This window comes from Brassica napus, chromosome A8, assembly GCF_020379485.1.
Source record: "Brassica napus cultivar Da-Ae chromosome A8, Da-Ae, whole genome shotgun sequence".
Classification (NCBI taxonomy): domain Eukaryota; kingdom Viridiplantae; phylum Streptophyta; class Magnoliopsida; order Brassicales; family Brassicaceae; genus Brassica; species Brassica napus.
Genome location: NC_063441.1, coordinates 5,777,431 through 5,842,838, shown reverse-complemented (window position 1 = coordinate 5,842,838; position 65,408 = coordinate 5,777,431). Strand labels below are relative to the sequence as shown.

Here is a 65,408-nt window from a genome sequence, read left to right as displayed (position 1 = left end):
TACTTGTACATCTTTCAAATTTAGCGTTTCTACTTTCCAACTTCCTATTTAAATTTTGTCTACACATTTGTTCATAGTGACTAGTTTCCAACTTTCTATTTGTTTATTGTTGACCAACTATGTAATCCTGCGAAGAGTAGGTTTTTTTTTTTGGGTGAAATTTTAAATTTATTGAAAAAAGTAGGTTTAAGCATTAGGGTTTTGGTATTTTTTTTTTAATCATCTTCCCGGATTCTTTTTTTTTGTTCACTTAATAACTTAAGAAAAAATTGGACTCAATAAAAAAATAGTATAATTCACTATTTAACTAAAATTTTGCTTTCTCTCTTCTTTTTTCTTCTTATGTCTCTCTTCTCTCTTTTTAAAAATCTAATTACCCTTTTTTGTTATTCTATAAACTAGAGTCTTTCTCCACGCTACGCGTGGATAAGTGTATAGATAGTTTAAAACACGATCATAAGTTTCAATGTTTTTGCTTGGATTGGGAGCATTGTATTTTTTCAAAATTATGGGAAAGTTGGTGATAAATAAGTTTATGCAATTGTTAAAAAAAAGAAAAAAAAAAAGAGTAGCTTAAATTATCATAAATAATGTAAGAAAGAAATGAAGTCTTTTGAAGAAGAGAAGCTTTGATGTGGACCATATGAAAGAAATAGCCTGAAATTGGTTGATTAAGTTAGTTAACTTAAATTTTAGTAGATACCAAGCCATGGTAACTATATAATAAAGATACATACTTGTCATAGCTGCATAAGAACTCTGTATAAGTCCTTCTTTAAGTGAATATACCATCCTTTGGTTGATATGTTGGGCATTATAAATCTGTTGAATATAATTATTTACTAGAAGACCTTTCAAAAATGGTGGGAGTGAAACATTCTAATTTAATTAAAAATACTTTTGTGTGGAGGAAGGCTTTTGAAGTTCTCTTTGTAGACTATGTTCTTCACTTTCAGCCGGTGCAAATCTTCGCCTTTAATGATTGTTAATCCTGATTTGGTTGTGACCCGTGAGTGGGCCACATAAAGTTGACGATGGGCGAAGACGGGTTTAGGTAGATATAAGATGACCTCTTTTAAATTTGGCTTTGGCTTTTGTTGATTATCATTGCATAACACAATCTGATAGGAAATTATCATCGACGTAAGATGAACGGTAGCTTTGTTTCATCATGCAAAAGAACAATCCTTGGGATCAAGATTTCTTTTCCAATGTGCGAGCCAGTGATAATTTCTGCCTTCAACATGCGGTCGCCTATGTGGGTTAGGATCATACGGGTACCATTGCATAATCCTTTTTTTTGATTTATGTTTCGCAAAAGCATAATTGAGGCACCAACCTTCAGAGTGAGATTGTGTGAAGGCAACCCTGGAAATTCCAAGGAATTGAGATACTCAACTGCGTATAAAGTATCATTTTGATCTGATCGATTTTTCGATATCTCAAAGCTATCAGAGCTGAAGTATTTTCTTGACACCCCGTCAGTCTGTGAGATGGTATAAGCATTGATTTCATCGACGGTTTCATTACGGGGTGTGAGTATAGCTCTATCAGTGTAGAAGCTTTGGGAGGTCGTCATTTTGTTGACTTCTTCGTATGCAGCATTGACAACTTCTTTTAATGGGTCAACATAATTCTGTCGAATCAATGACCTATCGACAGTTATCATTTGTTCATGGTAGTTGTGGGAACCGAAATTCGCACTGTCGATTTCCGTTTAAATAAGGAAACTAAGAAAACCCTAGTTTCCCAGAGGACCCGGATATCTGTTAATTACCACACGTCAAGCAATCAGAACATGAGAATAACAACGATAAAAATAAGAAATCGAAAAGAGAGCAAAGTAGATCTTATTCCGAATCTGCGTATGAACGTTACAACAAGGTATAAGCCTGGGCTCGAGAGCTGTCGGCGAGATTCCTAGTTCTAGCAACCCTAAGACGGCTAAACCTAATTGAGTCGCAGCTCGAAATAACAAAAACGGAAAGTTGCCTAAATCGCTCTAAGTGCTAAGTTTGCTCTGAAAAAAGTTCTCCTTCGTGCTCCTCGCCTAGGACTCCTTATATACTAGCTCCAAGGTCGGTTTACGCTTTTACTCTTCTGCCCTTAAGCCGTCATAGCATAAAAATGGAGATATTCCATTTTTCCCGATCTTCACAATTATCTTCAAAACTTCCGTATTTATCCGCGGAAACTTGACATTTATCCTTCCTCGCGGGCCAAGCGCGAACCATGCTGTGGTTCACGGGCTTTTGGTTAGGAAAAATCGTAGGATGGGCCTCGAGTCGTGTTTTAGGTCCCTTTGGGCCGTCTTCCGACTCGACACGTTTACTACGAGTTTTCCGCGGTTTCTAATCCGCGAAGTTTGATCGATGAATTAGAATAGCGGGAAACATAGACTGAGCTTGCTACGGTCTTCGGGAGATAGCATTCGAAGGTTTGACGAGAATGCAAGGACTGGTGTCGTATCGATGTTCGGAAAGGTTCAATCGCTACACAGCGACCGAACTTTGGCTCGAGCCCGGTCGCTATGTAGCGACCGAGCGAAACGAGTGCTCGGTCGCTACGTAGCGACCGAGCTTCGGCTTGAGCTCGGTCGCTACGTAGCGACCGAGCGGGACGATCGCTCGGTCGCTACGTAGCGACCGAGCTTTGGCCCGAGCTCGGTCGCTACGTAGCGACTGAGCGGGACGATCGCTCGGTCGCTACGTAGCGACCGAGCTTGGCTGAGCTCGGTCGCTACGTAGCGACCGAGCGGGACGATCGCTCGGTCGCTACGTAGCGACCGAGCTTTGGCTCGAGCTCGGTCGCTACGTAGCGACCGAGCGGGACGATCGCTCGGTCGCTACGTAGCGACCGAGCTTTGGCTCGAGCTCGGTCGCTACGTAGCGACCGAGCGGGACGATCGCTCGGTCGCTACGTAGCGACCGAGCTTGGCTGAGCTCGGTCGCTATGTAGCGACCGAGCGGGACGATCGCTCGGTCGCTACGTAGCGACCGAGCTTTGGCTCGAGCTCGGTCGCTACGTAGCGACCGAGCGGGACGATCGCTCAGTCGCTACGTAGCGACCGAGCTTTGGTTCGAGCTCGGTCGCTACGTAGCGACCGAGCGGAACGATCGCTCGGTCGCTACATAGCGACCGAGCTTGGCCGAGCTCGGTCGCTACGTAGCGACCGAGCGGGACGATCGTTCGGTTGCTACGTAGCGACCGAGCGGGACGGACGTTCAGTCGCTGCGTAACGACCTGTTTCGAGCTTTCGTCGGACGTCTCGATTCTTTCTTCCGCCAAGCTTTTTCGTAAGGAAGAATCTATTTCGAAAAGTACTCTTCGGAGAAACTCTTATTTTCTTCTTCGAACGTTTTGAATGTTTAAATTTGTCGTAACCGTTTTTGACCCCAACAGTTAGCCCCCCAGCCCGTTAGAGTTGTGACTCTAGCGGGCGGATAGATGACTTTGACAAGGTTAAGTGTATTGAACGAAATTTACAGTTAAAACTCCGCGGAAAAAAGTTGTCGAGGCGACATTCCGAACCCATACTTCTATAAGTAGTGAGCTCTTGTCATTCATTTTCTTCACACCTTTCCTCCTTCATTTTCTTCAAAACCTCTCTAGTTTCATAACTTTCCTTTCAACATGTCTTCCTCCCAAGGTGATAAGAAGGATTCCGACGTCGAGATGGGTGAGGCCACCTCTCTGGCTCCGGTTCCAACTTCTCCGGCGGAAGTGCCGGCTTGTGTTGCCGGTCATCTTTCTTTCCGAGAGAAACTAGTTCGTCGCCAAGCCGAGAAAGAATTGGCTCAGACTGGCTCCGAGTTTCCGTCTTCCTCCGCGCAGGTCGTTGCCCCGTGTCACGGGACCGGCGTCGCGGCTCTTCCTCCGCAAGTCCTACCTGCGGGATCTTCCACGACTCCGATCCTCGTCGAGGACAAAGAGAAGTGATAGAACCCAGGACCTGGACCAGGACGTGGAGCAGACTCAGCATGGTGACCAGGACGATCAGATCAGTCCAACTGAGGTTCAGCCATTTAGCCGTTCCAGATCAACGGACAGAGCCGTGTACCGGATCGACCCGCGTGCACCCGGACGTGACCTAAGGATGGATCCACGACCTGATGACCAAATCAGCCAAACCACAGGCGTTCTTCCCCGACCCATTCGCCATTCTAGAGCCAACAGTCAAGCCAGAACCCATGATCATCGAGAAGAATCAGATTCCGGACTTAGCCTGTCTTTCCTGGCCCGTTTGGGACGTACCGCACGTCCGGATCAGGCTGATCACGACCTTTCCAACCACTTTGATGATTTCATGATGATCGATGCTTCCAACTACTCCAAAGGAAGGATACTTAAGCTTTCTGAAGATTTGGGTCGAGCTATCTCTTCATCCGTTCATGGATCATCGACGATCAATCATGCGGGCAGCCTTACGTCCGTCCTGCTCCTTACCGCGAACGACCTGATCACCAAAGGATGAACCTGGACGACTTTGTGAATCTGGACCAGTCAACACAAGAATCCGCACCTTGACCAGTCTTCAGTCAAAGTCTTCATTTCTAGTTTCTATGTCTTGTTTTCATTCATTTCTATTTTCTATGTTGTCTTTTCCCACAAATGTCTTTATGTTTCTTTGACTCACAAACCTTATAAGTATGTGATGATCCCCCTTAATAAAACACATCGATTTTCCTTTGCTTATTTTGAGTCTTCTCTCATTGTTCTTTGCTTAGAACATTCATACTTCTCTTGGTGAGGTCATCTCCAAGCGAACCACTTCGTTGTGTTGGACCGGTGCGTCACATCCGGCAACCTTCGAATCTCTGGTAGTATCTTTGGGCTATTCCGCAACCCTTAGTGTCACCGTTCATACCATGAGTTCTCAATCCTCTCGGATCTGAGTTCATATCAACCTTACCGAAAGAGTGATCCTTATTTTGGTTCTATCAAGTGGTATCAGAGCCACTCTCTCGGTAACTCTTTTTCAATCCATTTCATCTCATCTTCCATATTCTTCATCTAGATTTCTTATCTATCTATCTTGAACCCGGGCCCCTCATTACCCCCATATAAAAAAAAAAAAAGGAAAAGTATAAAAAAAAAAAAAAAGATATTCCAAAGTTTGATTTGTTTGTGGTGTGGTGGTGGAAGAGAAAGCCTGCTGGCCGAAGAGAAATCCGGTCTTTGAGGAGGTTAAGGCGGGTTCCCCTCTAAATCTCTTATCTTTCTCTCTTGATCTTTGTGGTTCACTTGGCTTTGCTCATTGGGTGATCTAGTTTGCTCTCTTAGAACTTTGGGAGGAACTCTCTTGTGTGATTACCAACAAAAATTGAGTGAAACACGTGTGTGGGTGAGGATAAACACCTGAGTGTGTGAGTTTTTTTTTTTAATCTAACTTTACCTTGTTTAAGTTTTCAGGAAACCATGGATAGTGAAGAAGAAAGAAACCGACCCGGAAATTCATATGCCGGATTATCTAACTTGCAAATGCGTGCTCTCAATGATTCTATGTCTAACTTGTTGAATACAGGTTTGGAGGCGATCCATCAGAGGCTTGATGAACTTCAGGGCCGACCAACTCAGTCACGAACCAGAACCAGACGTGACCATCCAAGGAGGAACAGCCGGTCCGACCTAGAAATCCGAGAAGAGTCTTATGATGATGATCGATCCATCAACCGTCCAAGGAGAGTTCCTAGGCATCAAAACCGAGGTGATGTCAATCCTTTTGGTAGAAATGAAAGAACCAATGATGGCTTGAGTGGTTTGAAATTGAAAATTCCAAGTTTTGATGGCAAAAATGATCCGGATGCTTTTCTTGAATGGGAAAGAAAAATTGAACTTGTGTTTGATTGTCAAAATTTTTCTGATATTAAAAAGGTTAGACTTGCTGCTGCTGAGTTTACTGGCTATGCTATTAACTGGTATGATCGAGTTGTGACTAGCAGGAGGAGAGCAGGTGAGGCGCCAGTTGATACATGGGATGAGCTTTCCATGCTGATGCGGAGACGCTTTGTTCCCGACCATTACCACCGAGATCTACACCATAAACTCAGGCGTTTGCTTCAAGGTTCTAAGTCAGTTGAGGACTATCACCAGGAGATGGAGACCTTGATGATCAAAGCTGATGTAGAAGAGCCCTTAGACGCCACCATGGCCAGATTTCTTACCGGGCTCAATCGGGACATACAAGACCGCATGGAGCTGGAGGACTATGACAGCATGGAGCAGATGCTACACAAGGCCGTGCTGATCGAGCAACAAGTCAAGAGAAAGGGTCTCACTAAACCGACCTTTGCCTCTAAACCGACCTTTGCTTCCAAGCCAAACTATCAAGACAAGGGTAAGTCTTCTTCCACAACAAATACAGCTTTTAAGACTAATGTCCCTGCTCGTGTTGATAGAGAAAAGAAAGAAGAGGCTACCAAACGAACCAGAGACATCCAATGCTTTAGGTGTCATGGCCTTGGCCACTATGCCAACCGATGTCCAAACCAAAAGGTGATGGTGCTCTTGGAGAATGGAGAAGTCGAATCTGAAGAAGACAAGGAGGATCTCGGACCAGTGTATGATGATGATAATGAGGAAGAAGCACTTGACTTCCCGGTTCATGGTCCCCTTCTTGTTACTAGGAAAGTCTTGGACGACACCACTGATCCCATCTTTGATGAGGAGGTCGATGGAGTGATCAATGAGTTTTGCTCGACCTTTGTGGAGAGTTCTGATCCGATCTATGATGAGGATGTTCTTGAAGAACCGAGCCATGGTTCACTACTGGTTACTAGGCGTGCCTTGAGTGTCCAACCAAAATCCAATGACAAAGAACAAAGGGAGAATCTCTTTCACTCTAGATGTCTCATTTCTGATAAAGTTTGTTCTTTAATCATTGATGGAGGTAGTTGCACTAATGTGGCTAGTGACACCCTTGTAAAGAAACTTGGGCTTGTTACTCGGCCTCTTTCTCGTCCTTTCAGGTTGGAGTGGCTCAATGAGGCTGGAGAACAGTATGTGAAGGAGCAAGTCACGGTTCCACTTTCCATTGGCCGATATGAGGACGAGGTTGTGTGCAATGTGCTTCCCATGGATGCTTGCCATGTTCTCTTGGGCCGGCCTTGGCAATTTGACAAGAAGGCAGTGCATGATGGTTTCACAAACCGGCATTCATTTGATCATAAGGGAAAGAAGATCACCTTGGTGCCTTTGTCGCCTTCGGAAGTCCATCAAGACCAAGTCCAACTTAAGAAGAACCGAGACCAAGACTCTAAAGCTGATAAACCTGAGACCAGTACCAGGAACTCCAATTTCTTTGTCAAAGAAAGTCAGGTAAGAAAGTCTCTTTGCTCTCAAAAGCCATTTCTCTTACTGATTTATAAAGAGTCTCTCTTGGCCTCATCTTCTTCTGACCTTGCACCGGAGATTCCGAGTGAGTTTTTAGGTATCTTGCAGGATTATTCTGATGTGTTTCCAGAAGAAAATCCCAAAGGATTGCCACCGGTGAGAGGCATTGAGCATCAGATCGATCTCGTTCCGGGCGCCTCTCTACCGAACCGACCAGCGTACCGCACCAATCCGGTCGAGACCAAGGAGCTGGAGAAACAGATCAACGACTTGCTTGAGAAGGGATACATCAGAGAGAGTCTCAGTCCCTGTGCCGTGCCTGTTCTACTTGTACCAAAGAAGGATGGCTCCTGGAGGATGTGTGTGGACTGCCGGGCCATAAACAACATCACGGTAAAGTATCGACATCCTATCCCTCGTCTTGATGATATGCTTGATGAACTCCATGGTTCTAAGTACTTTTCTAAGATAGATTTGAGAAGTGGCTATCATCAGATTAGGATGAAAGAAGGTGATGAATGGAAAACGGCCTTTAAAACAAAACTAGGTTTGTATGAGTGGCTTGTCATGCCCTTTGGTCTCACTAATGCACCTAGTACTTTCATGCGCCTAATGAATCATGTCTTGAGGTCTTTTATTGGTCATTTTGTTGTGGTTTACTTTGATGACATTCTTATTTACAGCAAAAGCCTTGATGAGCACAAACAGCATTTGAAATCCGTTCTTGAAGTCCTTAGAAAGGAACGTTTGTTTGCTAACCTTGGAAAGTGTTCTTTTGGCACAGATCATGTGGTCTTTCTAGGTTTTGTTGTAGGTACAGATGGCTTAAGAGTAGACGAGCAGAAGGTCCAAGCAATCCGGGACTGGCCGATTCCGACCACCATTGGTGAAGTAAGAAGCTTCCATGGTCTTGCCGGCTTCTATAGGCGATTTGTTCAAAACTTCAGTACCTTGGCCGCTCCTCTTACTGAAGTAATCAAGAAGAACGTGGGGTTCAAATGGGGACCAGCTCAGGAAGAAGCATTCGAAATCCTTAAAGGGAAGTTGACTCACGCCCCTTTACTTGTACTTCCAGATTTTTCTAAAGCTTTTGAAATCGAATGTGACGCTTCTGGTGTTGGTATTGGTGCTGTGTTGATGCAGGATGGAAAACCAGTGGCTTATTTCAGTGAGAAGCTTGGAGGAGCCATGCTCAACTACCCCACATACGACCAAGAACTCTATGCCTTGGTGAGGGCCCTTCAAACGTGGCAGCACTATCTTTGGCCTAAGGAGTTCATCATCCACACTGATCATCAGTCTCTAAGACACCTTAAGGGTCAGCAGAAGCTCAACAAGAGGCATGCTCGTTGGATGGAGTTCATTGAGACATTCCCTTATGTGATCAAGTACAAACAAGGTAAGGAGAATGTTGTGGCCGATGCATTGTCTCGAAGGTACACTCTTCTCTCAGCCCTTGAAACTAAATTGCTTGGCTTTGAATTTATCAAGGATCTTTATGCTTCTGATCAGGATTTTAAAGAGATTTTTCGAAAATGCTCAAAGGTTGCTTATGGCAAATACTTTCAAAATTCTGGTTTCTTGTTCTTTGATAACCGTTTGTGTGTGCCCCAATGTTCTTTGAGGGAGTTGTTTCTCAGGGAAGCTCATGGAGGTGGGCTTATGGGACACTTTGGAGTCAAGAAAACCTACAAGGCGGTTCATGACCATTTCTACTGGCCGAGTCTGATGAAAGATGTTGTGAGGATCTGTAGCCGATGTGTGGTGTGCAAGAAGTCTAAGCCTAAAGCATCACACCACGGTTTGTACTCAGCTCTACCCATTCCCTCTCATCCTTGGGTAGACATTTCTATGGATTTTGTGCTTGGATTGCCTAGGTCTAAAGCTGGACGAGATTCTATCTTTGTGGTTGTTGATAGGTTCTCGAAAATGGCTCATTTCATTCCTTGTCACAAAACTGATGATGCTGTGCAAGTTGCAGATTTATTCTTTAAGGAAGTTGTTAGATTGCATGGAATGCCTAAGACCATTGTCTCTGATCGTGATGCTAAGTTCCTTAGCTATTTTTGGAAGACCTTGTGGTCTAAGCTAGGTACTAGATTGATGTTCTCTACAACTTGTCATCCGCAAACTGATGGGCAAACTGAAGTAGTTAACCGAACCTTGTCTGCTTTGCTTAGATCTTTGGTTAAAAAGAATCTTAGGACTTGGGAAGAATGTTTGCCTCATGTTGAATTTGCTTATAACCATGCCTTGCATTCAGCTACTAAGTTTTCTCCTTTTGAGGTTGTTTATGGATTTAATCCCTTGTCTCCACTTGATCTTTTACCTTTGCCTTTGAGTGAACGAGTTAGTACAGATGGCAAGAGGAAGGTGGACACGATCAAGAAGCTGCATGAACAGGTTCGTGCCAACATTGAAGCCAAGACCGAGGGCTACAAACGACTTGCAAACAAGAAAAGGAAAGAAGTGATCTTCCAGGAAGGTGATCTTGTTTGGGTCCACATGAGGAAGGAACGATTCCCGGAACAAAGGAAGTCCAAACTCATGCCCCGGGTCGATGGTCCATTCCAGATTCTCAGGAAACTCCATGACAATGCTTACCAGCTTGATCTTCAGGGTAAGTATGATATCTCTTCAAGTTTTAATGTTTCTGATTTATCTCCTTTTTGCGCAGATGATCCGGATTTGTGGTCAAATCCTTTTGAAGAGGGAGGGAATGATAGAACCCAGGACCTGGACCAGGACGTGGAGCAGACTCAGCATGGTGACCAGGACGATCAGATCAGTCCAACTGAGGTTCAGCCATTTAGCCGTTCCAGATCAACGGACAGAGCCGTGTACCGGATCGACCCGCGTGCACCCGGACGTGACCTAAGGATGGATCCACGACCTGATGACCAAATCAGCCAAACCACAGGCGTTCTTCCCCGACCCATTCGCCATTCTAGAGCCAACAGTCAAGCCAGAACCCATGATCATCGAGAAGAATCAGATTCCGGACTTAGCCTGTCTTTCCTGGCCCGTTTGGGACGTACCGCACGTCCGGATCAGGCTGATCACGACCTTTCCAACCACTTTGATGATTTCATGATGATCGATGCTTCCAACTACTCCAAAGGAAGGATACTTAAGCTTTCTGAAGATTTGGGTCGAGCTATCTCTTCATCCGTTCATGGATCATCGACGATCAATCATGCGGGCAGCCTTACGTCCGTCCTGCTCCTTACCGCGAACGACCTGATCACCAAAGGATGAACCTGGACGACTTTGTGAATCTGGACCAGTCAACACAAGAATCCGCACCTTGACCAGTCTTCAGTCAAAGTCTTCATTTCTAGTTTCTATGTCTTATTTTCATTCATTTCTATTTTCTATGTTGTCTTTTCCCACAAATGTCTTTATGTTTCTTTGACTCACAAACCTTATAAGTATGTGATGATCCCCCTTAATAAAACACATCGATTTTCCTTTGCTTATTTTGAGTCTTCTCTCATTGTTCTTTGCTTAGAACATTCATACTTCTCTTGGTGAGGTCATCTCCAAGCGAACCACTTCGTTGTGTTGGACCGGTGCGTCACATCCGGCAACCTTCGAATCTCTGGTAGTATCTTTGGGCTATTCCGCAACCCTTAGTGTCACCGTTCATACCATCAGTTCTCAATCCTCTCGGATCTGAGTTCATATCAACCTTACCGAAAGAGTGATCCTTATTTTGGTTCTATCAAGAAGGCCGCTGACTCTATGCCTCCGCCTCCAGCCAGAAAAGAAATCGTTCTGGCATTGCGTGCTCCTAGCGCTGTCCAGGCTACTCAGCCTAAGAGTCGGAAGAGGAAACTGGCCAAGAGCGGTGACGGGGAGACTTCGCAGCGAGGTGGGTCGAGCCTAGCATCGGGACTTCGCGGAAAGGTTTGTTTCTTGTTTGAATTCTCGATCGTCTGTCGTGCATTCTTTTCATGGACTTAGTCTTAAGAATTTTTTTTTTGTTCGCAGTTCATATCGTTGATCGATGGGATGATCAGCGAATGTGGTTCTGAGACCAGTCGTCTTTCCGGGGAGTTGGTGGAGCTTCAGGGCAGATGGTCCGAAACCGAGGCTATGTTGACGGCTGTCGAGGACTCTCACTCTGCGAAAGTGTCGAAGCTCGAGGTTGTGATAGGAGAGCTTGAGAGGGACCTCGGGAAGACGGCGAGTTCCTTGCTTAAGGAAAAGAAAACCAGGAAGGCCAAATCCTCGGAGGTGCGTCGACTCCAGCGTCAGATCGAGAGTGACGCTGGACTAGCGCGCCGCGGGATCCAAGAGGCTACGGATGCCCTTCGTGCGGAGTTTCAGGCTCGCTTGGCGAAGATTTCTGCTTCCCTGGGTTCCCTCGAGCGTATCCGGAGCAGGGATTTCGCTTTGGCGACGATTGAGGGCGGGATGGCCGTGGTTCAGTCGTTCCAAAGTGAGACTCCCCCGACCTTGGAGGCCGAAGAGGCCCGACTGTCCGGCTGCAAGGGAGATATGGCGGCCGAGGATGGCGATTTCGATCTCATCCTGGCCGACCTAAAATCCGCTTGCTTCCTTCCGACGTGTCCAGAAGACCCAGAGGGGAAAGATCCGATGGTCGGAGAGAACGGAAGCGACGCGGCTCCAGGCTCGGACGAGGCGGCGGGTGAAGAGGGAGCGTAAGTTCTGAGGGTGACTTGGGTTAGATCTCTTGCGAGAGATTTGTTTTTTTTTTATGTCTTTATGCTTCGGCCTTGAACGGCCTTGTTTGTATTTCGGGACTGGCCGTGTGTGGCTTTGAATCCCTGCCGCTCCGCGGCTTTATGGTATGATAATCGGATAACGTTTTTTATGAATTTGTGAATAGTGGGGAGGAAGGTGATGAGTTGTCGTCTCATATCCTTCTTCGATTGTGAAATGTTTTATTCGAGACCTGTTTCGAGAGTTCTTCCGCGAGATGTGAACTCTGCGGGGGCGCTGAAGGTATCGAACGTAAACATAGAGGCGTGGTTTAAGAATCTCTTATCTTTTGATATCATGCCTTTGAGATGTTAGAGACCAGTGCGCTGGGTTTAGGGCAAGACCTAGGTTTACTTTCGGTTTAAGGATTGTGCGGTGACTAACCGGCTATCGTTTTTCCTGTCGCGATTTCTTCCTGATTCGTATCGATGTAAAGTCCGCGAAAAGTTCTCGGCTTATACGACTTGTTTGATACGAATCGAGCATCTCTCCGGAGACCGGAAGTGCTAGACCAAAATTTCGGATTTCTTTTATAGCGCTATTATCCTTGTGTCGGATGTAAGAGAGTCATCTCCATGAGATGGCTATGTCTGTTTAGGACGTTTGTGAGTTCGATGTGATCAGCATCGGACTTGGTGGCGTGTGCCGTTGTTTTGATTAATTTGCGCAAAATAAATGTTAATGTGTGCATATATGTGTCTTTTGGCGGAGATTTCGTTTGCTCGGAAGAAACCAATTTTGAGGCATCTTTTGCGACGTCTCGCGATGCTAAAGGTTCGATTCTCCCAAGCGGCCGACCAATTTCCGAAGACCTCGTTGCGATTTCGCGGGTGAGGATGTTTTGATAAGTCGAAAACACCAAAAGTGCAGTAAGAAGTTTTTCGATTTTTTTGGGAGTATACGAGTATACGTACCCACTCCCCCCCTTTTTAATAAGGGAGGACAGCTGGATTTGCCTTTCGGCAAACTGCCTACGTACTCCTTGCGGAGATCAAGCCGTCTCGTAGTTCAGTGATTGCGAGTTGGTTCGTTTAGTGATAGTATTTTTTGAGATGCATCGCATTCCAGGTTCTAGGGATTTTTATGCCCTGCATGTTGGCTATTTCGTAAGAACCTGGTCGGACGACTTTTTCGATTTTATAGGGACCTTCCCAGTTTGCTCCGAGTTTTCCCGCGTTTCGTTCAGCGGTGTTTTGGAAGACTTTGCGAAGGACCAGATCTCCCTGATTGAACCTTCGGTTCCGTACGTTGGAGTTATAGTATCTCGCAGCGGCGTGCTGGTAGTTTTGAATTCGGATGAGCGCTCGATCCCGGCGTTCGTTAATGAGGTCGAGATCGTCCAAGAGCATAGCATTGTTGAGTTCCTCTCGTTCGGGTAAGAAACTTCTTCGAACACCGGGAAATTCTACTTCCGCGGGAATCATGCACTCCGCGCCGTATACCAAGGCGAAGGGAGTTTCTCCCGTTGCTCGCCTTGGGGTGGTACGGTGAGACCAGAGGACTCCCTCGAGTTCGTCGGCCCATCTACCTTTTTTAGCCTCCAAGCGTTTCTTCAGTCCGTCGAGAATGGTCTTGTTGATTGTTTCAGCCTGTCCGTTGCACTGCGGATATCTGGGAGTTGACTTGTTGAGTCGTATCTTCCACTTTTCGCAGAATGCCTCGAATCGGGTGGAAATAAATTGAGACCCGTTATCGGTTACGATTTCGTAAGGAACTCCATGCCTACAGATGATGTTTTTCCATACGAAATTCTCGACTTGGACGTCTTTTATACTCGCGTACGAGTCCGCCTCTACCCATTTTGAGAAGAAATCGGTAAGGACTAGAAGGAAACGCTTTTGCTTTGAATTATGCAGAGGTCCGACAATATCCATGGCCCAGCGCATAAAGGGATAAGGCGACGTGATGGAGGAAAGAACTTCGGCGGGTTGTCGGATAGTTGGCGCATGCCTTTGGCATTTTTCGCATTTTCGTGCGAATTTTTCGCAATCTCCGATCATTGTTGGCCAATAGTACCCGTGGCGTTTGATTTTCACGGCTAGTGATCTTCCGCCGGAATGGTTGCCGCATGAGCCGGAATGTATTTCCTCCATTACTTTCCTCGCCTTTTCCCCTTCCAGGCACGTCAGGAGCGGTCCGGAGAATCTCCACTTGTAGATTTCGCCGTCCACTGTTACGTAGCGTGCGGCCTGTGTTCGGATCTTGCGAGCTGACCATTTTTCGGCGGGCAGTTGCCCGTCGATAATGTAGTCTCGAATCGTCTGAAGCCATGGGGTATCACAACCGTAATCGGATTGCTCCGATGGTGGTGGTATCGTAATCTCTTCTTCCTCGTCGTCTTGACCCTCTATGAGATTGACAACGACTGGGGGTCCGATACTCGGATGTTCGATGAACTCGACCGGAATTACCCTTTTGAGTCCTGGATCGGAACTTGATGCTAAGGCCGCGAGGGCGTCCGCCTGGACATTCTCGGAACGGGGGATCCGGGTAAGGGCGAAACAGTCGAAGTCTTGAGCTAGACCTTGGACCAGTTTGAGGTACGCGTCCATCCGTTCGTCTCTGGCTTCATATTCTCCGCTGAATTGACTGGCCACTAACTGGGAGTCGCAGTAAGCGTGGAGATTGCGTATTTTTAAGCCGTGAGCCAAACGTAGACCTGCGATCAATGCTTCGTATTCGGCCTCGTTGTTTGAGGCATGGAATTCCAGTCTGAACGATTGTTCCAGGATCTCGCTTGTTGGAGATGTGAGACGGATCCCGATACCCGATCCTTGCTTGGATGAAGATCCGTCGACGTGGAGGAGCCAGGTGGAATTTGGTTCCTCGTTGGTTATTGCTCCCGTTGGAAGTTCGACCAAAAAGTCCGCGAGCACCTGTGATTTTGCGCTCGTCCTTGGTCGGTATTCGATGTCATACTCGCTCAACTCGACCGCCCACTTCGCCAATCGGCCTGATTGACTTGGGCTATGCAAAATTGTCCGTAAGGGAAAAGTCGTGAGGATAACAATCGTGTGGGATTGGAAATATGGTCGTAGTTTTCGGGCCGATGTTACGACCGCGCATGCCAATTTTTCCATCAACGGATACCTAGATTCGGCATCCAGCAAGGTTTTGCTTATGTAAAAAATAGGTTTCTGCTCCCCGCGTTCTTCCCTGATCAGGACTCCGCTTACGGCTGTTGCCGATACCGCGATGTACAAGAACAAAGGCTCTCCTTCCACGGGTTTTGCGAGGACTGGAGGAGTAGCTAAATAATGCTTCAGCTGTTGGAAGGCGTTTTCGCACTCTTCCGTCCATTCGAACTTTTTATTTCCTCGCAGGACGTCGTAGAAGGGCAGGCACTTATCTGTTGATCGTGAGATAAATCGGTTAAGTGCTGCGATTCTGCCGGTCAGTCTTTGGACTTCCCGTTTATTCTTTGGCGAAGCCATCTCGATTAGAGCGTTGATCTGTTTTGGATTTGCTTCGATACCGCGGTTGGTGACCAAGTAGCCGAGGAATTCTCCTGATGCCACGGCGAATCTGCATTTCGTCGGGTTGAGCTTCATGTTATGGGAATTTAGTTGTGCGAAGCATTCTTCGAGATGTGACACGTGATCCCTTGCTTTGAGGGATTTGACAAGCATGTCGTCGATATAAACTTCCATCGTTTTTCCGAGTTGTTTGGAGAACATTCGGTTCACGAGTCGTTGGTAAGTTGCTCCAGCGTTTTTGAGGCCGAAGGGCATTACCTCATAGCAATAGGTTCCGCGATCGGTAATGAACGCAGTCTTCTCACGATCGTCGGGATTCATCCTAATTTGATTATAGCCTGAGAAAGCGTCCATGAAGGATAGGAGTTCGTTGCCCGCCGTTGCTTCTACCAGTCGATCGATATGTGGTAGAGGGAAGCTATCCTTTGGACATGCCTTGTTTAGGTCGGTAAAATCTACGCAAACTCGCCACTTCCCGTTTTTCTTTTTGACTACTACGGGGTTGGCGAGCCAGTCGGGGTACCTTACTTCCGTTATCGACCCAACTTTAAGCAGTTTTTCGACCTCATCGTTTACTGCGGTAGCACATTCGGGTCCCAGCTTCCGTCTTTTCTGTTTGACGGGTTTGAATGTTGGGTCGATGTTCAGCTCGTGACATGTTATGTTAATGTCGATTCCTGGCATATCTTCCGCAGCCCACGCGAAAGTATTAAGGTTCTTTTTAAGACAGGTTATGAGTTCTGTCTTTAAAGGCTCGTGGAGATTGGCTCCGATCTCGACGCAGCGTTCTGGGAAGGCTTCGTCGAGACAGATCGTTACCACGGGTTCACAAGTTGGCTCGCGTTTTTCATCTAGAGCTGCGAAGATACGAGATTGCCAGAAGAATTCCGCTGAGTCCTGACTTCGCGTATCTTTGCTGGAGGTCTCTTTCTCCGCTTTCTTAGGAGTGATTTCGAGGATCGGTCTCTTTCGTTTTAGTTCCGCGGCGAAACAAACCTGAGAAACTCTTGGATTTCCCCAGATTACCTCGACTCCGTTAGGGGTCGGGAACTTGAGGCAAAGATGGTAGGTTGATGGGATTGCGCGCATGGTGTTCAGCCATGGCGTCCCCATGATAACGTTGTAAGATGCGGGGCGGTCGACGACTAGAAACTCTGTGATGTTTGTCACGGTTCCGGCTTTGACAGCGAGTCTAATCGATCCGTAGGCCATGGTCGTTTCCCCCGAAAGCCCTAGCAGTGGGCTTGGGCATTTCGCGATCTCGGATTGACTGATCCCCATCTTTTCAAGAGTGTCTTTGAAGATGATATCGGCCGAGCTTCCGGTATCGATTAGTACTCTAGCGACGTCGATATCTCGAATTGTCAACTCGATAACAAGGAGATCGTTCCGAGGTTTGGCTCGATCGACCGTTTCTCCCCCCCTGAATGAGATGACATTCGCGCACGTCGAATCTCGCATGTCTTTCCTGATCGTTGAGTGGTTTTTGCGGGTTAGATTGATCCGTAAGTCCCCCTCCTTCTAGCGCCAAACTGTGGGAACCGAAATTCGCACTGTCGATTTCCGTTTAAATAAGGAAACTAAGAAAACCCTAGTTTCCCAGAGGACCCGGATATCTGTTAATTACCACACGTCAAGCAATCAGAACACGAGAATAACAACGATAAAAATAAGAAATCGAAAAGAGAGCAAAGTAGATCTTATTCCGAATCTGCGTATGAGCGTTACAACAAGGTATAAGCCTGGGCTCGAGAGCTGTCGGCGAGATTCCTAGTTCTAGCAACCCTAAGACGGCTAAACCTAATTGAGTCGCAGCTCGAAATAACAAAAACGGAAAGTTGCCTAAATCGCTCTAAGTGCTAAGTTTGCTCTGAAAAAAGTTCTCCTTCGTGCTCCTCGCCTAGGACTCCTTATATACTAGCTCCAAGGTCGGTTTACGCTTTTACTCTTCTGCCCTTAAGCCGTCATAGCATAAAAATGGAGATATTCCATTTTTCCCGATCTTCACAATTATCTTCAAAACTTCCGTATTTATCCGCGGAAACTTGACATTTATCCTTCCTCGCGGGCCAAGCGCGAACCATGCTGTGGTTCACGGGCTTTTGGTTAGGAAAAATCGTAGGATGGGCCTCGAGTCGTGTTTTAGGTCCCTTTGGGCCGTCTTCCGACTCGACACGTTTACTACGAGTTTTCCGCGGTTTCTAATCCGCGAAGTTTGATCGATGAATTAGAATAGCGGGAAACATAGACTGAGCTTGCTACGGTCTTCGGGAGATAGCATTCGAAGGTTTGACGAGAATGCAAGGACTGGTGTCGTATCGATGTTCGGAAAGGTTCAATCGCTACACAGCGACCGAACTTTGGCTCGAGCCCGGTCGCTATGTAGCGACCGAGCGAAACGAGTGCTCGGTCGCTACGTAGCGACCGAGCTTCGGCTTGAGCTCGGTCGCTACGTAGCGACCGAGCGGGACGATCGCTCGGTCGCTACGTAGCGACCGAGCTTTGGCCCGAGCTCGGTCGCTACGTAGCGACCGAGCGGGACGATCGCTCGGTCGCTACGTAGCGACCGAGCTTGGCTGAGCTCGGTCGCTACGTAGCGACCGAGCGGGACGATCGCTCGGTCGCTACGTAGCGACCGAGCTTTGGCTCGAGCTCGGTCGCTACGTAGCGACCGAGCGGGACGATCGCTCGGTCGCTACGTAGCGACCGAGCTTGGCTGAGCTCGGTCGCTACGTAGCGACCGAGCGGGACGATCGCTCGGTCGCTACGTAGCGACCGAGCTTTGGCTCGAGCTCGGTCGCTACGTAGCGACCGAGCGGGACGATCGCTCGGTCGCTACGTAGCGACCGAGCTTGGCTGAGCTCGGTCGCTATGTAGCGACCGAGCGGGACGATCGCTCGGTCGCTACGTAGCGACCGAGCTTTGGCTCGAGCTCGGTCGCTACGTAGCGACCGAGCGGGACGATCGCTCGGTCGCTACGTAGCGACCGAGCTTTGGTTCGAGCTCGGTCGCTACGTAGCGACCGAGCGGAACGATCGCTCGGTCGCTACATAGCGACCGAGCTTGGCCGAGCTCGGTCGCTACGTAGCGACCGAGCGGGACGATCGTTCGGTTGCTACGTAGCGACCGAGCGGGACGGACGTTCAGTCGCTGCGTAACGACCTGTTTCGAGCTTTCGTCGGACGTCTCGATTCTTTCTTCCGCCAAGCTTTTTCGTAAGGAAGAATCTATTTCGAAAAGTACTCTTCGGAGAAACTCTTATTTTCTTCTTCGAACGTTTTGAATGTTTAAATTTGTCGTAACCGTTTTTGACCCCAACAGTAGTCCTCATACTCATTTTCCGATTCTGGTTGTGGACGACCTTCCCCGACATGAAAGAGCCAATTGGAGAACTCTTTTTCTTCCTGATTGACTCTCATACTTATTTTTAAGCAAACTTGTGGCAGCTATCCCATAGGTATGAGTGACTTATTGAAACAAAGACAATATCAGCTCTATTACCTTGTGAAATTACAGATAGTATCTGTAATACTCCGCCCTTCGGGATAAAATGGTTGAGAGAGTAAAAGTCAGAATCTGGAGCCAAGCGTTTGGGAGTCTACGTATTTGGAAGAATGTTGAGTTTTGATCACCTAAAACTTGACATGATTCGAAGAAAAGAGAAGATTGGTCGAGCATCAACTCTGTGGTCGAATCGCGGGCGATAAGGGTCAATCGAGAAATGTTGAAGAACAAGGTGGTCGAAGAAGTCATCTTGAGTGAACCATGAGTCAAATAAGCTGCTCGACCATGGTTAGAAAATGTATTAGATTGATCAGACGGATGCTTTGGAAGCATAACATTTTTCGAAGCACAACGTTTCAGAAGCTCGACGGGATCGAAGAACGATGGGAAAACCCGAAATTAGGCAAAACCCCTAATTTCAGAATTATGGAATTTTCCGAGGATGCCGGAGGCTCGGGAAATATGTTCCATCAAGGTCAGAATTCCACTGGAGTTTATTAAAATTATTCAGCTCATCAGAACGGGAGCAGAAAAATATTTGGGATTAATCACGGGGCGAAGATATGCCGAAAGGGTTGAAATCGCGTAAATTGCCCGAGAAGCTCGAAGTGTCTCAATGCATGGCATCAGGACGTGGTGTCAACCATCTTATAAGCTGTATGTCTACACAATCACGAGGTGTCAGCACACATGGAAGCAGCACATGCGGACTGACATGCAGAAGCACGAGATGTCGACGTATCTACAATCGAAGCATGTTGATCGACATGTGGGCGGTGTGGTGTTGATCTGCATGCAACCAGCCCACGAATCAGACATGTGGAGGACGTGGTGTTACCTTGCATGACATCCTGATCATGCTGACCGCCATGTGGAGCAAGAGGTGCCGTCCCACATGCAACCGGAGCCATGCGGAGCGACACACGGGCTGCCACCAACTTGAAAGTGATTGGCTGCTGTCTTCTATAAATAGGCACGCCCACCTTCACATTTCAACACATCCAGACAACTTCAGATCAGTTTAAAAACGTGAGAGAAACTAGAGAGAAAAAGCAAGAGGTTTCGATAGTTTTCGAGAGTTTTTGGGAGTTTTTGAGATCAGTTACTACACTAGTTTTAAGTCATCGCTTAGAGGAGTTTCTATTTGAGTTGAGAGTTGTTCAAGGGAGGCCATTCATGGTTAGGCATGCGGAGGTCAGTTGGGACAGGAGGCTACTTGATGAGTTCAAGAAAGGGTTTTTGTCGAGGATTCGGGCAAGGGTCAAAGCCACAACGAACCAAATACAATGAGTCACGGCAATGGATTGCTGACTTGTTTTCATGCAGGTTTCCGTTACTTGGAAGTTGGATCATGGCCGGAGGCCGCGTCTAACTGAGTAACGGTTTGATTAGTTAATAATCGAAGTTGATTGATTGAGTTGATATCAAGCTTAGTTATTGCTTGGGAATCATAGTAGCATGCTAATGGTTAGGTTGCTTGGTTAGTTAGCGAATGCGAACCTGATATATCTTGGATTTGACCCATTTTTATTCATGGTATATAAGTATTTTACTCTATATATATCTATGTTTTCTACTCTTCTAGGTATGTTTTCAGGTTCAGGTGCATTTCGGAGTAAAGCTATGACTTTGGAGCATTTTGGAGCTTAAAGGACATTTCACCCGAGCTGACCACGTAGAGGTCGACGAGAGGAAGAATAATCGATCGATGCGCATCAGTGCTGACGATCGATATCAGGAAATGCCTCGACAGATGAAGATTAATATCGATCGATGTACACAAGTACCATCGATCGATGTCAAGACACCAGACGCGACATTTTGGATTCAGCAGACTTAAAAACCAAGGCCAAGCCAAATTACCAAAATGCCCTGACGAGTTTTTAACCTAGTAGAATATATACTGCATAAGTGTTTTGACAGCATGAGAGCTTTTTCTAGACCTAATTTTGTTACAAGTTTAATTTGGGAGAGAATATCACTTGTGATTGGAACTCCTTGTTTCCATTTCTTTTCATCTATACTATGAGTTTCTATTCCTTTATTGTTATGAATTGCTTTGCTATGTTTGAGTAGTTCAACTATTAGATCCAGGGTTCAGATAGGTTTGTGGGATTAGCCCCAAACTATAGATATGCCTTGTTGTGATATTCATGATAGATTTGTATTCATTGCTTGTTTTAGCCTTGCTAACTAGAACTTGATCATAGGATTGCATATTCAAGCACCCTTGTTATCCCATCCTGACATCTATCTATCATATTAGGACTACTAGAGAGGGCTAACCGCCAATTTAGCATCTTAGTAGGGCATTTCATACTCGCGCATAGGCCTGGTAGAACCCGTCGATCGATGTCCTCAACTGATAATCGATCGACGTTGGCAAAGGTGTATCGGTCGACGTCTTAATAGATCATCGATCGACACTCTCTTGTTGTCTGCATACTAACTGTGTAGACACGAGATCTAGTCTGTTTACCAGTGGTACATGCGACAGCTGATTACTGAGTTAAGCGAATGTGCTCTAATATATCATACATGCAACAGTTAGGCATATATAGGTATTATAATCTCCAACACCTGAATAGTGGCCCTGCATCTAATATCATTTCCAATCAAGTTACATTTATTGTTTACTCGCTTGTTACTATTGCTATTTCATTTAAACATTTACAACCTTAGAATTAATAAACACTAGATTTAATTGTTCCCTAGCTCCTTGTGGATTCGATCCCTAAGTACTACATCTGAACCTCTTTTGATGAGAGTAACACTCCTTAGGGTAATTTGAGTGGTACCAAATTTGGCGCCGTTGCCGGAGAGCTTTGATCGCCATTAGATTTAGTTTTATTGATTCTTTTTCTTTTCTCTACCCCCTTTTCAAATAATCTTTTTCTTATCTTTTCAGGTGCATGCACAGCGGTACCAGAAGCAACAAGGAGACTTGCTGTTCTCAGACGATCCTGCTCATTTGGAACGCACCATCCGTAGAGGTCAACGTTCCACATCGCTCGACGCAACCACTTCGTCGTCGATCGATATGCACAACCAACCGTCGACTGACACCAGACCATCATCGTCGATCGATCCTAATCGTTCGACAACGATCGATACTACACTGCATACGTCGATCGATACCGTGTCGTCAAAAATGGTAAACATTATTATTCTAACACAGGATGAGAATGGAAACCTGTATGACCAGGCCGGTCATCTGCGTAATGCAACAGGTCAGAAAATAGACGCTCAGGGGACTGTAATCCCTGATGCTGATGCTACAGGAGCTGCTCAACCTGTAAATGAGGACGCTCGATCGAAACCACTGGCCGACTACGATCGCCCAGATGAGTACTATTCCAACAGATCAGCTATTCGACTTCCGGAGATCCAGAAGCAGAATTTTGAGTTGAAGCCTCAATACTACACTCTCGTGTCGCAGATACCCTACTCTGGGTTACCGCACTAGCATCCTATGGACCATTTGGAACGGTTCAAGGATCTAATCGCTGCTATTCGGATGGAAAGAGTCCCCGAAGATTACCTGCTGTGCAAGCTCTTCAGATACACGCTGAATGGAGAAGCGATGCACTGGCTTAGGCAGCAACCCACAGGATCTTTAACATCCTGGAGCGACATCAAGAATGCTTTCTTACGAAACTTCTTCGATGAGGCGCGCGCTGAAGAACTTCGGAACAAAATTTCCACATTCTCGCAGAAGGCTGGAGAGTCCTTCAAAGATGCGTGGATTAGATTTAGGTTCTTCCAGCGAGACTGTCCACACCACGGATTTAACGAAGTGCAGCTGCTAAGCACTTTCTTCCGAGGTCTCGCCTTACAGTATCAAATGGCTCTTGATACGGCGAGTGAAGGAAACTTCACTACTCGGAATCCGTTGGAAGCTGTGAGACTTATCGAAAACCTTGCTAACAGCAGCAGCACCAAAAACACTGACTCTGAACGGAAGAAGTCTGTAGCCTCTATCGGGAAGGAACAGATGGACGAAGTAAGAGCTAAGTTAGATGTGGTGCACGAGCTTCTTAGGAAGCAAGTCTGTTCAGCTGAAGGAGAAGTAGCAGATACGGAAGGAGAAGAAAATGTGAACTACATCGGAGGTACCGGATTCCAGAAATTTGGAAACCAGGGCGGAAACAGAAACTTCTTTGGAAATGGCCAAAGAAGTAACCAAAGTTCACAATTTCAAAAACCCTTCAACAACAGCAAGAGCTACTCGAACTCTTACTACCAAAATCCACCACCCCAGACTCAGGAAAGCAAGATCGAAGAGATGCTTGATCGAGTACTGTTGGGACAACAACAAATCACCGTGGATTTTAACGGTAAGATAGACTCTGCCTACAACAATCTGAAACACCAAAATCGACACCTTAGGGACTCAGGTGAAAAAACTTGAAACCCAAGTAATTCAGACGGGCGAGACTATAAAGAGGCAAGAAGCTTTTCCTAGAGAGGCAGGAGCCGACAAAGGAAAACACCACGTAAATGCCATCATAGATGATGATTTCTGGCAAGTGGTGAGAAATGAAAAGCTTGAGGAAGGAGATTTCGAAATCGAAAGCTCCATGAGTCTCGGCGGATCCCAATGGTGTCGACCGATGTCGATGAACTCGCATCGATCGACAGACCATGATGAAGATCGATGGACGGATTACTCCAGTCATCGATCGACGTCGTCTGCCAAATCGACTGAATGCAATGCGGTTCGAATTCTAACTCATGAAGAATTCGCAGCTAAGCATCCTCACCCACCCTCCCCTTTCTATGATAAAATCGATCGATCGGTTGAGCCAACCATCGATCGACAGAGTGAGTCCGACGTCGATCGTCACAACACACCTCCCATCGATCGACAGGCACCTCTGACATACCGAGTGCGGTTACCCTCAATCGATAATGATTACATCAACGCACTCAGACCACCACCTAAACCATTAGCTAACCCACCCGAACCAAAACCCAACCCTTTAAATAGTTCACCAGAATCAGTTCAAGAAGAACAAGAAGCTGAAGGGAGAAGGTTAAGGAAAAGAAAGGAGAAGATTCCTAAAAACCTTAAGAGGGAAGCTAACGATAAGGAGATGGATGGTTTCACTAAAAGAGTCCTCAGAATCCCAATCGAAAAACCTTTTGATGAAGCTTACTTCACACACCGGTTGTGGATGTTCTTCAGAGAAACAAAGGTAACTGAGGAGGACATTAGGAGAATGTTTCATCAAGTCAGAGAGAAGATGAAACACAGGATCACATTGACGAAGAAGAGTGATCCTGGGAAGTTTGCAATACCATGCGTAGTCAAGGGTGTTGAATTTCCCCATTCAATGTGTGACACAGGAGCATCAGTTAGTATCCTCCCTAGGATCATGGCAGACCAGCTTGGTTTGACCATCGAACCTTCAACGGAACTTTCACCTTCGTGGATCTTTCAGAGAAACGATAAGGAGGAATCATAAGAGATCTGGAGGTACAGATTGGTAATGCCCTTGTCCTTGTAGATTTTCATGTCCTAGACATCGAGCTTAACTGGAACTCTTCACTTCTGCTTGGAAGATCTTTCATAGCTACAGTAGGAGCTGTATGTGACATGAACAAAAACAAATTGTGTTTAACGCTCATAGACCCAAACATCCACTACGACCCCATCCGACCTAAGAGAAAGGTAATTAATTCTGTGGATTACGGGAAAGAACTTGGCTTTATTGGCGCATGCCATTGTGGAGCAGAGTATGAATCAGAGTACGAAACAGAGTACTCGGAATCGATCGACACCCCAACCTTTCATCGATCGATTCCAATGAGTCAACGTTGACCGATGACCGCAACAACACGTCATTCGATGTCATGCACCCAGTTGACCATTTCGCTTCACCTAATCATTGTTAACAACATTTTGCCTTCCAACCTCCAAGCAAGAGAGGACATGATGATTATTCCATAGGCAGTTGGGCAGACAGTGGTTTCCATGAAAGTTTTGCAGTTGACACTGTAATTACTTCACCTAATGAGGAACATACGGAGGAATACGATGAGGATTATTGGAAAGAACGTGCAATAGAAATGTCTTTGCAGGATGAAAGACTTGAAACACATAAGTTCACCAACACGTTTCCAACATCGTTTGACTCTGTGTACTCCACATCGGTCGATACCCATCCTTTTCCAGCAAAACAACAGCTCACATCGATCGATACACGTACTGGAACATCGATCGATATTCGCGCCGCAGCGAAAATTCAGGAGCAGGAGAATATTCTCTCCAACTAGGTTTATAGATACCTATATAAATCGTTTTGCGCCCCCGAAACCACCAACACACACCAGAGCAAACACACAAGCAAAAAAGATGAACACTTTTCCATCTACATCAACAGAAAAATCCATGAAGAGCAATCATCTTAAGAACACAAGTTCTGCAGAAATTACTCTGCCATCGATCGATGCAACTGTATCTACATCGATCGATACTACTCTAAACCCTAATCTTTCTATTTCTAAATTGAATGATTATGCAAACATTGATTACGGTTTTCTAACACCTGATGAATTTGGTATTTTCAGGGACCCATATGGCAACACACGTGCAATGGATGGAAGGATTTTACAAGTATCCAGAGAGGACATAGCAGACATCCTTCAAGTAGCCAATGGACCTGACAACCTATTCTCACTGTAACGTGGCATTCCAGACGTCATTCAAACAGATCCTAACAACCACGTAGAAGTTTCCACAACAGAGATCAACCCAGATCTATCACGCCTACCAATAGGGCAACCATCGATCGACGGAACAACGGAGACATCGATCGACAAGGTAACACCAAAATCGATCGATAGAGATGACCCGACGTCGATCGACAGATGGTATGAATTTGGGAACCACGCTTTTGACATGTACGGAGCCAGAAAGTTCACTTGGGAACAAAGGGACGAGTATGGAGTCTACAGAGATGAGTGTGGACACGCACGAGGCTTAGCTGGTGAGATGATACCTGTCACAAAGGACAACATCAGGAAATTACTGGAAAGAGCATCTCTTTTTGAAGAGAGCCACATCTGTCTTCCAGAACATGCCACTTCCTTCACACTTACAAGACTGGCACCAGAACTCTACACCAAAGATGAAATCGATGAGATGGTGTTTGGTATTTGTGGAGCTCAGGAGAAACTGGGAGAGGAGCTCAAAACATTGGTAGAAGATACACATCAGCCTTTGGATAGAGGCTACGATGAGCTTTTCAGAAGTATGGCAGAAATGAGGACAGAAATTGAGTGTTTACGTCAGCAACTTGAGAAGGAAGCTACGACCTCAGCATCGATCGACGCACCACATGCAACATTGATCGACGTCAGTCTTCCTACAGCCCAGATCCCTGCAGAACCGCATTGTTCAACACAACACATGGATGAATGGGAAGTCTCATACATCGACACGAGGATAAAAGACGTCTACTGCCCTCTCAACAACAACGTGGACTGGCTAAGCACTAAAATCGAGCTACTACAGCAAGATCTGGACACCATTCGCAAGAAGGACCAACAACCAGCCACATCGATCGACATGTGTACCTTCACATCGCTCGACGCTAAAGTCTCAGCCATGAATGAGAGGCTGAGGACTTACGAGGACATGCATGACCGCTTTATATCACCAGTCATGATAGATTTAAACAAATTGTCTAGTCAACTGCTTCATGCCCAAAAGGATATTGAGAACATAACTAATCAAAGTTTTTTGCAGGTAAAATCAGCATCGATCGACAGGCTACGAGGGCCTTGGATCGATGGCAAGAAAACTGTGGAGTTACTTCCTTACACAGCAGCAGAAGTTGACAAGATCACATCCAAGATCTACACTGCTCTAGACACCATGGAGGAACGACTTGACAAACGCTGCGATGACATCTACTTTCCATTCGACAACAAAATCAGTGGACTAGACAGGCATGCAGAATGGCTACAAAAAGAAGTCAAAGCCATTCAGAAGCAACTCGCAGCTCAACATCAGATATCAGCATCGATCGACAGTACACGAGGGAGATTGATCGATGGCAACTCGCCGAGATCGACCAACGAACACATAATCGCATCGATCGACGCCGAGTCTACACCAATCGGCGAGCAGCTGATACACAAGATAGTAGAGTCAATGCAAAAGGAACTGACAGATCTTTCAGCATATGCCTATGACAACATAGGTTGGCACCAGGTCAGCATTGACAACGTTCAAGAAAGGCTACAGAACATCTCCAATGTCCTTGAGAAGATGGATGACAAATGGACAAGAAATGATGAGGCCACAAGAAGTTTCATTGCATCTTGGTCCAGAATGTGCAGAGATGACGTGGATGCTTGCTTTCCAACAAGCAGATGTTTCTCCACCCAATAGCCAATCACTACCACAGTCAAGCTAAATGACCATAACCAAGCGCTGAGTGGGAGGCAACCCACTATTAGGTATTTTACTTTGGTTTTATTAGCTAGCATTTATTTACTTTCGTTTTATTTATTTCATATTTAGGAGATCCAATTAGGAGGACCTGAATATCGACCGACGACGAGACGTCGACATCGTTCGACATAGACAACCACATGATGATCGATGTACCACTTACACATCGATCGATATCTAATCCGGTTAGATGTATCTTCCTTACTTGTTACATTTCGTACATCATAAACTATTCATCATAACTCCGGCTGAGTTACACTGGGACAGTGTAATTTAAGTCTGGGGGGAGATTAAATGATATAATTTATTTTATTCTTATATAAAAAGGAATTTTAATAAATTATTCTTAGTTATTGAAAATAAGGACTATAATCTTATATTGATTTAAACTTGAATATTTAACCAATCTTTAGCACCATTTTAGATTTACTGATTGCAGATAGCATTAAAGATGCTAAAGCGGATCAACCTAGCAACTACACACTTGCCTTGAACCGTATGAAGTAACCAAAGCTGATTTCCAACACTAAACCTGACATAACCGCTTGTCCTGGGGCTTGGTATACATGGGATCGGATTCTTCAGACATGTTTGGAAGGTAACGCCTGGTTTAGATTATTTATCACATTTTCTCTCTCTAATTTTGACCCTAGATTAGTTAGTGGTTTTTTTTTTTTAAAAAATTAAATAAATAAATAAGATCTATTGTTTAATTAGGATGAGTCTGAACAGGACTTGGTGGCTAAAACCATTAAGGCTTGATTCATAAAGACTCAAATAAAAGAGTTCGAAACGGGACTTAGAGGCGGCAATCTTCAAGGCTCGCTTTCGTAAAGAACTCTTGGATATAGGTCAAAATGAAGTGAACAGAACTTGGTGGCAACCACCATTAAGTTTTGATTCATGGAAGCCTGTCCAATCTTGGTCACTGATCCTGCAATGGAAGCAGACTTTGACTCAAGAGAGAAATTTAGAGAGAGAGAAACTAGGAACTAACTTTTACCTGCAGTTCCAGATACCTGTCTGAAATCCTTGCATCATGTGATCGATACTCCCAAGGTAAAGCATTCACTTTATATTTATGCTAAGAAATGAAATCAGTAGAGGGGATGTCAGACGTGAATTGATGAGTTGTGTTATGTTAGAAATGGTTGCTAAGCTAGGATATTGCATAGTGTGCTTTTGTGATTAGGACTTTTTAAATGTGGTTGCAAAATTGTTGAGGAAAGATTTCTATGCTTTAAAATCTTAAGTCCCCAATATTTTCAAACCTCTTTTAGAGAGACTGTCTGTATGTTTTGCTTGAGGACAAGCAAAAGGGTAAGTCTGGGGGACTTGATATACCTTGGATTTGACCCATTTTTATCCATGGTATATAAGTATTTTACTATATATATATATCTATGTTTTCTACTCTTCTAGGTATGTTTTCAGGTTCAGGTGCATTTCGGAGTAAAGCTATGACTTTGGAGCATTTTGGAGCCTAAAGGACATTTCACTCGAGCTGACCACGTAGAGGTCGACGAGAGGAAGAATAATCGACCGATGCGCATCAGTGCTGACGATCGATATCAGGAAATGCCTCGACAGATGAAGATTAATATCGATCGATGTACACAAGATCCATCGATCGATGTCGAGACACCAGACGCGACATTTTGGATTCAGCAGACTTAAAAACCAAGGCCAAGCCAAATTACCAAAATGCCCTGACGAGTTTTTAACCTAGTAGAATATATACTGCCTAAGTGTTTTGACGGCAGTAGAGCTTTTTCTAGACCTAGTTTTGTTACAAGTTTCATTTGGGAGAGAAGATCACTTGTGATTGGAACTCCTTGTTTCCATTTCTTTTCATCTATACTATGAGTTTCTATTCCTTTATTGTTATGAATTGCTTTGCTATGTTTGAGTAGTTCAAGTGTTAGATCCAGGGTTCAGATAGGTTTGTGGGATTAGCCCCAAACTATAGATCTGCCTTGTTGTGATATTCATGATAGATTTGTATTCATTGCTTGTTTTAGCCTTGCTAACTAGAACTTGATCATAGGATTGCATATTCAAGCACCCTTGTTATCCCATCCTGACATCTATCTATCATATTAGGACTGCTAGAGAGGGCTAACCGCCAATTTAGCATCTTAGTAGGGCGGTCGAACATTAACTAAGGTGCTTGATTTATACATTAACTGATAATCGATCTACGTTGGCAAAGGTGTATCGGTCGACGTCTTAATAGACCATCGATCGACACTCTCTCGTTTTCTGCATACTAACCGTTGAGACACGAGATCTAGTCTGTTAACCAGTGGTACATGCGACAGCTGATCACTGAGTTAAGCGAATGAGCTCTAATATATCATGCATGCAACAATTAGGCATCTATAGGTATTATAATCTCCAACACCTGAATAGTGGCCCTGCATCTAATATCATTTCCAATCAAGTTACATTTATTGTTTACTCGCTTGTTACTATTGCTATTTCATTTAAACATTTACAACCTTTAGAATTAATAAACACTAGATTTAATTGTTCCCTTGCTCCTTGTGGATTCGATCCCTAAGTACTACATCTAAACCTCTTTTGATGAGAGTAACACTCCTTAGGGTAATTTGAGTGGTATTAGAACCCTTAAATAATATTACTAGGTTGTTGATAGATAGGTATTCTGGAATCTATCTTAGGTTGATTGCTAGGTTGTTTGATTGCATGCGTAGATGATTATTGCTATTGTGTTATTATCGGTTTGCATGCATGGATTGTGATGTTGTTGTTTTAGTTGATTAGATGTTAGTACTAGGCAACTTAGGTCATATAGACCAAATTGTTAGTACGTGTATGGTTGAGTTAGTAGGGGATCTAGGCCATATAGGCTGAGTTCCTAGTTAGTGTTATACTTAGTGTCCTAGACCATATAGGCCGGATTGATGGTACTAGTGTTTAGTATCGAGCTGTGCCGATAGCTTGCCTGATCAGCAATGCGAGGCTTGTGTTTTGGGTGTTACGCGGCAAGGAAGGTTACGCAAGCATGTCCCTACGCGGCTTGGCCGAGAGGCTGCATAAAGCATGCTCTGTACGGGGAGGTTGCTAGAAAGCATGCTCCGTCATGTGGTATCCTTGGTGGGTGCTGCATGTTAGTTTGCGGCAAGGAAAGTTGCTAGAGTATGTCCCTACGCGGCTGGGCAGAGAGGTTGCATAAAGCATGCTCTGTACGGAGAGGTAGCTAGAAAGCATGCTCCATCATGTGACGCCTTATCAGAATTACATGTCAGTTATTTTGGATGTTCTAACCCGTGTGCCTTTGTGGCTGCGAGTTAGGTGTTCCATGGTTGTGTATGTGATGAGAAAGCTCGAGTGAGGATGTGTAGTTAAGGTGTAGAGAGTTTTAGCATATATTATATCATTGTGCTAATGGTGGACTATATTCAGCTGCTTATCTTATTTATGTTTATGTTCTTGTTGAGTCACTCGGGTTTCCATGGGGGAAGTCTAGAGTGATGATTATTATTGTTGTGTTAATTGTTAGGTGAACTCCTCGTCTTGGATTGTTTGGGGTTGTGATGGCGAGGGGTTGTATTTTGTAGTTGGGACCTGGCTCACTGAGTGACATTAGGTTACTCATTAAACTCACCTATCGTTGCACGAAACCTTAGTGGGAGACCGGTTAGCGTGGAAGCTGGACGTTAGGAGCACCAGAAGTACTTTTGCCTTTTCTTTTGTAAAACGGTACTAGTTAAAGTCTTTTGGCTTGATATTGTCACTAGGCCTGGATCCATCTGTAATATTTTACTTGTAACGAATCTTTATTATATTTAATAAAAGTGATGTTTTATATTGGTTACAATTGTTCTCTGATAAATAGACTTGTCCGGTCTAAACACAACCTTAGGTTTAGGTACGGGTTGAAAAGCCTTCGGCCGCAATCTAATGGAACCGTTAACTCATGGTACGGGTTGCAAAGCCTTAAGCCATGATTTAGCAGGACGTGTTAGTGGATGAACTAGTCGAAGTTGCGGATTAAGATTTGTGAATTTGACTGGATTGTCCCTAGCCCGTCATGTAGCGCTTCCGGACCATGGTGTTGGGTTGGACGGTCAGACATGTTCTTGTTTGATTGTTGGCTGGCCGGTTGGCCTTTCATCTCCAACCCTTGGTGTGGGTCGTTCGTTGGTCATGTTCTTGTTTGATTGTTGGCCAGTGGGTCGACCTATGCATAGAACTGTTCGGGAGTGTTACAGTATCTGTCTAAAATCACCACCTAACAGAACTGTCTTACCGCCAAAAGTCTGATCCTTTGCGTTTGGTTTTTTTCTCTAGACATTATGTCTTTCAACGTTTTGTCTAGTGCTTTTCAAAAGCATGCTTATGTGTCATAGGTGCTTCGTTCCAAATTATAAGATCCACTTTCTCGATTAGTTCAGTCAACATTGTTCCTGGTTTGATGTTGCAGAGCTTATCTTTGGAGAGCTTTAAAGGGATATTAAAGTGTGAATGTGTTGTTCTACCGTTAGGTAGTAGCAATGCGGCTATTCCAGAAGAGGCAACCAGTAGAACTATTTGTTTTCTTGATCCAATTCTGGATATAATGGTTTGGTGTAAGAATGTTTTCCCGTGCCACCTGCGCCATATACAAAGAATAGCTTCCCATCCATTTTATCAACATAGTCTAAGACTGATTCATAAATCGCACGTTGCTCAGCATTAAGTTGGTTGAGTTGCATGTCATGTCTTAGTGTTTTCTCGGCAACATCGTAATCCAGTTTTTGGTTCCACAAATTGTTTTCCAGTTCATTTAGCAAAACAAGTTTGATATTTGGCATCTCTTTAATATCACGTAATGACCGGTCATACATGTGCATCAACTTTTCCACTTCGATTCACGTGTATTGCTCAAAAGTTTCATCATCCAGTTCAAGATTTGTATGACCTAAGAGTCTCTGTCTCTTGTGAAGTATGTCCTTGCTCATTGATTTCCATGAGTGTTCCCATAGGTGTTTAGGACTCTTAATGAAGCAATTGTTTAGGAACGTGACAAACATATCGCGGAGTTGGAATGGGGTAGCCCATCTAGCACCCTCTGACATACTCGCGTGCCATTCGACATCATGGTATTTTACATCGTTAAACTTTATGAGCTCGTCATAACTTCTAGGAACCTTAATCTTATTTATGAGGATCCTTAGATAATAACGATCACCTGCTGATGGTTGGACAACTACTATTCTTCCAATGGTTTTGCCTTTCTTACGTTCTGACCAGATTTTAATACTGTTGTTCCATACAAAATATTCTGGTATTTGCACATATGTTAATGTGCAGACTCTTACCTTCTGCATTAAACCATCCATTCAGTGAACATTGTCTTCTCAATACCTGGCTTGCGGATCACACGGCCAAGGTTATCAGTTTCTTTAACCGTGATATTATGTTCACCTTCTAAGTGAATGATAAGCTTCTTAACTGATGGTTTTCTTTTGTGTATGTTAAGGAGTAAACTCAAGCTTAGATACGTGTGTCACGGCATGTGGGACAACTTAGGTTATGGCGAATCCACTCCACGATGCATAGGTGATGATATTTGTGGTTGCACCTCAGTGAGTTTACAACCCCTGTCCCAACGAATTTGTCTTGGCAGATGGTGCACACTTTGTCAGCCTCCTCCGGAATGGATTCTCTTATTGAGTCTCGTAGGTCGATCAAAGCTACGTCAACGTCAATCATGTTGGTCGCTTTAGGGTTGAAATCCCTTATAGAGAGGACAGTGCGGACATGTGTGCCTATATCCAGGAACCAAATATAGGAAGCCGATGACAATAATTCATATAGAAATCAAAAACTAACCTTCTTTAAAACATCATAAATAAGAATGGTTTGCTTATACTGTTACTTGATCCAGACGGTTCCCTTCATCTATTTTCTAATAGATTTTACTACAACCCTAATTAAGAATTGATCTAAAACTCTCATTACTAAATGATTTTCCATAAACGTGAATCTATATATAAATCTCTATCTTACTCTAAGACAAACAAAAATATAATAACTTGAAATTTTTATACCTGCATAATCGGTCAATGATGGGATCATGGAAGCGAACTTATGACTGGCACATTCAATGATTTCTCCGGAAACTGGGAAGTAGATGTCATGGTAGCTAAGCATGTGTTCCATGAGATCAGTCGTGTCATCCGTTAGATGACCATTACCAGTTGTTAAGTTCCTTATGGAGAAGTTTATCTCTGTTTGATTGGTATTTATCCTCTTAATCTTGATTGTAAGCTGTCTATCCGGATCTGTGGTTGCAGGCTCTAATCTCTGAGGAAAAGGAATATGAAACATGTGGTTGATGATTCATGATGATAACCTAAATCAAGAATTCTATGCGTAGTGGGGATTGCTCATGCTTATATGGTGCTAAGGGTTGAGGTAAGTTGGTGTCTTATCAGTTTTCTGTAACAGTTGTACGTTTCACGTTTGGTTTTATTGTTCTGAGTTAATGAAACATCATCCAAGTCGTAAACGAAGATCATGGCTATGTACGTGAGTCACCCGATGTCTACTACGACTCCGTTTAATCATATGGAAACGCGGCCGATCTGGGTTAGATGTATGACCTCTTCTTTGAATCAAGCAAAAGTTAGTCTTATGGCGTATGTGAATGTATCACTCTTTTCATGTTTTTTTTTCTATTGATTGATGCTCACAGCTCTCTTCTTGTGTGTATTGTTTTGTTCTGTTTTTTTTGGTTTTGTGTCTCAAACACGAGTGTATAATGAGCATAGCAAGTTTAGATCCATCATAGCTTGAGCCAGCTACATTTGTTTTGTTGTTTTTATGTTTTCTTCTAACAGATATGACTACTCATTGTATGGACAATCGACTGAATTCTATTAGAACAGTTTCCACTTAAATCACCACTTAAAGTCCAAAAAAAAACATGACTAAGATTTAACAACAGTAAAATGATTAAACATCAATATAAAGTAAGAAATCAGTAAAACATAAGTATAACCAAAAGATATATAACCAAGATAGTTAAAATACTGCAAAGACAAAATCCAAAAGTGAAATGAAACAAAGCATAGTCTTTTAGTAAACCAAAACCAGTACTTAAAACTTATTAGCCACAATTGGTACGCTTAGCTTCTTCTGACTCAATCCTATCAGAACTCCTTTTCACACTCTCATCTGCAGATTCCTCATTCCCAATGGAAGGGCCATCCTCACAAATAGCCATCAGCAAATTTTCCTCGGCAGAAGGAACAATCACGTTTTCTTCTAAGTTGCCTTCAGGTGCTGGAGCTTTTCGCGAGGGAGTACCTTTGTGACAGTTAAAGCTTGGGTCTTGCAGGTCAGATTGTGATTTGATTCCTTCACAATGAACTTGTGAGTTTTCCCAATGGTATCAATCAGAGCTTGTGGCACATGGATTATGTGATCGTCTCCTACGCTTTCATTAGCCTAACATAAATTTAAACACTTTTGAGAATACATTTTGAAAGCTGTATGATGGACAGGTTTGTAATTACCTCGAAGTAGCTCTCAACCAATTCTAAGGCTTGCTTCCCAGTCAACTCACGCCCAGCATCACCGAGAACATTAATAATGGATGCCGAATGGGTGAGTGAACCAAAAACTATAACTCTTACTCTGCAACACCGACAACTTCAGCTTTTCCACATTTCTTACACATAACCGTGGTAGGCCCTTTGGTTGCCTTAGTTTTGCATCCACCGCAGGCAATATAATACCATGCAGAACCATGCACAACATCATCAATGGTAGCTGTACACTCAAACCAAGCAACCTGCGTAATTGTAATATGAAATATCATAAACAACTAAGGCCAGCGCAATGAATGTGTAAAATATATGAGTTGTTGTACCTTTGCTCCTTCTTGCTTGATGTAGGAGAATAGTTCCCCTATAGTAACTGTCTCAGCCTTGGTGACAATATCGGCATTAATCTTGTTAGCAACATCTGAGTTTGTGCCCAACCTGAAGAAAATCATCCACGAAAACTAAGTAAGACAAAGTTTCCAAATACTTATTCAACAAAGGAATACCTACCAAGTCAGATAATCCCTGGTTGGTTCAACATCCAGGTCAAAAAACACACGAGAAGATGATAGGGAGGAGAGAGATAGGGCGCCTGTGGCATAACCAATGTTATCATACCAAACAAAAATAAATTATTACATCACAAAAGGTAAAAAAAACAAATCTTACTCCACATCTATTGTGACTAAATTGTGTTCTTCACGCATCCTATTAACATATCTAAACCATAAGCAAAATTTTGGTCATACTAACCTCTAAATCGTTTCGGGTTTACAGTGGTCACCAGAATAACACTTGGAGTGTTTCCTTGCGCTTTAAATTTCTCACAGAAGTCCGTAGCAGCCTTGTCTCATAGGTAGAGGTTCATCACATGACCACAGCAACAACCTGAGTCTCATGTGAAAAGTGAAATAGTATATATATAGATCAAAAACATTGGGAATAACTTACTCATGTGTTTGAGCATGAACCAAAATTCACCGCACAGAAGCTATCTCGACTTCATCAAGCACAAGACTGTCATTCAGAGTCTGCTCATTCACTAGTTTCATGTGACCAACATAATCTGCAAGAGGAAAAATAGAACTTAATACTCCATATACTAAACGACCGAGAACCCATGAATCAAACCTAAACAACTAAGATTGAAACATAACATCATTCAAACCAATCAAGTACCAAACAATAAAATCCGGTGAGCGCTTACCATAAAGATCCCCTTTGAGGTCACATGCCGCTTCAAACTCTTCATATCCATGGAACCGGAACCGGTATTCAGGAAACCGAACAGAACTGTCCTCGAGACAAGAGAGGATAGAGTTCCATGAGAAAGTAATGGTCAAGATTAGTTCAGCAACCCGATACACAATCTTGCTCTTAGATCCATAAAACTTAATGAGTCTGTAAATGGAACCGGCAATCATGTGTGGCTAATAGGTGTCAATTCTTCCTTGGGGGATGAATCTTTGGATCATAGTACCCTGTTGATAACGAAAAAGCAACGACTGTTAGTAATTTTATCGAGCAAGCAAAATGAAAAAAAGAAAAACAAAATGTCGGAATAAACCTGTTCGTCAATCAGAAGCATTTCTAGACCAATAAGTATCTTCGTGAGTGCGTTCCAAGCCTCCCAAAAATGGATCAGACGAAACCTTAACTCGCCTTCTTGTGGTCCGAATTTGACATTTCTGAAGAACAACACTTCATCAGTTTTGGCGGGTGGGACACCGTTTCCGCCGCTATGTTTGATCGGCACTTCGGAGCACACAACGGCCTTGCCGTTTGGTTTCTTCGACATAGGATTGCCGGAGACAGCTTTGGCATAAGAGACATCGGTTTGGCCGGTGCGTTTGATCGGCTCGGCGGAGGAGACACCGTCCTTTCCATTTTGTATCTTCGAAATAAGATCGCCGGAAACATGGGATTTGCTGTTGGAATTCATCGCTTTGATCGGCTCGGCGGAGGAGACACCGTCCTTTCCGTTTTGTTTATTCGAGATTAGATCGCCGGAAACAGGGGATTTGCTGTTGGAATTCATCGCTTGAGAGAATATTTTTGTGTGTAATAAATTTGGGAAAAAGATGAGTGTCATAAAGAAACTTAGAGGGAGGAAGGCGAAAGGAAGCCATAAATGAGATTTTCGGAGGATTCATTGCACAGAGATGGAGTAGTGTGTCGATTGATCGACGATCCGTTGAAGAAATGGAAACGAAGAAGATAGGAGATTGTCGAAGGGATTCATCGTCTCAGCCTCAGCGTTTTAGGGTTTCTCTTAGATAGGGCTTATGGGCCAATACTTCAATTTACCGATCAAGAAAAAAGAGCAGCCCAACACCAGTGTGACATGGCAAAAAGGAGGTTTCTTATTGGCTGATTTTCGAAGACGACGTGGATGGCCTAACTGATGTTCATATCTCCTTTTTACTTATTGTTTTATAAGCCCCTTAAAATATCTTAGGACAATTATTTCAAATAGCAATTTTTAAGTTTTTGTCACAAAATAGCTCTCAATAAAAAAAATGACCAAAATGCCCATTTTATTTTGAAATTTTTTATATTTTTTTATATTTTTTAAAATTTGAAACTCTATCTCCAAAACTACATTCCTTAACTCTAAACTTTAAGTATAGATTAACTAATCCTAGAGTAAAAATATATTTTTACTTTTTAATAAAATTTATTTTGGTCATTTTTTTCATTAGGAACTATTTTTGTGAAAATAAACTAAAAATGGCTATTCTATAAAAGAACTATCTGTTATAAATGTGATGGAACAAACGTCAATGTTTGCTGCACCGAAAACATTGACATTGTATGAGAACGAAATATGTGGAGCCCACCGTCACTATGCATGCACAGTAACTTTATCTTTTTACTTCTATATATACGAACGTTTTCATTCGATTGTAATATATACCATCTCTTCTTCTTCTTATAACATATTCTCTCTCGTTATTATCTTGTATCAGTAGTATCTCCTTTCTGCGGGTATAAAATTTCGCCCTTATTTAAATTTCTCGATACTATAAAATTATAAGGTATTTTATAACACGTTATCAGCACGATCACTCTGCAATTCGGTAAAATTTATATGTATCATATTTACTCTACTATAATGGCCGGTATACCGCCTATATTATTATTAATCATTTAATAGTGGCTGTTTTAATTATTATTTATCTATATTAATGCGGGCGGTATGTCGCCTCGTTAATAAACCTCGATTGCTAATTACACTAATTATTAGCTTGGCTGTGCCGCCACACAATCTATTTAATGTTATAGTTTTTCTATCACCATAATACGATTGATATCTATTTGTTCATCATATTATGGTTATTATATAAATGTTTGGTCACCTATGTAATATATTATGAAATTTACGGAATTTAGTTGACTGATTATTACAGTATTTTCAGAATAATTTTCAGTTCATACGATTTAATCCCTACGGTCACAAAGAAAAAATTTCAAAATTTTTTCCCTTTTCAAACGGCTATATAAAGTATTTTCATCTATAAATATACTCATTCTTCACTCATTTACTTCATCTAAAATATTTCATCTTCTCTCAAATATTTTCAAATCGCCACATTCCGGTTTTTCATTGCAAGAAAGATGATTCGCATATTTTTGGTTTTATGTGCAATTTTAATTTTTGCTTCTATGGTCGGTATTTTTATTGGAGAATTTTCTCCTGAAGAATTTACGCTTAATGTCGGTTTACTTTTCTATGCATTGTTTCTCCTTGTAATTGCGTGTATTATTAATATAAATGGTTCGTTTTAAAATTACGAAATTCTAATAAAATATATTATTTTGTGTTTTAGAGCATCTCCAACCCATTGCTATTTTCACCTCTATAATAGCATTTAGAGGTGAAATTGCTCCAATCCACATTTATTTCTTCCTCTATAATAGAGATCTCTATTTTTTCCTCTATTTATAGAGGAAGAAATAGCATTCCTCTATTTTTTACTCTATATTTTTGAGATTGCTATTTTAGGGGAATACATTGGAGCATATCTCACCTCTATTATAGAGTTCCCCTATTTTAGAGGTGAAAATAGCAAAATACATTGGAGATGGTCTTAGAAATACAAATGGCAAACATCGAGAAACTTCAGTTCCCGGCTCTGAAAATAACTGGCGAAAACTACGTCGGATGGGTCACAAACGTGAAACCATATCTGGTAATGAAAAAGATAACCGAAGCGATTGTAATCGGTAACAAATCGCCGCCCGAGCATATAGTCGAAGCGATAATCCTCCTGAAGAAGCATTTAGATGAGAATCTAACACACGACTATGCAAACGTCGAAGACCCAGCTGAACTGTGGCAAGCTTTAAAAGAACCTCCCTCACGCTCTCGAAGAGTGGAAAAACTTGAGGTTCCAAGATTTTCAAAAGGTTGAGGATTACAATTCCGCTGTCCTGGGGATAGTTTCACTTCTGAAATATTGTGGTAACCCTGTCTCTGAGGCAGAAATGATGAATAAAACATATAACACTTTCCACAAACAGCTTCACTTCTTGCCCGAAATATACAGAAAATGTGGGTACACAAGATTTTCTGAATTGATGGTTGCACTCATGTTGGCTGAAAAGAACAATGAGCTGCTGATCAAAAACCACAATTCCCGACCTACGGGAGCCAAAGCATTTCCTGAAGTGAATGCTACGGCGGTAGAAAATTCGGAAAGGAGGAACCAGACCAACCGAGGTCATGGTCGTCGTTTCAACAACAAACGTGGAAAAACTTACAATCCCAAATGGAAGGGATCTAACAAGTGGGTTAGATCCGAACAAGTTTCTAAGGGTAAAGAAACTCAAGGGGATACCACCCAGAAGCGTGAGACAGTGTGTTACAGATGTGGCTGTAAAGGACATTAGTCCCGTACATGTCGTACTCCTCGACATCTCTGTAAGTTATATCAAGAGTCCACGAAAGGCAAAGCTAAAGAAGTGAACCTCACTGAAAACTTTGAAGGGACATCGTACCTCGATGCCTCCGACTTCGCAAATGAGCTGGACTAGATTACTCCTGAAGAGAACTGAGATGCTTATAATAAGACTATTGAATAATTTTCAGTATTGTCATGTATAATTATTACATTTCCTGTTTTAAACAAATAATCATGTTTTAAAGTGACCTTAATGTATAATTATTGTGTGTTTCCTTATATGATTATTATATGAATGAATTTTATGTTTTTCTTTTATTAATATTTATGACAATTTCAGAAATGGATCGAAATACTAATGGAGCAAAATCCAAGAAATGGATTCGTGAAATATGTATACCAGATAGTGGAACAACACACACTATTCTGAGACAAAAGAGATATTTCTCTAATATAAAACCGACAAGAATTGTTGTCAATACAATATCAGGCCCTGCAGACGTGATTGAAGGAACTGGTAAAGCAAACTTTACGTTGCCAAATGGAACAAAAATTTCCATAAATAATGCTCTATATTCTCCAAGTTCTAAAAGAAATTTGTTGAGTTTTAAAGACATATATCTTCACGGATATGATACTCAGTCTACAACTGAGGATGGAAAGAAATACATGTATGTAACTTCTGAGCAATGTGTCAGAAAACACATATTGGAGAAGTTTCCAGAACTTCCTTCGGGACTACATCATACTTATATCGATGAGATCGAATCAAACCTTGTAATAAAATGGAACCCAGAAGAGTTCACATTATGGCATGATCGTCTCGGCCACCCATGCACTACAATGATGCGTAAAATCATAGAAAGTTCGCATGGTCATTCACTGAAAATACAGGAGATTTCTCAAGGAAATAAAATGACATGTGTTGCATGTTTTCTAGGAAAATTGATCGTAAGGCCATCGCCAACCAAAATCGATAAAGAATCACCAAAGTTCCTTGAAAGAATTCAAGGCGATATATGTGGACCTATACACCCACCTTGTGTACCATTCCACTATTTTATGGTATTAATTGACGCATCCAGTAGATGGTCACACGTTTGTCTATTATCATCTCGAAATGTGGCATTTGCGAGATTTCTAACTCAGATAATCAAACTGCGAGCACAGTTTCCTGATTATACTATTAAAATAGTTAGACTAGACAACGCTGGTGAATTCACATCCCAAGCATTCAATGACTATTGTATGGTAACGGGAATTGAAGTTGAACATTCTGTTGCTCATGTTCATACGCAAAATGGTTTGGCTGAATCTTTAATTAAGCGTCTGCAATTGATTGCAAGACCATTGATCATGAGATCAAAACTTCCAACCTCTGTATGGGGACATGCTATTTTGCATGTTGAAGCACTCATTCGGATCAGACCGAGTGCATACCATAAGTATTCCCCACTACAGTTAGCGTTTGGTCGAGAACCAAACATTTCCCACTTTAGAATCTTTGGTTGTGCGGTATATGTGCCTGTAGCACCACCACAACGTACAAAGATGGGACTACAAAGAAGATTGGGAATATATGTTGGTTGTGATTCTCCATCAATTATACGATATTTAGAACCACAGACTGGTGATGTCTTTACGGCAAGTTTTGCCGATTGTCATTTTGATGAAAAAGTATTCCCAGTTCTAGGGGAGAAAACAAAAATGTAGAAAATGATATCAAATGGAGTGTACCATCATTACTATATCTTGATCCTCCTACTAAAGAGTCTGAACTAGAAGTTCGACGAATCATGCATTTACAGAGTATAGCTAATCAGTTACCTGATGCATTTGCGGATACCAAAACGGTAACTAAATCTCATATACCAGCTGCAAATGCTCCTGCTTGTATCAAAATATCAAATGGGGAAGGACAAGCAGATGATACACGTGAGTCTAAAACACGTTTGAAGCGTGGCAGACCTGCTGGTTCTAAGAATAAAAATCCTAGAAAACAAAAGGATACCGAAATAAAAGACACACCCAAAATAGCAGAAAGTATTTTGGAAGAAACACATGATGAGAACTGAACAGGATGAGATTTCTATCAACTACATCCATAATAAGAAGATATGGAATAGAAATGAACAGGATGATGTTGATGATGCCTTCTCATATATTGTGTAAAGTGAAATAAATGAAGAAATCGATGATCCAGAACCAAAATCTGTATATGAATGTCAAAAGAGACATAATTGGAAACAATGGAAAGATGCAATACAAGCTGAACTTGATTCTCTTAATAAACGAGAAGTATTTGGATCTATTATCCTCACACCTGCAGATGTGAGACAGTCGGGTACAAATGGGTTTTCGTTCGAAAGCGAAATGAGAAAAATGAGGTTACGAGATACAAAGCTCGTCTTGTGGCTCAAGGTTTTTCTCAAAGACCTAGGATCGATTATGAAGAAACGTATTCTCCAGTTATGGATGCAATCACGTTTAGATTCCTGATGAGTCTAGCCGCTGATAAAAATCTAGAGATGCGTCTCATGGATGTTGTTACAGCTTATCTATATGGATCATTAGATACTGATATCTACATGAAAGTTCCTGATGGTTTTAAAATGCTAGAAGCATTAAGTTTCAAACCTAAAGAGTTATGTGCAATAAAATTGCAAAGATCATTATATGGGTTAAAGCAATCTGGACGTATGTGGTATAATCGTCTCAGTGAGCATTTAACAAAAGAAGGATATGTGAATGATCCTATATGCCCATGTGTTTTCATCAAGAAAACAATGTCCGGATTTGTAATAATCGCGGTCTATGTTGATGATCTTAACATTATCGGAACTCAGAAGGAAATACAAAAGGCATCAGACTATCTCAAAGGAGAATTTGAGATGAAAGATCTTGGACAAACACAGTATTGTCTTGGCCTACAAATAGAGCATTCACAAAATGGTATATTTGTGCATCAATCCACATACACTAAAAGAGTGTTGAAACGATTTAACATGGATAAATCTACTCCTCTTAGCACCCCGATGGTCGTTAGATCACTTAATATTGAAAGTGATCCATTTCGACCACCTGAAAAAAATGAAGAGATACTTGGTCCGGAAGTACCATATCTAAGTGCAATTGGAGCGCTGATGTACCTTGCAAATTGTACACAGCCTGATATATCATTCGCTATTAATCTTTTGGCAAGATTCAGCTCATCTCCCACACGAAGACATTGGAGTGGAATTAAACATATTTTTCGTTACCTTCAAGGGACCATTAATTTGGGTTTGTTTTACCCTAAAGATTCAAAAGGTCAAATGATTGGTTTTGCAGATGCAGGATATCTTTCAGATCTACACAAAGCCCGATCGCAAACAGGATACGTTTTCACGATCAGAGGCACTGCTATATCTTGGCGTTCTCAAAAACAAACGCTCGTGGCTACTTCTTCAAATCATGCTGAAATCATCGCACTCCATGAAGCAAGTAGAAAATGTGTTTGGCTAAGATCAATAAGCCGACACATCTGTTCAAGCAGTGGGATTGATGGAAATACAGAGCCAACTATCCTATATGAAGATAATGCAGCATGTGTTGCTCAAACAAATGACGGATATATCAAAAGCGATAGAACGAAGCATATTCATCCGAACTTCTTCTCATACACTCAAGAGCTCGTGGAAAAGAAAGAGATTGAAGTAAGATATGTCCGATCATGCGACAATGCAGCCGACCTTTTCACAAAATCACTTCTGACTTCGGTATTCAGAAAACATGTCCATAACATTGGAATGCGTCATCAGAAGGATCTATGACTCCTCATTCGAGGGGGAGCTTACGTAGTTGTACTCTTTTTACCTTACTATGGTTTTTCCCATTGGATTTTCCTGAAAAGGCTTTTAACGAGGCAACAAAGACGTTAAGCAAGAAGTAATAGTGACACTGGTCTCCAAGGGGGAGTGTTATAAATGTGATGGAACAAAGGTCAATGTTTGCTCCACCGAAAACATTGACATTGTATGAGAACGTAAAAATATGTGGAGCCTACCGTCACTATGCATGCACAGTAACTTTATCTTTTTACTTTTATATATACGAACGTTTTCGTTCGATTGTAATATATACCATCTCTTCTTCTTCTTATAACATATTCTCTCTCGTTATTATCTTGTATCAGTAATATCTCCTTTCTGCGGGTATAAAATTTTGCCTTTATTTAAATTTCTCGATACTATAAATTATAAGTTATTTTATAACAGTATCTTATCTCGGCTTGAACAAAAATTAAATACGACGCCATTTTGATGTAAAACTGGTTAGGGTTTCTTGTGAGATCATTCGGCTCGTTATTAAACACTTGAACCGGAGTTGGCGAGAACAGAAGAAAACCTAAATTCTTGCTTTTGTTCATCCGCTTCCTCTTCTTCGATGGATGAGAAATCAGCTTCGAAAATTCCGAAACGAGCTTCTATAAAATCCCAACCCGATTTCGATTACTCTATCCGCAAGCAAAAGGTTCTTTCTCAATTGTCCCATTCAATTTCTGTTTTATTATTACCTGAATCTCTCTGTTGAAGTTTATTTTCAATTTCTATTAGTAGTTGTTCTGAATTGGGTTTTCGTTCATTTTCAATTTTTGCTTCGTTTGTATTCGATTAAAATAATCATTTTTACTAGTTTCTGGGCGTTTTTGTTTTAATGTAAAATTAATGAAATGTAGCTCAGAGAAAGTTGCTTCAGAAGAGTAAGAGAAGAAAGGACACGTCTGCTGTGGAAATTGAGGCACTCTGATTGTGAATCTTCAGATCAGAAGGTTTGTTTGTTTCTCTTCTTCCGTTTTGAAAGAAACTTTCTTTGTCAGTGACTTTAACGTTCTTTTGTGTTTCAGGAGATTATCAATTCTGCTTTCCAGGACATTGTTTCTGCTGAATTAAAAAAAATTGAGGATTCCCATGATATATTGTGGGAATATGAAGGCCCAGAAGATGCTTATGAAGGTGATAGTGAAGAGATATTGCTAGAAATGCAACATATGTTTTACAATGATTTGATTTCAGAGACTGGTAAACCATTTACTCTCTCTCTCTTTCCGATTTGGAGGAGTTGGATTTTGATGCATTGTTGTGGCTACTTACTTCTTCTTCCAGGATCATATGCTCAGGCTGAAACATGGGATGAAGAGGAAGATGAGTACTTGGCCACCTTAGTTTCTCAGAATATGCTTTTAAACACTGAACAGGTAGGTTTCCTTTCACCGAGGATCCTTGTCTTTCCAAATCTTGACAAGGCAGTTACACTGGTGTGATGTGTTTGTCAGGAGCCAAACCAGATATGGTGTCCGATCTGCAAGCAAGGCGAGGTTATGGAGAATCACCGACATATCTATTGCAGCATGTGTGAAATGCAGCTGATCAAAGGGGAAGAGGTGCAGATTCTATTCTCTAATCTGACTCACCCACTGAACTTGCCCTTGCGTTTTGTTATCTCATTCCGTTCTTTTCCATCAGGTTAATCTGAACATTCTGCAAGAACGGTTAGCGGAAGTGCACGCTGAACATTTTGAGAGAGGATGCAGATTGAAACCAAAGTTCAGTGTTCAGAGTCTCTACAATTTGAAGGCATTGTACATCACATGTGAAGCTTGTAGTGCCTTTGAGGTCGTTGTATAAGTTCTAACGTAAATGATACTCATAATTTTTGGTATATATTAGCTTTTGAGATCATCAGGCTTAGTGGAATCCTGCATACGTTGCTAACAGTATTCTGATTTCTCAGTATAGCTACATTAACCGTAGATACCATCTTTTAATCCTTGTTCATGTTTATGTTGAGATTCTTCTGATATCAGATTAGTAGAATATTCCATGATTTGGGGTGTTATCAATGGGATTTGTGAACACTCGAAAGCTTTTTGTATATGCCCCAAAACCATAACACCAAATTTGTTGTTTTCCTTTTTAACTTTAGTTTACATCTTCTAACTATAACATCCAATTCTACACTAAAATAATATTCTAATTATTATTTTCTTTGTTTTGGTAATTTAACATATTAATTATTTTAATTGACTAATAATATTTTAATTTTATATTTACTTATAAAAATTAATTAAATTTATCTTTTTGTTTATTTATATATGTTAATTTTTATTTTAGTCAATTTATACTATTTTTTAATTTTATTTTAAATTAAAAATTTATACATTTAATATGAAAAGCATTTTAATTTTGTTACCATTTAATGTTATTGATCTTACTAGGTCTGTGCATTCGGGTCCTTGGGCCAGGTTTGTGAGGTCTGGGTCTTTCGGATTTTAGATATTAAGACCCAATATGATAATTAAATCTGTCGGTTCTGGTTTGGTTCAGGTCTTGTCGGGTCTGGATCGGTTCAGGTCTAAGATAGTTAGACCCAATAGAATAGCTAGAATTTTTCTGTTTAGATTTGGTTCGGATCTTGTTTGGTTTAGCCCAAAAAAATATTCAAATACACAAAAATACCTGAAAATATTTAAATACTCGAAACATATATTTTACCTAAAATCTGATCCGAAGACATAAAAATACCAAATTTTTATCCGATTATCCGAATTATATTTTTGAAAATCTAAAATTTTATCTCAAACACAAAGACAAACCCGAAAACCCAAATCCAAAACTTAAAAAATACCCATAATACCAAATATACAGAAACACCCATACATACCTAAGATATACCAAAAATTTTGGTTATTTTAGGTATGTTTTTGGGTCTCGGATTTGGGTCAGGTCCAAGACCGGCATGTCCTCCACAACAAGATCCAATAGGGTAAAAAGATCGGTTCGATTCCTACTCGAACTGAAAATTTTCGGGTCGGATCCTCCGGTCCAGGTAAAACACATGTCTGATATGATATCAAATAAATCAGCTAATTAAAGGAAAATTTATCACTATTAGTTTTGGCATCAAATTTATTACTTTTTTGATATTAACATTTTACACTAATTTAAAAATTTATACATAATTTTTATTTACTTTTGAATAATTTATAAAATATTGAATTTATAAATAACATAAATGTTATTACATTAAATAAAAGTGTCTCGATGGAGAAGATGACAGTTTTGGTTTGATAAGTGGATTGGACAGAAATGATTATTGATTGACAAGGGCTGGGATGACTCAACCAATGGGATTTTTGAAGGTAGTTCTAGGGATTTTGTTGAAAGTAAATAATTGTCATCATATATGAGATGTCTAGATAGCACATGAATAATCCACTATATGACAAGGAAAAAATTAGTGAGCTTCAACAAGTTTTGCAACAAGTACAAACATATATTTGTAGAACACACGAGGAAATTATGGAAGTTTCTAGGAAACTCGAAGGAGCGTACAAGGATAAAGAGGAATATTGGCAACAGAAGAACCCAAATATGCGGTATTCATCATGTTATCTTAACACCAAATTTTATTATGTCTTAACGTAACAATGTCGTGTCTAGAATAGGATTGTGGATTTACATAATAATATTGGATAATGGATAACAGAGCAAAAAGGAGTAGAAAAGGTTGCAGTGGATTATTTTGATGAACTATTGAATACTACTTCTCCCTCAGAATTCAAATTTTTTTGAATGAGATCACACCAAGTATTATTCATCAGATGAATCAGAGGTTAATTAGGATTGTGACGGAGGATGAGGTAAAACAAGCTTTATTTATGATGTATCAAAAGAAAGCTCATGTACCAAATATAATGACATCATTGTTTTTCTAACACTCGGCCTATAATAAAGAGGGACCTTCTAGACCTGGTCAATCATTTCTTGACTTCAAGGAAGCTTGCTGCAAGGTTAAAAATTACAAATATTTTCTTCATTCCTAAAACAGAGAGGCCTTCGACGATGAGAGAGCTTCAGCCCAAGTACTAAATCAAACATTTTCTTTGAGAGAGTAGCTTGAAGGTTAATTTGAGCATATCAAATTTGACGCCGTTGTCGGAGACTCCGACCACCATTAGACTAGGTGTACGATTTTGTCTAGGTTTTTATTTATAGTTTATTTACATAAATTTTTTCTTGTGTTTCAGGTACATATGAATATGAGTACTAGAAACAACGAGGGGATAAAGATTTTACTCGTAGAACCACTAGGTTTAGAACGCGTGATTCATAAATATAAGAGGGCAGTCGACATTTTCCAAGCAGCAAACAACAACATAGAAATTCAAGTGTCGAATGACACTGTTCAACCAAAGTCTAATGACAGAGTTCATCCCGTGTCGAAAGACACAGTGTTGTTTAAGTATGGGGGAGGTATTACTAATACTGTGGTTTGTTTTGAGGTTTTATTTTATAAGTTTTTATTAAGTTTTATTGTCAAGAAGGAGATGATGAACTTTTTTAATTTTACTTATTATCTAACCACTCTCTAGCACCATTCTTTGAGGATATTGGCTACATGGTGTACTGATTGGAAACACAAAAGTGGATCACCTACCAATAATATCCACGCTAGCTGAGAACGTCTGAAGGAACCAAAACTGACTTCCAACATTAATCAATTCAACTTGCTTGTCTTATGGCTTGGTATACATTGGATCGGATTCCTCTTTCCGGTCTGAAAGGTAATAGTATGGGTGATTTTGGTTTGCTTCTCTCCTCTCTTCGGCATCCAAAAAGAAAGAAAAAAAAAGATTGAGATGATTTTCTTAGATGCAAAGAGGTAGGTACATTACAGATGACTTCACTATTCTAATTCAAATGAATGATCACACATTGTTGGAAGCGAGGGGTAGGTACATTACTGATGACCCTAGTATTCGCCTACACTTTACCAAGAAAATGAAAAAAAAGAAGTAAAGAAAAGAAAGGAAAAAAAAGAAATAAAAAAGAAGATGAATAGGATGGAATGCATCAACATCATTGTTCATTGGATTTGAGATAAAATGATTCATAAAAGGGAGATATAAAGAGAAAAGAAACAAGAATAAGACTACCTGTTTTCTCAGATACTTGTTGGGGTAAGAGTCCATATGTCATTTGATCAATATTCACAGGATTTAGCCTACACATTTATATGCAGTAATGAGGTCAATAGAAGAGTATGTCAGACATAATCACCTGAGCAGTGGGCTGGATGCTTAGGTTGCTAAGATAAGGTCTAATACATGAAAGTGCCCTTGAAGTTGGTACTAACTTGATGTGGCTCGAAACATTGAAGAGGTAATGGTAGTAAGTTTAAAATTGTGTTAGTCTCTGCTGTTATTAAACTTCAGGTTTATTCTTATTTTGTTTGAGGACAACCAAAATAGTAAGTCTGGGAGAGTTGATATATCATGAATTTTATCCCATTTAGACCATGGTATACAGTTAGAGAGTCTATTATATAGATTTGGAGTATGTTTTAGAGTGTTTTCTGGTTCAGGTACGTTTTGGAAAACTTTGGTGATTTTGGAGCTTTTTGAGGTGCAAAAAACTGCCCAGACGTATCAGATGTTTATCTATGGATGGAGACACTCACACAATTTGATTGATCCCATCTTCTGATACAAGTTAGATCTTTGAGTCAGCTTTCCAAAGCCACCGGTTTGCGGTCAGTCAACTTTCTGTAGCAGACGTTATGCTCGTTTTACTGAAGAATGGTGAGTCTGCCTCGCAAGAAGAAGCTGTCGGAGAGACGAAAGAATGTCGATCGATGACACAGCCTTTCTGTCAATCGACGACACAGCCTTGCTGTCGATTGACGGTGATTCAAGAAGACGGAAAACCAGCGACGAGGAAAATAACATCAATGACAGCTAAACTCTGACTCAATCCAACGAGATGTAGTTTCTAACCTTAGCAAAAACCTAAGGAAAAAGATGACCAAAATTGACCGAAATAAAAAACAACAGCGTAAGAAACAACCGCACAACATGGAACTAATATGTCTGATCTATAACAAATACCATATATACTCATAGAAAAAGAAGGTGGGGAAAAACAGGAGCACGAAGAGTCTTTTCCTAGTGATGGTGAGAACCACTGCACCCGGAGAGATAAACAAAATACATAGGTGGTGATGACTCAATGTCAAAAGATGGGGGAGAGTGCAAAATACATCTAAAAATAGTAATTTGAAAAATTAAAATACAATTTTGACGCCGTTAATCTTAGAATCAACAAATGCCTAAAGAAAGAATTATTGAAATTCAATATGTTTTAATCAAAAACTCACTTCACCATTAACAAGTAGCATTATACATACAACAACACATTATTGAAAAGACAAACAAATAATATATTAAGTTATTAACTACTACTTCATAACATAATAAAACATCAAATAATGTTTTTCACAAATAAATATTAGCCATATAATCACATCATCAAAAAATCATATTTAAGAACAATAAAACAATTCGTGCAGACAACCCCTAGTAATAACTAAAAAAAAAAATTATACATTATATAAACAGATATTAATATGCATACAATGCTAGAGCGCAAAGTGGATAAGATAACATCCAATGAGAATCAAGTATATCAAACACCGGACCCTAAGAGCCACAAAATCTCCCGAACCAGATCCTCTGTCATGCCACATCAGCATATGCAATCTCAAGTCTATTAGATTTGCTTATTTCTTCAGCACATACTGCAGTCAATCTGATTTAAAATTCATAAGAGCCACAACATTTCATAAAAAAAATAATGGCAACGACTGCATCTCCAATGGCGAGCCAGCTAAGATTAAGCTTCTCTTCTGCTACTAATGCGAGGCGTCTCGCTGTTCCTAAGGGCATCTCCGGGGCTCCTTTCGGCGTTTCACCGACCAAGAAAACGTTTTCTTTCACCGTCCGAGCTCTCCAGTCAGACAAGGTATCTTCTTTACGTTAACAAATAGTATACGATGCAGATCAGATTGTGCCAAATCTAAAAATTACTTAAGAACACACATATGTCAATTCATAATCAGCCATGGTATTGACATATGTGTGTGCTTAAGTAATTTTTAGATTTGGCACAATCTGATCTGCATCGTATACTATTTGTTAGGATTATATCTTAGGAAAATTAGGAAAATCAATATTTTATATAATAATACTAGTTAGGATTAAATGGCCAGAATATGGTATCTTTTTTTTTTTAAACATGAACAGGGCATGACTAATTTAGTGATTTTATAGAACCTTTACATTATGACTGAAAAGAATGAGAACTTGGGGTTTGACATATCACATATGAGTTGTTCAGAAAAAAAAAAGACATATCACATATGTAACTAAAAGTTATACGCATCCATATTCATATATAGATACTGATCTAACAGTTAATATACAAATAATCTGACATGGATAACTTGGCAGCCAACATTCCAAGTGGTCCAACCAATCAACGGAGATCCATTCATCGGAAGTTTAGAAACCCCAGTGACGTCTAGCCCATTGATCGCGTGGTATCTCTCCAACCTCCCGGCTTACCGCACGGCCGTCAACCCTCTCCTCCGTGGTGTCGAAGTGGGTTTGGCTCATGGTTTCCTCTTAGTGGGTCCGTTTGTCAAAGCAGGTCCATTAAGGAACACTGCTTACGCTGGCTCCGCCGGCTCTTTGGCCGCTGCTGGACTTGTAGTCATCCTCAGCATGTGCCTCACTATCTATGGAATCTCTTCGTTCAAGGAAGGAGAGCCGTCGATTGCACCAAGTTTGACTTTGACCGGGCGGAAGAAGCAACCGGACCAGCTTCAGACAGCAGAAGGATGGGCTAAGTTTACTGGAGGGTTCTTCTTCGGAGGGATCTCAGGTGTGACTTGGGCTTACTTCCTTCTCTACGTTCTTGACCTTCCTTATTACGTCAAATGAATGTAGTTAAAAATATGAGTTTTCACCAATCTTCTCGACCTTCAAATACTCTCTTGCATCATTGTTTTTTTTACTCGTCTTTATCAAGAATCTTGAATTTCATGATGCTTAATGTATATTACTATGAATATTTTCTTAGCTTTTTCTTCGTGTTAGTTGACATTAATTTATATATGTATTAAAATTGCTCTAAACTGAGTTGGTAATATTGCCACTACAAGTCTACAAATATCAAATAATATGAATGTGGAGATATTTTATTTTAATAAAAATCATGTTCTGAATTTAAAAAAAAAACTCATCTATAAATTTTATAAAAATATGAAAATAAAAATAAATATTTGCACGGTCCAAACAAAAGACACAATATAAAAAAATTTCACAAAAATCATATCGGAACATAAATAAAACTAAATTATTTAAAATAACATAAACAAATTACAAGATCTACACTGCCAAAATAAAAATGTATTGTGGACCGTTTCAAATTATCTCAACAAACTTATTAAGAAATTTAGTAAACTACAACAAATTGAAGAGATATATCTATATATATATGATTACAACAAACAAATTGGACATTATTCTCTTATAGGACATAACCCACTTTTCTTATTCTCTTACAACCTAACATATTTTACATAACCCCAATGAAAGAAAATTACTATAAGGGCCTTAATGAATGGATGATCTACACCATTGGATCAAAACAAAATGAGCCACACGATTTATCCTTTCCCTTTTCTCCTCCTTACACGGGACCCACCCTTCTTCTTCCTCTCTTCAATTAACACGTAACAACCACCATTCTTCCTCACTTCAATTCATCTCTTCAATTCTTCACCAAACAATATCTCTTTTGGGAGATTGGACGAAGAGCGGCATAAACATCCACAACAAATTCTTTGGGTAGTGCTCTCTCTCTCTCTCTCCCTCTCTCTCTCTCTCTCTCTCTCTCTCTCTCTCTCTCTCTCTCTCTCTCTCTCTCTCTCTCTCTCTCTCTCTCGTAAATTAGATTCAGTACGTTGAATCATGTTTGAACCAAAGACATTACAATAGTAAGAGTGATTTGAAATTGAATATAATGTAAATCTAATTAGAATCAAGAAATTGTGGAAGGAAAATTGTTTATATAATATGGTATAACTGGTATAACTAATGTTACTGTGATTGTTCATACGAACTGTACGACTAGTTAAACAGGTACAACTATTTGTAACTTGTACAATATATATACTGGTACAACTAGTGTTACTGTGATGGTTCACAAGAAACATACAACTAGTTAAAATGGTACAACTATTAGTCATGTATACAATATGATACTGGTACAACTAGTACAAATGTCATCACTGCTACATGTATAACTAGAATAACCGGTACAACTACTAAGTGGTGATGTTGTTTATTATACTTTTTCAGGTAACTATGGATAACAACAGAAGTGTGGTGATATATTTTAATCAAGGGGGTAGTTATTCAGGTGTGGGAGATGAAGTTTGATGGAAGCGGAAAGACCGACATATTTCTACTTTAGTGTTTACGATGAGAAGTGATGAGGAGGTGACTTACTCTCAGTTGGTTGATAGAGTATGCAGGAAAATGAAGATTGATGTAGCTTCGTCCATGACAGCTGAGTTACTTTCCATTTGGAATGGATGATAAGAGGCCATGTTACATCTTTGATGATGAAGATGTTTTAGGATATTTATTGGAAGTCGAAAAAAATCAGAGGCGTACTATCTTGCACGTGGAGCTCATAGAATCTCTCTCACAAAACCAAAGTAAAGAGATGTTTTCTAAGGATGAGGAAATTATTAGTGATGCAAGAGCTAATGATGATATGGTTGGTCTTAAGGAGTTGACGACTATTCCTCATATTCAAGAGGATGAGAATGAAAAAGGCGATGAAGTGGGTACTGAAAGAGATGATATGGAGAAGCAGCTGAAACACCAATTGTACATTTCAAGTGGGATGACGGTATTGACATGGTTTTGCACCAAGAATTTGAAACTAAGTATGAAGTGAGAGATTTAGTGGACAAAGTTGTGCATAAGAATTGTTTTGAGGTTGACATTGTGAAGTCTATGCCTCGACTTTACATATTAAAGGGTTGGTTGCAAATGGTATTTACGAGCTGTGGAACTTATTTAAGTGTTGTGGAACTTATTTATGTAATGTGTTGTTTATGTTAGGTACGACAGGTACAACTGGTAAAACTTCATATAACATAACAATCATGTTTCTGTGTTGTCGTATTGGTACAACTAGTATAACTATATGATGTAATACTAGGACAACTAGTACAACTACATTATATACACGAGGAAGAAAATACTGGTACAATTGGTATAACTTCTTAAAATATGACATTTTAAAACTCCATTTGGCTTTTTATAATTAAATAACAATAGACTATATAAGTTGGAATGTCCTAAGATTCGTCCATCCTAATTATTTGAATTTTTACCCAAAAAAATTCAATTATTACACAATCACATAAGTTTCTATGATCTACCTTATAATTTAAAGGTTTGTTTACTAGTTTGTTCACTATATTTTTGGAGAACGTACACAGAATATATTTTAACAAAATTAATGATTACTTTGTATGTGGTTCAATGCATTTAAGAATTACAAGACTGTACAACTGAGATATATATATTTTTAATGTGGTGCAACTACACAATTCAAATTCTCTACCAAAATACAACTATGAACAAACTTATACAACTCAAACCCTGGTATAACTATGTATTAGTTTGTACAACTAAAATACTGGTACAACTACTTGTTATTATGTTTTAGTTGATTATCACATTTTAAATGTGCAACACCTTTTAAGAACAATAGTTGTACCTTCTGTTATTTAGTTGTACCAGTTGTATATGTCAGAGTAATTTTGCCATAGTTTACTTGGTAGTATTAGTTATACGAAAAACCTGTCAAGTTCAAACAAGTTCAACAATAATATGATAAACACAAGTTCACTACTAAATCAGAAACACACAAGTTCTATGTTTCACAAAAGCAACAGCAAGTCTTAAGTTTCACAACAGCAACACAAGTCTTATGTTTGACAAAAGAAACACCAACATCCAAAAGCAGCATAAAGGTTTAATAACCAAATACAAGACACACATAGATTACTTCTCAACATATGGAGACTGCTTCATACGAGAAGGATTTGGCACCCTCTTCGTCTTCTTCGGTGAATCTTCTTCAGCATCTCCATCCTTTTCATCCGTTGATTCTTTCTCCGAAGCTTTCTTCTCCACAGCTTCTTTCTCCGCAGCTTCTTTCTCCAAAACTTCTTTCTCAAACTTCTCTGCTGTTGCCACCATCACTTCAAGATCCTCTACAAAATAAATTAAAATCAAATCACAGCTAAGTTACAATAAAAATTACAACAAAATACATTACCTTGCAGTGCGTGCTCGGGCTCATTCTCAACCTCGTTTGTGGCCTCCTTATCAGCATCATCTTCTGCCATCTGCTCGGGTTCATTCTCACCCTCCTTTGTGGCCTCCTTATCAGCATCAACATGGCTATCTTTCTCATGCTCATTTTCTCCATCCTCTGTGGCCTCATTATCAGCATCATCTTCTGCCATCTGCTTGGGCTCATTATCACCCTCCTTTGTGGCCTCCTTATCAGCATCAACCTGGATTTCTTTCTCAGGCTCATTCTCTCCATCCTTCGTGGCCTCCTTATCAGCATCATATTCTGCCATTTGCTCGGGTTCAGTCTCGCCCTCCATTGTGGCATCTTTATCAGTATCATCTAAAACAAAAATATATAAAGATTAATCATTTGTCTTAAAAACAGACCCTAATAAATAAGATCATAATTTATACCATTTTCTTGGCCTCCACTAGTGTCAAAACGATCATGATCAAACAAGTCCTCCATAATCTCAAATCTGTCCCTCAGATTGCTAGTTCTACGAGTAACACAAGTTATACATATACGAGTGATACTAGTAATACACAAATTCTGCTACAGTCGTAGTTGTACGAGTTTTACAAGTTGTATACTTAAATTTGTTTAAGTTGTACGAGTTATACAAGTAATATAAAAAACAGTAGTGCAAGTTATACTACTTAGATTTGTGTTTACTTGTAGCTGCATATGTTCTAGTTGTACGAGTTATACAAGCAATACGTAGGACAGTTGTACGAGTTATACTAGTTACACATATGTTCTACAAGTGATACATATAATAGTTGTACAAGTATTACTTATTAGATAGGTTCTACCTGTACGAGTAATACTAGTTATACAAATAACAGTTCTACGAGTAATACTAGTTATACAAATAACAGTTGTCCAGGTTTCACTAGTTAGATAATTACAAGATGTACGAGTGATACTTGTTTTACATATTACAGTTGCATTAGTCAAACGAGTAAAATTGTCATGTTCTAGTTAAATTTTTAAGAAGTTGTACCAGTTATACAATTTTACATTTCATAGTTGTATTAGTAAAACAATTTAAACTTCTTCATTTGTACAAGTTACACTTATCTTAAGTATACTACTAGGTTTACTAGTACATCTATATACAATATATCTTAGTTGTAACATATTACAAAAACTGATTTCGAAATGATTTCTTACCATTATTTGCTCTTCTGTAGCATTAAGTTCTCGTGATGTGGGAGGCTCACCATGCGATCCCATTTCCTCATTGTATCCTTGTTCCAAAGAAGGTGTCCTGCCCTTAGTGGAAGACCGGGAAAGAGATGCATCCGGAGGATCCTGTTGGTGTAGCGGATTTTGTCTCTTCGTTGGTGAAGGATCTTCTGATCTGGCTGGTGGTCCTAAGGGTGTCTCCTCATTGTCGGGTTGAGTAGGAGAAGCGGCCAGAGTAGGAGAAGCGGAGGCAGCAGCCGAATTAGGTTGAAGATTTTTGCGGTTTGAAGTAAGACGCGGCCGCTTCGTGGGTTGAGACGACGACCCACCGTCGTCTGCTTCGTGTTCCTCTGCTGGAGACGATCTAGCCCGCTTCTTCTTTTCTGTCGGCAAAGTCATCTTCTTCTTAGCCGGTTCAACCCCATTCTTCTTTGCCGGTGAGGATTTCTTCTTCTTTCTTGGTGGGGATTCTTTCTTTTTCTTGGTGAATCTTAGTTTAGATGTCGTTTTATGGTTGAATTGATGAGTGAAGATCAAAATTTTCAGAGATCGTGAAATGAAGAAAATGGGGAAGTTATGTTACGATTTAGGGATTTAGGGGAATAGGGTTCGAGTTTTAGATGGATCGGGTTTATGGATGGGGATAATAAGGGCAGAGATTGTAAATAAATCAAAATCGTTTGGGCTTTTAGCTATTTTCCCTTGTTTTGTATTTAAATTTTAATGTAAAATAAAAAGAAATTAAAACAGGGTCACGAGAGAATATTTGAAATCCATGTGTGTCATGATAGAATTTGATCCAAACAAATTCAATTGAAAAGATTATTAAACAACCAGCCACACAAATAAAGATGCACACATAATATATTAAAATATTGAAACTAAAATGTATATTAATATAAAAAATATATGATAAAACACTTCTAGACCGGCATTTAAGAGCACCTTTATCCCAGAAACGTGGTTGGGTTTTTAATTTTTTAATTTTATTTTTACTGATTTATAAAAAAAAAAAATTAAAAACAGAACCAATTGTGGGCCGCCACGCGTCGTGGGGCCCACAAAACAGTACATCATACATCCAATATACGTTTCTTCTTCTGCAACAATTGAAGATGGTTTTGTCAAAAATTGTGGGCCCCCCCAACATAAGAGACGCTCAGCATACTGCGATGCAGATGCTCTAAACTCTCTTTCTCTCTTTCCTTTAGAGAGGGAACTTTCTCTCGAGACCCCCTTCTTATCAAACAAATATCTTTCATAAGGGAGCTCGATGTCGTTTTGTTATATAATATATTCGATCAATAGATCGACTCTTGGGTTGGGGTCTCTTCCCCTTCCGATTATGCTCTTATTCCTTGCTTATGGGAATCAATCTTTACTCCCACTTGTGTAAGCCAAAAAGGCTTATGAGTAAAGTTTCCTTGATACAAAGTAATATGTGTTTGTTGGAGTGATCTCGGTTGATTCTTTGGAGGTTTAGTAGAATCTGCATCTCTACTGATGGTCCGATAAAAATCCTCCTCTTGAATCAAATTTCGAGTATTTCCCAGTGTGATCAATCGGCGTTGAAGGAATCTTGGTTATAAACGACGGCTGAGGCAAAATATTAGAGTATACGAGATATGAAAGAGATTCATGAGTTTCATAAAAGGCGGGGTTCTAAAGTTCTGTGTGAATCGACTACGGCGGAGCCGGAGCTTGCGGTGGAAAAGCATCAGAGCAGCGGGATAGACGTCGTCTCACATGAAGATCACGTGTTGATAAACGTGTCCTAAGATGCATCTGCAGCTAGCACGTGTAGATTGAAGAGGATGCTGAGTCGGTGTTAACACATATGAGCTAAATTATATTCTTTCTGGGCCTCGTTTAAATTAGTTCCATTTCGCTGTACTTTGGACCCGTTTGTTTCTCTATCTGGATGAAGATGAGTTTTTGTTTGTTTAAGCACTAAAAGTGCAACTCATTCAGATGGATCATCCAGATGATTTTTGGAAATTTAGGCTTAATTTTAAATTCTATTCATCTGAACCAATTTGGATCATTTGAATGGAAATGGTTCATTCAAAATGGTATAATGTATATTATGCCTATAATATAATTCACAAATTACAAACCTAAACATAATATCATTTTTGTCACATACGAAATCTGACAAAACTACAAAAACACGTTTTCCCGTGAAAACCTAAAAACTTTTTTTTCACGCCAAAACTCCAAAACGCATTTTCCCGCAAAAATTGCAAAATCGTGTTTTCCCGTCAAAATTGCAAAAACGCGTTTTCCCGCAAAAACCGAAAATGTGTTTTCATGCCAAAATCACAAAAACATGTTTTCACGCCAACACTCCAAAACACATTTTTTCGCCAAAACACAAAAAACACATTTTCCCGCCAAAATTGCAAAAACGTGTTTTCCCGCCAAAACCAAAACAACGTGTTTTCCCGTTAAAACCGAAAATCTTGTTTTCCGGCCAAAATCGAAAAATGCGGTTTCCTGCAAAAACCAAAACACGCGGTTTCCCACCAAAACCGAAAAAAATCTCATTTTCCTACCAAAACCGAAAAATCTCTTTTTCACACGAAAACCGCAAAAAAGCAAAAAAACACGTTTTCCCGCAAAAAACATGTTTTCCTCCAAAATGCGTTTTCCCGCCAAAACTACAAAAACCTCAAAAACATGTTTTCCCGCGAAAAACCGCAAAAACGCGTTTTCCCGGGAAAACCAAAAAAATTCATTTTCCCACGAAAATTGCAAAAACGTGTTTCCCTCCAAAACCGCAAAAAAAAAACGCGTTTTCCCGCCAAAAATGTTTTTCCAGCCAAAACCGCAAAAACCTGTTTTCTCGCAAAAACCGAAAATTTGTATTTTCCCGCCAAAACCGAAAAATCTCGTTTTTCCGCCAGAACCGAAAAATCTTGTTTTCTTGCCAAAACCGAAAAATGTATTTTCTCGCTAAAACTGAAAAATATTATTTTTCCTGCCCAAACCGCAAAAAGAAAACTCGTTAATTTTATAATAATTCTAATGTAAATATATTAAACTAAATAATTAAATGTAATATAGTTAAAATTAATATCAAACATATGATTAAATCAACATAAGAGTATTTTGGTAATTTGTTTACTAAACTCATTTGAATGGAAATGAAAATAATGAAACAAACATTAGATACATTTAGATGATTCATCTAGATGAGCTATGTGGATGGACAAACAAACAATTACAAAAATCTGAATGGATCATCTGAATAATACAAATGAATCATTTGGATGAAGATGACAAATGGTGAAACAAACAGCCCCTTATCTATTGGGATTGAAAATAATAAAACTGGTTGACAAAAGAAAAGACACTTCTAGACCATATCCATTAGTGCTTTATTTTCCAGGTATTTATCCATTTTGAATAAAGTTTTGCTACAATGGTATTTTATTTCTTGCTTCAGAATGAAAAATGAATAGTGTTGATTTAGATTTGAAGATATAATGTTCACATCTTTATTTTTTCAGATGAACTTTTTAAATTACAAATGGATCCTTAAACTTTTACTTATTCTTATCTTCTACTATTACCCAATCTATTCTATTAAAACAGCAATATGACCAATTAATAAAAGTAGGGTCCAACTAGTTTTAAGAAACTAATTATTTTATAACTGCATCAATATTATTAACATTTTTTTATCTAAAACAACTTTGATTTACCGTAACTCCCTCTATAAGTCATAACAATCAAACGAAAATGGTGGCCCACTTCTCTCAACTACATTGATTAGCCGACGTTTAAGATGTGAATAGTTATACCTTTCTTTTGTTGTTTCCAAATGTGGTTATGCCTATTTATATTAATTACCTCAAATATAACCATCTTATATATTATGCATAATGTAATACATTTTATAATCCCAAATATAAATGTTTAATATTTGACCTAACATCAGTCAATATAATACGTTCAAAATATATAAATATATAAATGTTTTTAAAATCTATTCTATTATTTTAGGAACATGACCTATTAATAGAGGTTTAATCCAATTATTATTTTCTCCATATAACCTACTTAAAAATAATTAAATATTTTATAACTGCATTTTAAATAAAGCAAAATAAACAAATTATATAACACATTATTTGTCACTTCCATCCCAAAATTCTCGGTACCCACACATATATTACCGACAGTATTGTTTTTGAAAAAATATATTACTGACAGCTATATCTATATTAACAAATATTCTTTCTTTTTGGTTTTATATCAAACCTGAATTGTATATTACTTGACAGTTGTATATATATATATAATAACAAATATCCTTCTTTTTGAATTTATATCAAATGTGAATTGTTAACCTATATAATCTTAGATTAAAATTAACTTTGATACATTTAAAAAAATCATTTTTACACCACAATAACATAATTTACATCTCAGCCCAAGATGTTATTATTTATTCATCGAGACATTAATTTATTCAAATTCTGAATGTTTTAAACTTTAAGCTTATCAATTTACAAAGCAAATGATGTTTTTTTTAACACCACAAAGCAAATGATATTAAAATATGTATTATCGGGTTTTAAATGAACTTTTAATAGAAATAAATATTCGTTTAAACTCATTTATTTTAATAAATTGTAAATGGGTTATTCTGTTAAAAATCATTTATTAAATGTGATTTTACTAAAAGTTAGTGAAGACTATATTAACCAATTACATAAATATATTTATCTGAATATATAAAACTCATGATTTTCGGTGCGGGTTGGGTTTGATATTGGTTTTCGGATATAACATTTTAAGAATCCTTCGAGTATATATGCCAATTCTAATAGAGCATGAGACTTTGGTTTTCAGGTCGATTCCAAATCAAATTTTTTTGGATACGATTATTCTTGACTAATTATGTTAGGTAACAACTAAAAAAATATAATATGTCACAAACTTTAGGAATAAAGTTAAAAAATAATTACTTTAGAAATAAAGTTAAAAAATAATTTCTGAAATTCATTAAGCACAAGTGTATAGTTATGCAACTTGACATACTTAATATAGTCACCAACAATTAAATTAAATTAAATTAAACTAAATTAATATTAATGACAAAAAAGCAAAAATATAGAAATTAATTTTTAAAAGAAAATTAAACAAAAAATATCCCCGCCCTTTTAAGGGGGGGTCAGAATCTAGTTAATTTTAAAGATTCAGTTATTATTTTCATCTAATTGTTTAGTGAAAAGCATAAAATATTCATTTCAAAGAAAATTTAGCTCAAGTAAAAAACGCATGAAAGATAAATAAGCTTATTTTTGCTTAAAAATACTTTGTTAATCGCTTATAGAAATTATATATATTTAATGATTCTTTATAAAATAAGATGTTTTTTTGTTTGTTAATTTATGTTATGTCATAGTCTTATGGTTATGTTTAATCTATGTTAAATAGTAATTATGTTGGAGTATTGTTAAAACAAAATAATTGAATAGCAATAGTAAACATGAATTAAATGTTGTTGTTTTCATAAAATGTATTAAATAATTAATGATAAATTGGAGATGAAATGTATTTATAATAATCATTTTTCAAATAGAAAATGAAGCATACCGTTAGAGCAAATACTGGTTTATAAGGATAAACATCGATCGACAGATCACCTCTAACATCGATCGATAGAGCACTATCGACGTCGATCGACGGCGAGCCATCTGCGAGAATCAGCATTAAAGAAAATCACAAGTTTTACCCAAAACTCCAAATTATTGCACCTTAAGTCTCTGACCGCATGTTATGCTATTTATTAGGGTTTTATATCATTTTAGAAGTAGACCTTCTTGAGACTTCTTCGACCATTGTCACACACTTGAAGAGGAGGCACACTAGATAGGTTGGAGAGCTTAGGATAGGAGAGAGAGATCTGAACTTTATAACCGAGAAGATCTTGAACTCCCTTGTTTCTTTACTCTGTCATGTTTACTTTTTATATTCATTTCATTTAAGAATTATTCAGACCATCATGACCATGTTTCTTATGAATATGTCTGAGTAGTCTTATTGTTAGATTAGGATTCTTCAAATGGTGATCTATGTATTGCTAATATGAATTGTTGTTAAGATATTTTAATAGATCTTCATCTAGTTGCTCTTAATGCTAAGTCAAGGATTGATCACCCTAAACTTAGATCTTAGGTTTAACTAGCGCAAACGGAAGCTTGGTTAATTGCCTGAAACTAAACTAGTATGATCTAATTGACTAGATACACACGAAAGTTGGTCTAGAAAATTAGAGAACCTATTCAAACATGTTCGTAAAGCGTGCTAGAAGGAACGTCGATCGACAACTCCAAAGTTGTATCGATCGACGGGCTTAAAGGTGTATCGATCGACATTCATATAGAATTGTCGATTGACACTTTCTCAAGATCAACAAGCGATAGCTGAGATCTTAGATCTAGACATTAGATAATCTAAACAAACAAAAATTGAGAGATTATACTTAAGTTTGAGTTCGAGAACATATCATTTATAATTCCTTTTAATTTAATTAAGTTTGCATACTTGTCACACCTGAGATTTGCTATAAATCTAGATGTTTTCCAAATAATTTACAACCCAAAAACCTTTCAACCGAACAACTATCTTGTTCAACCAATTTACTGCTTTAATCATAATCATCTAGCTTTACTTCGAAAACTACAAATTTATTGTGTAATCTTAGAGTCTCTGTGGATTCGATCCCTAAGTATTACAACTGAATCTCTTATTTGAGAGAGTACAAATCACTCCTTAGGGTAATTTGAGTGATATCAAATTTGAGACCGTTGCCGGAGACTCTTTCTTATTACCGTTAGATTAAGTTTAGAATATAGTCTAGATTTTGTTACTTTGTTTACTTAAAGTGTTTCTTCTTTTCCTGCTGAAACATGTACCTTAAAAGAAAAGCATGGATTTCAAACGGACATCGATCGACGACACGACGGACACGTCGAGCGATGAGTCGATAGAAGAAACGATCGACACTTCGCTACTGGAATTGATCGACACCACTGGGCCGGAAGCAGGTAAATGTTTACTTACCAATCTCTGTGATAAGGAAGTAGTCTTAGGAGAACCGAAAGGTCAACCATGCAACACAACCAAATCATTAATGAGCAGGAGGCTGCAATCCCTGATAATATTAATCTAAAAATAGTTTATGAGGAAAAATTTCCTTTGCAAGACTACCTAAATCATGGATGGACCTATTCCAATAGGTCCACTATCCGACTACTAGAAAACAATTTAGGAGGATCTAAGTTTAATCTTGACTTCCTAATTTTGGTACGTCATAACCCCTTTCGTGGATTGTTTTCAGGACATCCACATGATCACATCAAAAAGTTAAAAGACCTGATGGGAGACGACTACAATCGTTGCAAACTATTCTCGTTCTCCCTAGTAGGAGACGCCAGAAGATAGCTAGACCAGTTACCGACAGGGTCTTTAACCTGCTGGAAGGAGATTAGGAGTGTCTTCATTAATCACTTTTTCAATGAACCATTTACTCGGACGTGAGAAGAAAAAATTCCACCTTTCACCAAGGCCAAAGAGAGTCCTTTAAAGATGCATGGGAGATATTTCAAGATTTACAACTCAAATGCCCGCATCACGGTTATTCAGAACCGCAGCTGATCAACTTTTTCTATGGAGGTGTTAATCTTCGTTACCAGACTACGCTACCGTTAGAGCCTTCGAGAAAATGAATGAAAGAAAAGGAAAGGAAGTCAAACGTAATGATGAGCTATCTGAAATTAAGGAAAGCTTAGACTCGCTTCATTCCCTTTTAACATATCAGAACAAATTCCGAGTTTTCAAAATAGAAGACGATAACCCGAATGAATCTCGAAGGACGAAGAGAATCCATATATGAAGTGGATCTTCACGATCAGCACCCTGAGCTTAGTGAACCTAGTTTTACCAGAAGATATGACGAAACCTACAGCCCACACAAAGAAAAGGCTAAATCTAGGTTAGACCAAGCTTTCACTGAAATTCGGAAGATAGCCGCCAATCTGGGTGGAAAGATAGACTTAGTTCACTGTGAACTGATAAAATTATTTGAAATCATAAGTGAACATATTAAGCGATTAGATAGTCCATTAGCGCAGATTGCGATAGCTAAAGAGGGAAGAAGGACTTCTTCTAGGAAGAACTGACACTAATCCTCGACGCCAAGTAGGAGTTGTCACCTTAAAGAGCAGTAGAAACGTCACCTCGAACGTAGAAGAGGGTATCACCATTGATGAACTTACGGAAATTGAGAGAGAACCGGGAAAAGTAGATCTCAACCAATAGTGTTTGATGACCTCGAGCCTGAGTCGGAGGTTCCCCCTAAAAAGGGAAAGCCAGACCACAACAAAGACATTGAGAAACCTCAACCCGATCTCGATGACCGAGAAGGAGAATCAGAGGATGAGGAGAATGTCGATCGACAAACATGCGACGACGTCGATCGACAGGCTGCACCTACCGCACCAAAACCAGTAACATCCTCTAAACCTACGATGGAAAGGGTGTATAGAACTTTGCCTCCCTTCCCTCCCATCAAGTCAAAAACAAAGCGCGAAATAGATAAAGCTATTTGTAAAGAAACCTTTGACAAAGTAGTCATTGAGATCCCACTTAGTGACTCTATGAAAGTTTCCCCCTCCATAAAGAAATATTAAAGATATGGTGTCACAAAGTTTACCAACTTCAGACGAGAGTGTCATGATGATCTCAGAGGAGGTTAGTGCTAGGATCCAAGGAGGAACCACGACCAAAGAATCAGATCCTTGGAGTTTCGATTTAGATTGCACTATTCACAATAAACAATTTTCTCGATCTCTTTGCGATCTAGACTCCAGCGTAAACCTAATACCTCACTCTGTCACGATATCTCTCGGCTTCACAAGATTCCAACCTACGAGGATCACTTTAGTTCTTGGTGATAGATCTGTTAGAGT

General features: G+C 40.2%; 4 protein-coding genes and 1 non-coding gene across 6 annotated transcripts; 3 read left to right on the top strand and 2 right to left on the bottom strand.

The window, feature by feature from the left end:
- Positions 1–5,072: 5,072 nt before the first annotated feature.
- LOC111209437 lies at positions 5,073–31,977 on the top strand. The gene is made up of 3 exons (XM_048737401.1): positions 5,073–8,473; positions 9,692–9,952; positions 31,955–31,977. The coding sequence occupies exons 1-3, from the start codon at positions 5,419–5,421 to the stop codon at positions 31,975–31,977; spliced, it is 3,339 nt and encodes a 1,112-aa protein (XP_048593358.1). The 5' UTR covers positions 5,073–5,418.
- Positions 22,724–22,829, bottom strand: LOC125577444. The gene has a single exon (XR_007315860.1). It is a non-coding gene; the product is annotated as a small nucleolar RNA R71 (small nucleolar RNA).
- Positions 31,978–44,264: 12,287 nt separating the features above from the next.
- Positions 44,265–45,778, top strand: LOC106429338. The gene is made up of 6 exons (XM_013870088.3): positions 44,265–44,479; positions 44,685–44,777; positions 44,853–45,027; positions 45,112–45,203; positions 45,282–45,389; positions 45,472–45,778. The coding sequence occupies exons 1-6, from the start codon at positions 44,393–44,395 to the stop codon at positions 45,631–45,633; spliced, it is 717 nt and encodes a 238-aa protein (XP_013725542.2). The 5' UTR covers positions 44,265–44,392; the 3' UTR covers positions 45,634–45,778.
- Positions 45,779–50,432: 4,654 nt separating this feature from the next.
- LOC106429320 (photosystem I reaction center subunit XI, chloroplastic) lies at positions 50,433–51,930 on the top strand. The gene is made up of 2 exons (XM_013870070.3): positions 50,433–50,808; positions 51,297–51,930. The coding sequence occupies exons 1-2, from the start codon at positions 50,641–50,643 to the stop codon at positions 51,786–51,788; spliced, it is 660 nt and encodes a 219-aa protein (XP_013725524.2). The 5' UTR covers positions 50,433–50,640; the 3' UTR covers positions 51,789–51,930.
- A 1,339-nt stretch (positions 51,931–53,269) lies between these two features.
- Positions 53,270–58,994, bottom strand: LOC106429346 (serine-aspartate repeat-containing protein I-like). Of its 2 annotated transcripts, XM_048737689.1 has the most exons (3): positions 56,410–58,994; positions 55,213–55,572; positions 53,270–55,147 (listed from the first exon to the last, which is right to left on the bottom strand). In XM_048737689.1, exons 2-3 carry the CDS (start codon positions 55,547–55,549, stop codon positions 54,936–54,938), a joined length of 549 nt encoding a protein of 182 aa, XP_048593646.1. In that variant the 5' UTR covers positions 55,550–55,572; positions 56,410–58,994; the 3' UTR covers positions 53,270–54,935. The 2 variants fall into 2 exon arrangements, with proteins under 2 accessions (XP_048593646.1, XP_022546428.2); XM_022690707.2 differs by having other exon boundaries at positions 55,213–58,994.
- Positions 58,995–65,408: the final 6,414 nt, after the last annotated feature.

Bases quoted from the DNA above. Each gene is read 5' to 3' on its own strand.
- LOC106429338 (XM_013870088.3), top strand. From the start codon at position 44,393: ATGGATGAGAAATCAGCTTCGAAAATTCCGAAACGAGCTTCTATAAAA. The intron at 44,480-44,684 runs GTTCTTTCTCAA...AATGAAATGTAG, and splicing joins ACTCTATCCGCAAGCAAAAG to CTCAGAGAAAGTTGCTTCAG. The intron at 45,204-45,281 runs GTAGGTTTCCTT...TGTGTTTGTCAG, and splicing joins TGCTTTTAAACACTGAACAG to GAGCCAAACCAGATATGGTG.
- LOC106429346 (XM_022690707.2), bottom strand. From the start codon at position 55,549: ATGGAGGGCGAGACTGAACCCGAGCAAATGGCAGAATATGATGCTGAT. The intron at 55,148-55,212 runs GTAATGTATTTT...TTTATTTTGTAG, and splicing joins GCCCGAGCACGCACTGCAAG to AGGATCTTGAAGTGATGGTG.
- LOC106429320 (XM_013870070.3), top strand. From the start codon at position 50,641: ATGGCAACGACTGCATCTCCAATGGCGAGCCAGCTAAGATTAAGCTTC. The intron at 50,809-51,296 runs GTATCTTCTTTA...ATAACTTGGCAG, and splicing joins GAGCTCTCCAGTCAGACAAG to CCAACATTCCAAGTGGTCCA.
- LOC111209437 (XM_048737401.1), top strand. From the start codon at position 5,419: ATGGATAGTGAAGAAGAAAGAAACCGACCCGGAAATTCATATGCCGGA. The intron at 8,474-9,691 runs AGGATGGAAAAC...GAGTTAGTACAG, and splicing joins TATTGGTGCTGTGTTGATGC to ATGGCAAGAGGAAGGTGGAC. The intron at 9,953-31,954 runs GTAAGTATGATA...TTGATGTTGCAG, and splicing joins TTACCAGCTTGATCTTCAGG to AGCTTATCTTTGGAGAGCTT.